At 58.3% G+C, this 67462-nt stretch overlaps 4 protein-coding genes across 10 annotated transcripts; 3 read left to right on the top strand and 1 right to left on the bottom strand.

The window, feature by feature from the left end:
• Positions 1-9883: 9883 nt before the first annotated feature.
• On the top strand, positions 9884-27704 carry LOC128135850 (class I histocompatibility antigen, F10 alpha chain-like). 3 transcript variants are annotated; one of them, XM_052774940.1, is made up of 8 exons: positions 9884-10016; positions 10615-10878; positions 11646-11921; positions 11999-12271; positions 12357-12458; positions 12609-12641; positions 12941-12973; positions 27631-27704. In XM_052774940.1, the coding sequence occupies exons 1-8, from the start codon at positions 9899-9901 to the stop codon at positions 27642-27644; spliced, it is 1113 nt and encodes a 370-aa protein (XP_052630900.1). In that variant the 5' UTR covers positions 9884-9898; the 3' UTR covers positions 27645-27704. The 3 variants fall into 3 exon arrangements, with proteins under 3 accessions (XP_052630900.1, XP_052630901.1, XP_052630902.1); XM_052774941.1 differs by lacking the exon at positions 27631-27704 and adding an exon at positions 13151-13450; XM_052774942.1 differs by lacking the exons at positions 12941-12973; positions 27631-27704 and adding an exon at positions 13151-13450.
• Positions 24365-45447, top strand: LOC128135852 (class I histocompatibility antigen, F10 alpha chain-like). 3 transcript variants are annotated; one of them, XM_052774944.1, is made up of 8 exons: positions 24365-24497; positions 25097-25360; positions 26128-26403; positions 26481-26753; positions 26839-26940; positions 27090-27122; positions 27422-27454; positions 45148-45447. In XM_052774944.1, the coding sequence occupies exons 1-8, from the start codon at positions 24380-24382 to the stop codon at positions 45159-45161; spliced, it is 1113 nt and encodes a 370-aa protein (XP_052630904.1). In that variant the 5' UTR covers positions 24365-24379; the 3' UTR covers positions 45162-45447. The 3 variants fall into 3 exon arrangements, with proteins under 3 accessions (XP_052630904.1, XP_052630903.1, XP_052630905.1); XM_052774943.1 differs by lacking the exon at positions 45148-45447 and adding an exon at positions 27631-27728; XM_052774945.1 differs by lacking the exons at positions 27422-27454; positions 45148-45447 and adding an exon at positions 27631-27727.
• On the bottom strand, positions 31971-40249 carry LOC128135854 (uncharacterized protein DDB_G0290685-like). Its single transcript, XM_052774947.1, has 2 exons — positions 39405-40249; positions 31971-32142 (listed from the first exon to the last, which is right to left on the bottom strand). Exons 1-2 carry the CDS (start codon positions 39637-39639, stop codon positions 32045-32047), a joined length of 333 nt encoding a protein of 110 aa, XP_052630907.1. The 5' UTR covers positions 39640-40249; the 3' UTR covers positions 31971-32044.
• Positions 41827-59925, top strand: LOC128135848 (class I histocompatibility antigen, F10 alpha chain-like). Of its 3 annotated transcripts, none has more exons than XM_052774936.1 (8): positions 41827-42013; positions 42613-42876; positions 43643-43918; positions 43997-44269; positions 44355-44456; positions 44606-44638; positions 44938-44970; positions 59619-59925. In XM_052774936.1, exons 1-8 carry the CDS (start codon positions 41842-41844, stop codon positions 59630-59632), a joined length of 1167 nt encoding a protein of 388 aa, XP_052630896.1. In that variant the 5' UTR covers positions 41827-41841; the 3' UTR covers positions 59633-59925. The 3 variants fall into 3 exon arrangements, with proteins under 3 accessions (XP_052630896.1, XP_052630897.1, XP_052630898.1); XM_052774937.1 differs by lacking the exon at positions 59619-59925 and adding an exon at positions 45148-45447; XM_052774938.1 differs by lacking the exons at positions 44938-44970; positions 59619-59925 and adding an exon at positions 45148-45447.
• The last annotated feature ends 7537 nt before the right edge of the window (positions 59926-67462 follow it).

The following is a 67462-nucleotide window of genomic DNA, read 5'->3' as shown; positions in this document are numbered from 1 at the left end:
GCCATGGCCTCTGGAGGTGGCTCTTATGAGTGTGAAAGCAAAGTATCTACTCAAGGAAGATCTTGTAACCCAGCGAGGTCAGTGGTCCACCAGAGAGGAACATACCCGGTACCCGAGGGTGTTTGCGGTGGTCTGCAGTCCCATGGTCCTGGAAGCCCACGGGCAAGAATTGTGGGGGAAAAACGGTGGCGAAAAAGGGACCATCCAGGAAGATTGCTGCTCCAGCTGCTGTCGAGCAATTGCCCAGGCACAGTAGATGGGCTGAGGACACCTCTCCTCCTTCTGATCCTGATCCAGTGGACGTACATCCACGTGGGGTCGACCCTCATGCCCAGTTCCATGGAAGGACCATGCTGGACTGCCGTAAGATCATACCTGTGACTACTGCTGGCAGCGCAGCCTGGACAAGAGAGAGACGTGGGCTCCTCTTGGGGTGAAAAGGGTTTTGGTTTGGAGTTGCAGGAGTCAGGTGATGAATGTTCTGATCAGGACGAGGGGTCCTGCCCCCGGCTGGGCAGGGGAAAGGGACAAACGGATTCGGTGGCCTGGCACATCAGCCCCCTGACTTGAAAGTAAGATACTTCAAGGGAGTGAAGATACTTCAGGGATCCAAAGAGGCACCGGTGGGCCACTGTAGATACGGAGATGTATCCCATGGCCTTGTGCCCAGGTGGCCAAGGCAGCCAAGAGCGTCCTGGCTTGTGTCAGAAATGGTGTGGCCAGCAGGACTAGGGAAGTGCTCGTCCCCCTGTACTCGGCACTGGTGAGGCCGCACCTCGAATACTGTGTGCGGTTTGGGGCCCCTCACTACAAGAAAGACATGAGGTGCTGGATGGTGAGTCCACCACTTCCCTGGGCAGCCTGTTCCAGTGCTTGACAACCCTTTCAGTGAGGAAATTTCTCCTACTACCCAATCTAAACCTTCCCTGGCGCAACTTGAGGCCGTTTCCTCTCGTCCTATCTCACCTTGAACACTCCCAAAGATGGGGTGTCCATGACTTTTCTGGGCAAACAGGTCCATCACCTCCCCACCCTCATCATGAAACGTTTCTTATGTCCAATCTCGATCTCCCCTCTTCCAGTTTCAAACCACGGCGCTTGTCCTGTCACTACAGGCCTTGGTAAGAAGTCTCTCTCCATCTTTCGCCTTTCGAGGGACGCTGCAGAAGTCAAAGCCACCCAGCTGGCCCTAGAGCTTGCTGCCTGAGAAACGTGGCCAGTCCTCTGTCTCGCTACTGACTCGTAGAGGGTGGCCAACGGCCTGTGGGGTGGCTACAGCGATGGTCACAGAGGTAGACCTCTCTGGGCTGCTGCGTTATGGCAGCAGGACCTTGCTGCCTGGGTAGAGCCCCATCACGTCGATGTCCGAGAGCCACGTCCCTGGAGAACATCAGCGCAAGGAGCAAGTAGAGCAGGCGGCAAAAAATTGGAGTGGTTCAGGTAAACGTGGACTGGGAACGTCATCGTGAGCTGTTCACAGCTCGGTGGGTGCGTGGGACATTGGGAGAGAGACAACGGGTGGGCTGTGGAATGATTGCTGCAGGTGACTTATTGATATGACCCCCCCCCCCCACCGCAAGGGAAGGTCAACCTCCAGAATTGGTTCCATGGTAGTTCCCTGAGGAACATAACCTGCAACTTTAGATGTTAGCAACACCAGGGGAGCTTGGTGTGCCGACTCTGAGAAGTAACACAGAGGGTGGAGCGGAGTGGAGACGCCGCGGCCAGGCTCTGTGATCGCAGGGGTAGGGAACCGGAACGATCGGAACGAGAACGGTTGGTCCCTGCATTGAATCCACTGAAGCAAGGCGGTAAAATAATGGGGGTTTTGTCGAGCTAATGCCCTACTTCTGATTTATATCACGCGCCCAGTTTTGGGGTACTGATATGTAACATCAAGTCCTTTGGGTGAACTTTGCTCATTATAATATCATTATAATACAAAACCACACCTCCATCGCAGAAGTTACCCACTTCCAGGGTGCAACCATCCCTCCATGGAGCATGTGCTCTGAATTTTCTCTAGCGTATACCTTTAAAAGCAAAACGAGAGAACTTTATAGCAATCAAAGTAAAGGTATGTATGACTAGAGTCACTCAAGCTCCACCTAAAAAAAAAAAAAAAAGGATAAAAAGACCCCAAAAGAGGAAGACTGTTAGGGAAGACACCATCACAGACAAGTCAGGAGGACATCGCTGACTTCTGGGATCAGTCGACGGGCTGAACCTCTCTTCCTCCGCATAGGGACGGCTATTGGGTGAGATTCGAACGCTCGGCTGTACCGGGTGCTTCCCCGGGAAACTTGGAATTCTTTAGAGCTCTTTTCTTTCATAATTGGATGTGCTTGTAGTCGACTGTATTATCATTGGCACGTGCTTTGCGGTGTATTTATCACCGGCCATCCGAAAGAACCTGTACTGTTGCTTTAATAAACTGCGCTGTTCACTAATCTAGCTGTGATAGTTCGTTAACGCAACCAAACTCCCTGAGTCTTGTAATTCTCGTGCGTTGAATGCGGTGAAGCCGAGAGCGCAGTGTGCTATAAGTGCATGCGTCATTGTGCGACCGGACTTACAGCGCTGAGTTGGACGTTACTCAGAAACGAAACCTAACCGGCCCCTGCCCCTCTGACATCTGAGGATAAGCGGGAATGCAAGCGGGTTTATTTTCTGCCAAATTCCTTTACCCTTTAATGCAACATGAGCTTGCGGTGGAGGGGTGGCCCTGACCCGATCACTGCAGCCATCGCGCAGGTCCTTCATCGCCATGAACAATGCGCCAGCCTCAAGCGAGTGAAGCCTCTGTGGTCTAAGGGACAGTTGGCTGCGCTATCACAAGGGGGAGGCCGGCAGATTAATCATCTCACACCGAGGCCAGCGCCACGCGCTTCCCACGGTGACAGTGACAACTGGAGCATGAGCGTCTGGCTTCGGAACCTGAGACCCCGCAGCCGGGCCGGGCGGCTCCCCCACCCCGGCTGGCTCCTCTCTGGAGAAAATCTGCTTTATTTCATACAAATTTCTGTCCCAACAGGGGCAGAGTCTCCCTCCCCTCACCCCGGCCACCCCATTGCTGCCCCTATCCCTGCACCCCCCATGCCTGCAGCTCTTTCCTCCCCCCACCCGCCCTCCGCAGCTCCAGCGTCCCCCAACGCATCCTGGGTACAAACAGAAGGATTTATTTCAACCTCTGTGTCCTCCGGCCAGCTCTGCTGGTCAGCAGCCTTGCTGGCAGCCCGGTCACCGTCACACAGCAGGGATATGGCAGTGTGCCCAGCCTGGCACCCCTGCTCCCCGTCACAGCTGTCATGGTGGCTTGTCACAATTTTTGCCGTCCCCATCCTTGCTCTCACTGTCCCTATCCTGGTTTGTGGTGTCCCCATCCCTGCTCTTGGTGTCCCCATCCCATCTCTCAGTGTCCCTGTCCTGGCTCCCACTGTCCCCATCCCTTGCTGTCCCCATCCCCAGCTCCCGCTGTTCGTCCCCCTCCTTCCCCGTGTCCCCGTCCCCCGCTGTCCCCCCTTGTCCCCCGCCCTGCAGCAGGCACCAGTAGCGGCTGCCGGGGCGCAGGAGCTCCTTGGGGGACTCCAGCTCGTGCAGTCGTCCCCCCTCCAGCACGGCCACCCGCTGCGCCCGCATGGCCAGGGCCACCTGCCCTGTCACCAGCAGCTCCGCGCACCCGGCCCTTGCGGCTCCGAAGATCTCCTGCTCCACCTGCGGCAGGCGGCATCGTCAGTGGGGACCCCCGGGGTGTGGGGACAGAGGGGACATGGGGATCAGGGACCCACAGGACGCTGGGATTGGGGACCCCCCCCAGGACCAGGGGGCTGCGGGGAGTGGGGACCCAGGGGACATTGGGACCAGGGTCCAAGGGCACACCAGGACTGGCGGCCAAGGGAACCCAGGTGCCAGGGACCTGGGGACACCAGGACCAGGGACCGCGGGGACACAGGGACGTCGAGGAGGGGGACACACCTCCGACCTGTGTCATAGCCCAGGGGCAGGCGGGTGATGAAGGCGTGGGCACCCGCCTGGTGGGCTGCCACCACCAGCTGCGCCCGGCTCCACTCCCCCCGGAGGGAGTGGGAGAAGAGCACCGGCTCCTGGGGGACGACGGCCACCTGCGGCGGAGGGGACGGCTGGGGACGCGGTGGGGACATGGTGGGGACGTGGCAGGGGACGTGGCTGGGATGTGGCTGGGGACACGGCAGGGGATGTGACAAGGATGTGTGTGGTGGGCTGACCCTGGCAGGAGCCCAGGTGCCCCCCAAAGCCGCCCTGTCACTGCCCCCCCTCAGCTGGAAGGGGGACAGAAAATATAGCGAAGGGCTCGTGGGTCGAGAGGGGGACAGGGAGATCGCTCAGCAATTACCATCACGGGCAAAAGGGACTCGACCTGGGGAAATGAATGTAATTTATTGCCAACCAAACCAGAGCAGGGTCATGAGGAATAAAACCAAATCTTAAAACACCTTCCCCCCACCACTCCCTTCTTCCCGGGCACACCTTCACTCCCCAATTCTCTCCCTCCTCCCCCCCAAGCGGCGCAGGGGGACGGGGAATGGGGGTCAGGGTCCCCTCATCCCACCTTGGCTCTGCCGCTCCTTCCTCCTCGCACTCTTCCTCTGCTCCAGCACGGGGTCCCACCCACGGCACACAGTCCCCCACAAACTTCTCCAACGTGAGTCCTTCAGGGCGCATCCCCCTGCTCCGGCGTGGGGTCCTCCCCGGGCTGCAGGTGGACATCTGCTCCAGCGTGGACCTTTGTGGGCTGCAGGGGGACAGCCTGCCTCACCGTGGTCTTCCCCACGGGCTGCAGGGTGGATATCACTGAGTACTTGTGACAAGAAGACATCTTCACCAACCTCCAGGCATCTCCCCGACCTGCTCGTCACAGCAGTGTGGCATTCCCAGCTGACGCCTGGGACGTTGAGGTCTCTGGTAAGGACAAGGGCGACCGATCCAGACATTTCTGCTGACTGTCTGTGGAATAACTCATCGGTGCTGGCATCCTGGCTGGGCCACAGGTAGTGGACACCCACTGCACCATCTCCTTTTTCTTCCGTCCTCTAGCCCTCACCCAGAGGCTCTCGACCATGTCATCCCAAACCGTAACAGCCGTGCGGTCAAAGCTCCCCCTTACATCCCTCACCTGCCCTCCTGAAGAGCTGATGGCCCTCCATCCCACCCCTCCGGTCCTGGGACTCATGCCGCTAACCCAAGACACCATGGTGACCAATGCTGACGATGCCTAACCCTCCTGAAGTGGTGATGACCATCCATCCCACCACTCCTGTCTGTTCCTGAATGACCGCCATCTCAGGAGTTCCAGCTGCTCACAGCACCGGCCGTATCTCTGCAGCAAACCCCAAGCGCTGATGGGAACCATGTGACAGAGGTGATGGAGAAAGGACCTTCCCCGTGCTGGGGACTATTGGGTGTACATGGCAAGGGTTTGGGTGGTGGGGGGAGCTGCGGGGGTGGCTTCTGTGAGAAGATGCCAGGAGCTGCCCCCATGTTGGATGGAGTCACTTCCAGTCCCCTCCATGTCCCTGCCACGTCCCCACTGTGTCCCCAGCCAACCCACCACGTCCTTGCAACATCCCTGCCACATCCATCCCCAGCTTTCTGTGCCATGGCCCTGCTGCGTCCCCTGCCACAGTGTTCTGGGTTTACGTGGCAAGGTTTTGGTAGTGGGGGGATTACAGGGGAGGCTTCTGTGAGAAGATGCCAGAAGCTTCCCCCATGTCCGATAGAGCCAATGCCAGCCGGCTCCAAGACGGACCCACCGCCGGCCAAGGCCGAGCCCAGCAGCGACGGTGGTAGCGCCTCTGGGAGAACCGATTTAAGAAATGGAAAGAATAATGTGCAACAGCAACTGGAGAGAGAAGAATGAGAAAATGTGAGAGAAACAGCCCCACAGACCCCAGGTCAGTGAAGAAGGAGGAGGAGGAGATGCTCCAGGCGCCGGAGCAGAGATTCCCCTGCAGCCTGTGGGGAAGACCACGGTGAGGTAGGCTGTCCCCCTGCAGCCCAGGGAGGTCCACGGTGGAGCAGATGTCCACCTGCAGCCCGGGGAGGACCCCACGCCGGAGCAGGGGGATGCGCCCTGAAGGACTCACGTTGGAGAAGTTTGTGGAGGACAGTGTGCCGTGGGTGGGACCCCACGCTGGAGCAGGGGAAGAGTGGGGAGTCCTCCCCCTGAGGAGGAAGGAGCGGCAGAACCAAGGTGGGATGAGCGGACCCTGACCCCCATTCCCCATCCCCCCCGTGCTGCTCAGGGGGAGGAGGTGGAGAAATTGGGAGTGAAGATGAGCCTGGGAAGAAGGGAGGGGTGGGGGAAGGGGTTTTAGGATTTGTTCTTCTTTCTTATTATCCTACCCTATTTTGGCAAGAAATTAATTTCCCCAAGCCAAGTCTGTTTTGCCCGTGACGGTAATTGCTGAATGATCTCCCTGTCCAGCCAGGGTCAACCCACCGCAGCCACAGAGAAGGCTGCTGAGAAGGTCTGCTCCTCTGAAGCCATGCAAAAGGGTGCTGAGAAGAAGGTCTCCTGCTCTGAGGTCACGCAGGCGGGTGCTGAGGAGACGGTCTCATGTTCTGAGCCAAAGGAGACAGGCACTGAGAAGGTCTCCTGGTCTGAGCCCATGCAGATGGGCTCTGAGAAATTAGAACAGAACAGTTGAGTTGGAAGGGACCTACAACAACCACCTAGTCCAACCGCCCAACCACTTCAGGACGGAGCAGAAGTTAAAGCATATTATTAAGGGCATTCTCCAAATGCCTCTTAAACCCTGGCAGCCTTGGTGCCTCGACCACCTCTCCAGGAAGCCTGTGCCAGGGTTTGACCACCTCGGTGAAGAAACGCTTCCTCATGGCCAGTCTGAACCTCCCCTGGTGCAGCTTTGAACCATTCCCAGGCGTCCTGTCCCTGGATCCCAGGGAGAAGAGCTCAGCACCTCTCTCCCCACGTCCCCTCCTCAGGAAGCTGCACAGAGCCACGAGGCCACCCCTCAGCCTCCTTCTCTCCCAACCAGACAAACCCAAAGTCCTCAGCCGCTCCTCGGAGGACATTCCCTCCAGCCCTCTCACCAGCTTGGTTGCCCTCCTCTGGATGCATTCAAGGATCTTCACGTCCTTCTCAAAATGGTGGGGCCCAGCACAGCACGCAGTGCTCCAGGTGAGGCCGCACCAACGCTGATGACAGCAGGACAATCCCCTCTCTTGACCGGCTGGTGACGCTGTGTTTGATGCACCAGGAGGCGGGATGGAGACACCAAGAGCAGGGATGGTGTCACGGTCCGCTCGGTGGACTCGTGACGGTTCGTTTGCTACGATCTCGAAAGTGCAAAATTAAGGTGACCAACACCAAAGGGGATAGCAATAATCACACAGTAAAACTTTATTGTATTGCCTGTGAAGAGGCACGCGATAGTTAGGGATGGGTGAAAGAAAGGAGAAAAGTAAAGTTTAGAGAGAGGAGAAAGAGAAGTTATAGCTACCACCGCTGATCTCAAGACGTCCTAACAGTCCCGGGTCCAGCTAATGCTGCGTCGTCGATCGTCGTGGTCCTTGGTGGGGAAGCTTCAAACTTCCGTTGTTCAGAAGTCATCTTTTATGCTTAGTAACACACCTTGCTCCACCTCTGCCTCAGGAGTCTCCGCCCTTCTTGAGCGAGGCTATCCCGCAGGCGCGGGGTCAGTGTCCGAGGCGTGGTAAGTCTTGGAGGCGGGTAGCCTTCGACCAGGAGGTGTGTTTTGGTATTATAATGAAGCAAAGTTCATTTAAAGTTCATGATTTCTTCATCCATGTTATGGCAACAGTTGCAATCCATCCTTTTTGACAGTCTAATGGCTCTAGCCAGGTACCTTCCAGGAGCCTTGTACCGCGCGTTCCGTTCTTGGGATCGGCCACTGCGCTCCAAACAGGCCATTGTCAGGAAATGTACTGTTCATGTTCCTGATGACAGTGTTGAGACAATGCTGATTTTCTGACCGACTCCTACAGATGGAGACACCAGAACTTGGGATGGGGACATCCCAGGATGCGGTTTGCCCTCTCGGCTGCCAGGACACACTGCTGACTCCTGTTGAGCCTGCTACTGACCACCACCCCCATAAACTCAACCATTTCACGCTTCCTGTGGCTGAGACAGCCACCGACCGTCACATCTCCAGAGTCCTTCTCTGTTCACAAAGAACAAGTCTAGGGGGGCATCTCTCCTAGCTGGCTCACTGAGTACTTGTGACAAGAAGACATCTTCACCAACCTCCAGGCATCTCCCCGACCTGCTCGTCACAACAGTGTGGCATTCCCAGCTGACGCCTGGGTCGTTGAGGTCTCCGGTAAGAACAAGGGCGACCGATCCAGACATTTCTGCTGACTGTCTGTGGAATAACTCATTGGCGCTGGCATCCTGGCTGGGCGACGGGTAGCGGACACCTACTGCGCCATCTCCTTTCTCTTCCATCCCCTAATCCTCGCCCAGACTGTCGACCACGTCGTCCCAAACCGTAACGGCTGTGCGGTCAAAGCTCTCCTTTCCATCGAGTGCGACTCCTCCACCTCGCCTGCCCTGCCCACCCCTCCTGAAGGGCTGAGCGCCCTCCATCCCAGCAGTCCAGGTGTGTCTCCTGCTCAGAGACCATGAACAGGGGCCCTGAGAAGAAGGTCTTCTGCTCCGAGGTCACCCACGAGCGCCCTGAGAAGAAGGTCTCCAGCTGCGAGGTCACCCATGAGGGCCCTGAGAAGGTCTCCAGCTCTGAGGTCTCACAGACGGGTGCTGAGAAGGAGGTACCCCGCCCCCCCCCCGGCCCCAGGCTGGGGGACACCAGTCCTTGGGGACAGCGGGAAGGAGGGACAGCAGGAGCAGGATGGACGTTGGTGTTGAGACGGGGAACCAAAGGAACCTTAGTAGATATAGTAGATATATGAATGTAGATAGGAATTGTTTAATAATTATCTAGCTTATAATGAAATTAAAGAAGTTTCAATAGAGGGAGACACGGCCCCAGGGGATGAGAAGTGATGTTTAACGTTTCCATTGTTGAGGCTGACTGGGACAGGAGATAGTCCCTGACAAGAATCAGCAGTGAGTCCAAGAACCAGCCAAGACCGACCTTGTGATTTGGACAAATGCCAAGGGACGACTGAGTCTGCGCAGGGACAGAAGGTGAAGAGTTCCCTGTGAAGAAGACATACAGCCTTCATCTTCACGACCACCAGACGACCACCATAAGGAGGCACTGCGCAAGCGCAGTTGAGAGGAGACTATGGAAATGACTTCCTAGAGCTAATTATAATATGAAGCGGGGATAGGTAATGCCTATGTATAGGCGTATTGCGAAACTCTATGTATATGTAACACTTGACTGTATAAATTTAAAGTGAACTGCCAAAATCAGGCGCACACGACTTCGGTGGGACTACCCCCCGTGCTGCCCAGCGCTGAATGAACATACCTACTTTACAATCTCACCGACTGTGGAGTCTGTTTTCCGCACGTCAGTGTTAGGGGGACACTGGCGAGAGGGACAGCGGGAACGGGGGACACTGGGGGACACTGGGGGACACTGGGGGACCCCGGGTGGGGGCTGGGGAGGGTCCCGGGGGTGGGCTCCGAGGGTCCCGGGGGGTGGCGGGGTCCCGGGGGGGTCCCGCGGGTCCCCTGTCCCGTCCCCCCCTTCGCCCGTCGCCCGTCGCCCTTCCTCCGGCGCTTTCGCTTTCGCTTCCAACCTGCGGGAACGCGATCTGCCTGGCACCCGGTGACGTCCGAGGCGGCTCCAGGCTGCCATTGGCGGGCGGGAGGGAGCGGAGCCAATGGCTGGGAGGGGGCGGGGCTTGAGCCGTCACGGCGTTTGACAGTCCGAGCGGGGCCGCAGAGGAGCGGAGCAGCGCGATGGGGCCGGGCCGGGGACTGGGACCGGGACCGGGACCGGGACCGGGACCGGGACCGGGACTGGGACTGGGACTGGGACTGGGGCTGCTGCTGGGGGTCCTCGTCGGGGCGGCGAGCGGTGAGCGCGGGCGGGGACGCGGGAGGACCCCCCCCACACCCCCGGGCACCGGGACCCCCCTGGACCCCCCCGGACCGCCCTTCTCTTGGCACCGCGAACCCTCCCGGGCACTGGGACCCCTTAGACCCCCCCTTTCCGACCTCCCCGGTCCCCCTCCCCGGTCCCAGGGACCCCCTGGGAACACTCCCCCACCCCTCCGGTTCCCCCTTCCCGGGCCCCCCCCCGGATCCCCATTTCCGAGAACCGGGACACCTCTCCCACCCTGCCTCGGACCTTCCTGCTGCCTTGGACCCTCCCCCAGATCTGCTTTCTTGCACCTCCCTGGCCCCCCCCTTCCCGAGCATCCCAGGTCCCCACCCCTCGGACACCTCTGGGACCCCCCTTTCCTTGGCACCAGGAACCAGGACCCCCCTCCCGCACACAACTCACTCCCCCAACATCCCCCCACCAGTCACATCCCCCCTGAAGCTGTCCCCCCCCATCACCCCAATCTGCTCCCCTGGGACCCCCACCCAGCCTCAGTGCCCACCCCTGGGACCCCTCACCCCTGTCTCCCCCCACTGCCCCCCACCTCTAACCACTCCCTGTGTCCCCACAGCATTCCACTCCCTGCGCTACTTCGATGTTGCCGTGTCAGAGCCCAGCCCGGGGGTGCCCCAGTTTGTCATTGTGGGGTACGTGGACGGGAACCTCATTGTACGCTACGACAGTGAGACAGGGAAGATGGTGCCCCGGGCAGACTGGATGGCGGACAACCTGGACCAGCAGTACTGGGACACCCAGACCCAGATAGGACAGAGCAATCAGCAGAATGACCGCATTGACCTGAACACGCTGCGGGACCGCTACAACCAGAGCAGGGGTGAGTGTGGGGCTCCGTGGGGCTGGGCTGGGGCTCTGTGGGACAGGATGGTTCCTTCCCCCTGCTCCAAGATCTTGCTGTGCCCCACGCTGCTGCCCCATGTTGTGCCGGCCCTTGCCTGCCTGGTGTCACTGTCAGAGGGCTCCCAGCCACCCTGTCCCCCAGCCCGAGGGGGTCCCGGCTGCCCTGTCCCAGCCCCACAGTGCTTGGGATCCCCTGTCCTGGATCCAGGGGGGGCTTCTGGCCACCCCAGCCCAGCGCATCCCCCCCCACCACACACACACGGTGCCCAGGACTCCAGCCTAGGAGTGGCCGCCACGTCCCAGCCCCTCACCATCCCCACGGCAGTGGAGACCCCCAGAGCCAGAGGGGCTCCCACCCCCAGTGTCCCAGGCCCTCGCCCTCCCCATGGTGCTGTGGCCCCCCATCCCAGAGCCAGAGGGGCTTCCCCCACCCCATCCCATCTCCTTATCATCCCCGGCCCCAGCATTTGGGACCCAGCCCAGCCCCGCGCTGTCCCGGGGTGCCGTGGGGCTGGGTGCCAGCCCAGCCACGTCCTGGGTGCAGGGGGTCTGCGTCACGGCTTTACGTGACACCCTGAGTGCTGTGGGCCCTGGTCAGGAGGGTGGGCAGCTCTCGTGCCGGTACCCGATCCCCCCCAAGGGTCATGCAGGGTTGGGGCGGGGGGCACTGCCGGGGGTCCGTGCCCCACTGAAGGCCCAGGGCTGCAGCAGCCCCTCAGCCCCATTTCCCTGGTCGTGTTTCAGGGGCTCACACGCTGCAGACCATGTACGGCTGTGACATCCTGGAGGACGGCAGCACCAGGGGGTATCGTCAGGACGCCTACGACGGGAGGGATTTCATCGCCTTCGACTTGGACACGATGACATTCACCGCGGCAGACGCGGCGGCGCAAATCACCAAGAGAAAGTGGGAGAAGGACGGGACTGTCGCTGAGCAGTGGAAGCACTACCTGAAGAACACCTGCATCGAGTGGCTGAGGAAATACGTGAGCTACGGGCGGGCCGTGCTGGAGAGGAAAGGTGAGGGCGAGACGGGGACCCTGGGGACGGGCTGCTGTGGGTGCGTGTGCCGGCTCTCACCGCCACCCCCTCCCCAGAGCCCCCCATGGTCCGAGTGTCAGGGAAGGAGGCCCACGGGATCCTGACCTTGTACTGCCGCGCTTACGGCTTCTACCCGCGGCCCATCACCGTCAGCTGGCTGAAGGACGGCGAGGTCAGGGACCAGGAGACCGAGTGGGGCAGCATCGCGCCCAACAGCGATGGCACCTACTACACCTGGGCCTCCATCGAGGCCCTTCCAGAGGAGAAGGACAAGTACCGGTGCCGCGTGGAGCACGCCAGCCTGCCCGAGCCCGGCCTCTTCATGTGGGGTGAGCGCGGTGGCCTTGGGCACGTGGAGCAGTGGTGGGCTGGGGTGGTTCCCCTTCCCCTCCTCACGGTCCTGCTCTCCCCCAGAGACGGAGTCCAAGCTGGTCACCATCATCCTGGCGGTGGCTGTTGCCATCCTGCTTGTGATCGCCATCATGGCCGGATTCGCCTTCTGGAAGTACAAATCAGGTAAAGTGATGGGGCCGGCGAGGCAGAGGGGTGCGGGAGGAAGGCAGGGGCGGGGGGGGCCGGAGGGGCTGTGGGCATGAGCCGCTGTGCTCTGGGGAGCCTCTGAGCGTGGTGGCCACGGTGGATGCTGATGCCTCTTTCTCTCTGCAGGGAGGAAGAAGAAGGGTTATGATCCGGCATCAGGTGAGTACCGGCGGCAGGTCCGGCTCCAGCCGCTGCCCAGTGCTGGGGCGGTCTTGCGGTTTGGGTTTCTGGCTGCTGCCGGCATTTCCTGATCCCCCGTCCTCCCTGTGCTGCCCGTCTTTAAATCCCTGTAGCGGGGACGTATGGAGGAGATCGTGTCTCCTCTCTGGTGCTCACGGCTCCATCCTGCTCTCCCAGTGGCTGCAGAGCGGCCGTGGCTCCCGGGCCGGCTCCTGGCATGTGCGCCGTGCCCGTAGCGAGGACGGGGCTGGCAGCTCACGGCTGTTTCTCTCTCACAGGCACGGACGGCGGGTCTGGCAGCTCAGCCAAAGGTATGGTGTGGGACCAGGGGGGATGGACGGGGCGCCCCAGCTCTTTGTGCTCCCCCGTGGGACCCGCAGCCGGAGCAACATCGGGCTGTGGGAGGGGTCACCGAGACCCCCAGAGCAGCGGGTTGGGGACAGGGAGGTGGCCCTGGGTGACGCTGTCTCTTCCTCTCGTCCCTGCAGGGCTCACCATCTAACTGCTCCACGCGGGGCCAGCACGTGGTTGGATTCGGCCCCCTGCTCTATCGCCGGCTGGACGCAGAGAGGTGCTGGAGGAGGCCGAGAGCTGCCTGCAGAGAGAGCTTGTCACGCTGCGCTTGCCCACCCCTGGCTGTGGTGGTGGCTCTTCTGGGAGGGTGAACACCCTATTTTCTGATACTTGGAGAGCTGCAGTTATTACCGATATTCTTTAATTTTGAGGTTGCAGCTGATTTCTTCCGTGTGTGTACATTTCCTGGCATGAACAATAAATGCTGGTCCCCATCCTCCGTGGGGGCTGTGTCTCCTCACCCAGTGCCTGGTCTGTGCTCGCATCCTCGGGTCGAGGGCTGTGCTGGTTTTGGCTGGGATAGCGTTGACTTTCTGTATTGCAGTCCAGCGCGGTGCGGTGTTTAGGATTTGTGACCAGAACAGTGTTGGTAACACAGCGATGGATGTGAACAACGTCGGCAGAGCGTCAAGGACTTCTCTGTTTCTCACTCGGCTCCCCTGATGAATAGATGGGGGTTGCGCAAGCTGCTGAGAGGGGACACAACCAGGCAGAGAGAGAGATTGCAGGCCATGTCATGTTGTACTCAATGACAAAAAGGGAAAAGCGGGTGTTGAGGGGGACAGGCCAGCTTTTCCTCAGGAACTAGCTGGCTATCGGCATCCTTGTGGTGGAGGTGGCGAGCTCTGAGGCCATGCAGATGGGCACTGGGAAGAGGATCTTCTGGTCTGAGGCCACGCAGACGAGCACTGATAAGAAGGTCTCTCGCTCCAAGGCCACGCAGACGGGCACTGATAAGAAGGGCTCTTGGTCTGAGGCCACACAGATGGGCGCTGATAAGAAAGTCTCTTGCTCCAAGGCCACAGACACTGACATTGAGAAGAAGGTCTTTTGCTCCGAGGCCACGCAGACGGGCACTGAGAAGGTCTGATATGAGGCCACGCAGATGGGCGCTGAGAGAAACGTCTCCCGGTTTGACGTCATGCAGACGGTCACTGCGACTAAACCAGGGGCTCCACTCTGAACTGTAATAGTTGCTCTTGCAGTCAAGGGGTCCCAGTGAAGTCCACACAGGGGACTCTTCCCCTGAGAGGGGGCAGAGGCAGAACGACCTGGTCCCTATCCCTGAGTGGGCTACGAAATACAGGGAACGATTGTGTCTGTCAGCCAGGTGAAGACATTTGCTCCCTGGTTGCTCCGATGCTGGGATGGTGGGGCTGACAGGCTGGAACTAGAAGGTAGGGAAGCCCAGCAGCTGGGATCCATTGCTAGGGACTGTGGGATTGATGGATCGGAAGAGGGGCAGCCAGCCATGGCCTCTGGAGGTGGCTCTTATGAGTGTGAAAGCAAAGTATCTACTCAAGGAAGATCTTGTAACCCAGCGAGGTCAGTGGTCCACCAGAGAGGAACATACCCGGTACCCGAGGGTGTTTGCGGTGGTCTGCAGTCCCATGGTCCTGGAAGCCCACGGGCAAGAATTGTGGGGGAAAAACGGTGGCGAAAAAGGGACCATCCAGGAAGATTGCTGCTCCAGCTGCTGTCGAGCAATTGCCCAGGCACAGTAGATGGGCTGAGGACACCTCTCCTCCTTCTGATCCTGATCCAGTGGACGTACATCCACGTGGGGTCGACCCTCATGCCCAGTTCCATGGAAGGACCATGCTGGACTGCCGTAAGATCATACCTGTGACTACTGCTGGCAGCGCAGCCTGGACAAGAGAGAGACGTGGGCTCCTCTTGGGGTGAAAAGGGTTTTGGTTTGGAGTTGCAGGAGTCAGGTGATGAATGTTCTGATCAGGACGAGGGGTCCTGCCCCCGGCTGGGCAGGGGAAAGGGACAAACGGATTCGATGGCCTGGCACATCAGCCCCCTGACTTGAAAGTAAGATACTTCAAGGGAGTGAAGATACTTCAGGGATCCAAAGAGGCACCGGTGGGCCACTGTAGATACGGAGATGTATCCCATGGCCTTGTGCCCAGGTGGCCAAGGCAGCCAAGAGCGTCCTGGCTTGTGTCAGAAATGGCGTGGCCAGCAGGACTAGGGAAGTGCTCGTCCCCCTGTACTCGGCACTGGTGAGGCCGCACCTCGAATACTGTGTGCGGTTTGGGGCCCCTCACTACAAGAAAGACATGAGGTGCTGGATGGTGAGTCCACCACTTCCCTGGGCAGCCTGTTCCAGTGCTTGACAACCCTTTCAGTGAGGAAATTTCTCCTACTACCCAATCTAAACCTTCCCTGGCGCAACTTGAGGCCGTTTCCTCTCGTCCTATCTCACCTTGAACACTCCCAAAGATGGGGTGTCCATGACTTTTCTGGGCAAACAGGTCCATCACCTCCCCACCCTCATCATGAAACGTTTCTTATGTCCAATCTCGATCTCCCCTCTTCCAGTTTCAAACCACGGCGCTTGTCCTGTCACTACAGGCCTTGGTAAGAAGTCTCTCTCCATCTTTCGCCTTTCGAGGGACGCTGCAGAAGTCAAAGCCACCCAGCTGGCCCTAGAGCTTGCTGCCTGAGAAACGTGGCCAGTCCTCTGTCTCGCTACTGACTCGTAGAGGGTGGCCAACGGCCTGTGGGGTGGCTACAGCGATGGTCACAGAGGTAGACCTCTCTGGGCTGCTGCGTTATGGCAGCAGGACCTTGCTGCCTGGGTAGAGCCCCATCACGTCGATGTCCGAGAGCCACGTCCCTGGAGAACATCAACGCAAGGAGCAAGTAGAGCAGGCGGCAAAAAATTGGAGTGGTTCAGGTAAACGTGGACTGGGAACGTCATCGTGAGCTGTTCACAGCTCGGTGGGTGCGTGGGACATTGGGAGAGAGACAACGGGTGGGCTGTGGAATGATTGCTGCAGGTGACTTATTGATATGACCCCCCCCCCCACCGCAAGGGAAGGTCAACCTCCAGAATTGGTTCCATGGTAGTTCCCTGAGGAACATAACCTGCAACTTTAGATGTTAGCAACACCAGGGGAGCTTGGTGTGCCGACTCTGAGAAGTAACACAGAGGGTGGAGCGGAGTGGAGACGCCGCGGCCAGGCTCTGTGATCGCAGGGGTAGGGAACCGGAACGATCGGAACGAGAACGGTTGGTCCCTGCATTGAATCCACTGAAGCAAGGCGGTAAAATAATGGGGGTTTTGTCGAGCTAATGCCCTACTTCTGATTTATATCACGCGCCCAGTTTTGGGGTACTGACATGTAACATCAAGTCCCTTGGGTGAACTTTGCTCATTATAATATCATTATAATACAAAACCACACCTCCATCGCAGAAGTTACCCACTTCCAAGGTGCAACCATCCCTCCATGGAGCATGTGCTCTGAATTTTCTCTAGCGTATACCTTTAAAAGCAAAGCGAGAGAACTTTATAGCAATCAAAGTAAAGGTATGTATGACTAGAGTCACTCAAGCTCTACCTAAAAAAAAAAAAAAAGGATAAAAAGACCCCAAAAGAGGAAGACTGTTAGGGAAGACACCATCACAGACAAGTCAGGAGGACATCGCTGACTTCTGGGATCAGTCGACGGGCTGAACCTCTCTTCCTCCGCATAGGGCCGGCTATTGGGTGAGATTCGAACGCTCGGCTGTACCGGGTGCTTCCCCGGGAAACTTGGAATTCTTTAGAGCTCTTTTCTTTCATAATTGGATGTGCTTGTAGTCGACTGTATTATCATTGGCACGTGCTTTGCGGTGTATTTATCACCGGCCATCCGAAAGAACCTGTACTGTTGCTTTAATAAACTGCGCTGTTCACTAATCTAGCTGTGATAGTTCGTTAACGCAACCAAACTCCCTGAGTCTTGTAATTCTCGTGCGTTGAATGCGGTGAAGCCGAGAGCGCAGTGTGCTATAAGTGCATGCGTCATTGTGCGACCGGACTTACAGCGCTGAGTTGGACATTACTCAGAAACGAAACCTAACCGGCCCCTGCCCCTCTGACATCTGAGGATAAGCGGGAATGCAAGCGGGTTTATTTTCTGCCAAATTCCTTTACCCTTTAATGCAACATGAGCTTGCGGTGGAGGGGTGGCCCTGACCCGATCACCGCAGCCATCGCGCAGGTCCTTCATCGCCATGAACAATGCGCCAGCCTCAAGCGAGTGAAGCCTCTGTGGTCTAAGGGACAGTTGGCTGCGCTATCACAAGGGGGAGGCCGGCAGATTAATCATCTCACACCGAGGCCAGCGCCACGCGCTTCCCACGGTGACAGTGACAACTGGAGCATGAGCGTCTGGCTTCGGAACCTGAGACCCCGCAGCCGGGCCGGGCGGCTCCCCCACCCCGGCTGGCTCCTCTCTGGAGAAAATCTGCTTTATTTCATACAAATTTCTGTCCCAACAGGGGCAGAGTCTCCCTCCCCTCACCCCGGCCACCCCATTGCTGCCCCTATCCCTGCACCCCCCATGCCTGCAGCTCTTTCCTCCCCCCACCCGCCCTCCGCAGCTCCAGCGTCCCCCAACGCATCCTGGGTACAAACAGAAGGATTTATTTCAACCTCTGTGTCCTCCGGCCAGCTCTGCTGGTCAGCAGCCTTGCTGGCAGCCCGGTCACCGTCACACAGCAGGGATATGGCAGTGTGCCCAGCCTGGCACCCCTGCTCCCCGTCACAGCTGTCATGGTGGCTTGTCACAATTTTTGCCGTCCCCATCCTTGCTCTCACTGTCCCTATCCTGGTTTGTGGTGTCCCCATCCCTGCTCTTGGTGTCCCCATCCCATCTCTCAGTGTCCCTGTCCTGGCTCCCACTGTCCCCATCCCTTGCTGTCCCCATCCCCAGCTCCCGCTGTTCGTCCCCCTCCTTCCCCGTGTCCCCGTCCCCCGCTGTCCCCCCTTGTCCCCCACCCTGCAGCAGGCACCAGTAGCGGCTGCCGGGGCACAGGAGCTCCTTGGGGGACTCCAGCTCGTGCAGTCGTCCCCCCTCCAGCACGGCCACCCGCTGCGCCCGCATGGCCAGGGCCACCTGCCCTGTCACCAGCAGCTCCGCGCACCCGGCCCTTGCGGCTCCGAAGATCTCCTGCTCCACCTGCGGCGGGCGGCATCGTCAGTGGGGACCCCCGGGGTGTGGGGACAGAGGGGACATGGGGATCAGGGACCCACAGGACGCTGGGATTGGGGACCCCCCCCAGGACCAGGGGGCTGCGGGGAGTGGGGACCCAGGGGACATTGGGACCAGGGTCCAAGGGCACACCAGGACTGGCGGCCAAGGGAACCCAGGTGCCAGGGACCTGGGGACACCAGGACCAGGGACCGCGGGGACACAGGGACGTCGAGGAGGGGGACACACCTCCGACCTGTGTCATAGCCCAGGGGCAGGCGGGTGATGAAGGTGTGGGCACCCGCCTGGTGGGCTGCCACCACCAGCTGCGCCCGGCTCCACTCCCCCCGGAGGGAGTGGGAGAAGAGCACCGGCTCCTGGGGGACGACGGCCACCTGCGGCGGAGGGGACGGCTGGGGACGCGGTGGGGACATGGTGGGGACGTGGCAGGGGACGTGGCTGGGATGTGGCTGGGGACACGGCAGGGGATGTGACAAGGATGTGTGTGGTGGGCTGACCCTGGCAGGACCCCAGGTGCCCCCCAAAGCCGCCCTGTCACTGCCCCCCCTCAGCTGGAAGGGGGACAGAAAATATAGCGAAGGGCTCGTGGGTCGAGAGGGGGACAGGGAGATCGCTCAGCAATTACCATCACGGGCAAAACGGACTCGACCTGGGGAAATGAATGTAATTTATTGCCAACCAAACCAGAGCAGGGTCATGAGGAATAAAACCAAATCTTAAAACACCTTCCCCCCACCACTCCCTTCTTCCCGGGCACACCTTCACTCCCCAATTCTCTCCCTCCTCCCCCCCAAGCGGCGCAGGGGGACGGGGAATGGGGGTCAGGGTCCCCTCATCCCACCTTGGCTCTGCCGCTCCTTCCTCCTCGCACTCTTCCTCTGCTCCAGCACGGGGTCCCACCCACGGCACACAGTCCCCCACAAACTTCTCCAACGTGAGTCCTTCAGGGCGCATCCCCCTGCTCCGGCGTGGGGTCCTCCCCGGGCTGCAGGTGGACATCTGCTCCAGCGTGGACCTTTGTGGGCTGCAGGGGGACAGCCTGCCTCACCGTGGTCTTCCCCACGGGCTGCAGGGTGGATATCACTGAGTACTTGTGACAAGAAGACATCTTCACCAACCTCCAGGCATCTCCCCGACCTGCTCGTCACAGCAGTGTGGCATTCCCAGCTGACGCCTGGGACGTTGAGGTCTCTGGTAAGGACAAGGGCGACCGATCCAGACATTTCTGCTGACTGTCTGTGGAATAACTCATCGGTGCTGGCATCCTGGCTGGGCCACAGGTAGTGGACACCCACTGCACCATCTCCTTTTTCTTCCGTCCTCTAGCCCTCACCCAGAGGCTCTCGACCATGTCATCCCAAACCGTAACAGCCGTGCGGTCAAAGCTCCCCCTTACATCCCTCACCTGCCCTCCTGAAGAGCTGATGGCCCTCCATCCCACCCCTCCGGTCCTGGGACTCGTGCCGCTAACCCAAGACACCACGGTGACCAATGCTGACGATGCCTAACCCTCCTGAAGTGGTGATGACCATCCATCCCACCACTCCTGTCTGTTCCTGAATGACCGCCATCTCAGGAGTTCCAGCTGCTCACAGCACCGGCCGTATCTCTGCAGCAAACCCCAAGCGCTGATGGGAACCATGTGACAGAGGTGATGGAGAAAGGACCTTCCCCGTGCTGGGGACTATTGGGTGTACATGGCAAGGGTTTGGGTGGTGGGGGGAGCTGCGGGGGTGGCTTCTGTGAGAAGATGCCAGGAGCTGCCCCCATGTTGGATGGAGTCACTTCCAGTCCCCTCCATGTCCCTGCCACGTCCCCACTGTGTCCCCAGCCAACCCACCACGTCCTTGCAACATCCCTGCCACATCCATCCCCAGCTTTCTGTGCCATGGCCCTGCTGCGTCCCCTGCCACAGTGTTCTGGGTTTACGTGGCAAGGTTTTGGTAGTGGGGGGATTACAGGGGAGGCTTCTGTGAGAAGATGCCAGAAGCTTCCCCCATGTCCGATAGAGCCAATGCCAGCCGGCTCCAAGACGGACCCACCGCCGGCCAAGGCCGAGCCCAGCAGCGACGGTGGTAGCGCCTCTGGGAGAACCGATTTAAGAAATGGAAAGAATAATGTGCAACAGCAACTGGAGAGAGAAGAATGAGAAAATGTGAGAGAAACAGCCCCACAGACCCCAGGTCAGTGAAGAAGGAGGAGGAGGAGATGCTCCAGGCGCCGGAGCAGAGATTCCCCTGCAGCCTGTGGGGAAGACCACGGTGAGGTAGGCTGTCCCCCTGCAGCCCAGGGAGGTCCACGGTGGAGCAGATGTCCACCTGCAGCCCGGGGAGGACCCCACGCCGGAGCAGGGGGATGCGCCCTGAAGGACTCACGTTGGAGAAGTTTGTGGAGGACAGTGTGCCGTGGGTGGGACCCCACGCTGGAGCAGGGGAAGAGTGGGGAGTCCTCCCCCTGAGGAGGAAGGAGCGGCAGAACCAAGGTGGGATGAGCGGACCCTGACCCCCATTCCCCATCCCCCCCGTGCTGCTCAGGGGGAGGAGGTGGAGAAATTGGGAGTGAAGATGAGCCTGGGAAGAAGGGAGGGGTGGGGGAAGGGGTTTTAGGATTTGTTCTTCTTTCTTATTATCCTACCCTATTTTGGCAAGAAATTAATTTCCCCAGGCCAAGTCTGTTTTGCCCGTGACGGTAATTGCTGAATGATCTCCCTGTCCAGCCAGGGTCAACCCACCGCAGCCACAGAGAAGGCTGCTGAGAAGGTCTGCTCCTCTGAAGCCATGCAAAAGGGTGCTGAGAAGAAGGTCTCCTGCTCTGAGGTCACGCAGGCGGGTGCTGAGGAGACGGTCTCATGTTCTGAGCCAAAGGAGACAGGCACTGAGAAGGTCTCCTGGTCTGAGCCCATGCAGATGGGCTCTGAGAAATTAGAACAGAACAGTTGAGTTGGAAGGGACCTACAACAACCACCTAGTCCAACCGCCCAACCACTTCAGGACGGAGCAGAAGTTAAAGCATATTATTAAGGGCATTCTCCAAATGCCTCTTAAACCCTGGCAGCCTTGGTGCCTCGACCACCTCTCCAGGAAGCCTGTGCCAGGGTTTGACCACCTCGGTGAAGAAACGCTTCCTCATGGCCAGTCTGAACCTCCCCTGGTGCAGCTTTGAACCATTCCCAGGCGTCCTGTCCCTGGATCCCAGGGAGAAGAGCTCAGCACCTCTCTCCCCACGTCCCCTCCTCAGGAAGCTGCACAGAGCCACGAGGCCACCCCTCAGCCTCCTTCTCTCCCAACCAGACAAGCCCAAAGTCCTCAGCCGCTCCTCGGAGGACATTCCCTCCAGCCCTCTCACCAGCTTGGTTGCCCTCCTCTGGATGCATTCAAGGACCTTCACGTCCTTCTCAAAATGGTGGGGCCCAGCACAGCACGCAGTGCTCCAGGTGAGGCCGCACCAACGCTGATGACAGCAGGACAATCCCCTCTCTTGACCGGCTGGTGACGCTGTGTTTGATGCACCAGGAGGCGGGATGGAGACACCAAGAGCAGGGATGGTGTCACGGTCCGCTCGGTGGACTCGTGACGGTTCGTTTGCTACGATCTCGAAAGTGCAAAATTAAGGTGACCAACACCAAAGGGGATAGCAATAATCACACAGTAAAACTTTATTGTATTGCCTGTGAAGAGGCACGCGATAGTTAGGGATGGGTGAAAGAAAGGAGAAAAGTAAAGTTTAGAGAGAGGAGAAAGAGAAGTTATAGCTACCACCGCTGATCTCAAGACGTCCTAACAGTCCCGGGTCCAGCTAATGCTGCGTCGTCGATCGTCGTGGTCCTTGGTGGGGAAGCTTCAAACTTCCGTTGTTCAGAAGTCATCTTTTATGCTTAGTAACACACCTTGCTCCACCTCTGCCTCAGGAGTCTCCGCCCTTCTTGAGCGAGGCTATCCCGCAGGCGCGGGGTCAGTGTCCGAGGCGTGGTAAGTCTTGGAGGCGGGTAGCCTTCGACCAGGAGGTGTGTTTTGGTATTATAATGAAGCAAAGTTCATTTAAAGTTCATGATTTCTTCATCCATGTTATGGCAACAGTTGCAATCCATCCTTTTTGACAGTCTAATGGCTCTAGCCAGGTACCTTCCAGGAGCCTTGTACCGCGCGTTCCGTTCTTGGGATCGGCCACTGCGCTCCAAACAGGCCATTGTCAGGAAATGTACTGTTCATGTTCCTGATGACAGTGTTGAGACAATGCTGATTTTCTGACCGACTCCTACAGATGGAGACACCAGAACTTGGGATGGGGACATCCCAGGATGCGGTTTGCCCTCTCGGCTGCCAGGACACACTGCTGACTCCTGTTGAGCCTGCTACTGACCACCACCCCCATAAACTCAACCATTTCACGCTTCCTGTGGCTGAGACAGCCACCGACCGTCACATCTCCAGAGTCCTTCTCTGTTCACAAAGAACAAGTCTAGGGGGGCATCTCTCCTAGCTGGCTCACTGAGTACTTGTGACAAGAAGACATCTTCACCAACCTCCAGGCATCTCCCCGACCTGCTCGTCACAACAGTGTGGCATTCCCAGCTGACGCCTGGGTCGTTGAGGTCTCCGGTAAGAACAAGGGCGACCGATCCAGACATTTCTGCTGACTGTCTGTGGAATAACTCATTGGCGCTGGCATCCTGGCTGGGCGACGGGTAGCGGACACCTACTGCGCCATCTCCTTTCTCTTCCATCCCCTAATCCTCGCCCAGAGGCTGTCGACCACGTCGTCCCAAACCGTAACGGCTGTGCGGTCAAAGCTCTCCTTTCCATCGAGTGCGACTCCTCCACCTCGCCTGCCCTGCCCACCCCTCCTGAAGGGCTGAGCGCCCTCCATCCCAGCAGTCCAGGTGTGTCTCCTGCTCAGAGACCATGAACAGGGGCCCTGAGAAGAAGGTCTTCTGCTCCGAGGTCACCCACGAGCGCCCTGAGAAGAAGGTCTCCAGCTGCGAGGTCACCCATGAGGGCCCTGAGAAGGTCTCCAGCTCTGAGGTCTCACAGACGGGTGCTGAGAAGGAGGTACCCGCCCCCCCCGGCCCCAGGCTGGGGGACACCAGTCCTTGGGGACAGCGGGAAGGAGGGACAGCAGGAGCAGGATGGACGTTGGTGTTGAGACGGGGAACCAAAGGAACCTTAGTAGATATAGTAGATATATGAATGTAGATAGGAATTGTTTAATAATTATCTAGCTTATAATGAAATTAAAGAAGTTTCAATAGAGGGAGACACGGCCCCAGGGGATGAGAAGTGATGTTTAACGTTTCCATTGTTGAGGCTGACTGGGACAGGAGATAGTCCCTGACAAGAATCAGCAGTGAGTCCAAGAACCAGCCAAGACCGACCTTGTGATTTGGACAAATGCCAAGGGACGACTGAGTCTGCGCAGGGACAGAAGGTGAAGAGTTCCCTGTGAAGAAGACATACAGCCTTCATCTTCACGACCACCAGACGACCACCATAAGGAGGCACTGCGCAAGCGCAGTTGAGAGGAGACTATGGAAATGACTTCCTAGAGCTAATTATAATATGAAGCGGGGATAGGTAATGCCTATGTATAGGCGTATTGCGAAACTCTATGTATATGTAACACTTGACTGTATAAATTTAAAGTGAACTGCCAAAATCAGGCGCACACGACTTCGGTGGGACTACCCCCCGTGCTGCCCAGCGCTGAATGAACATACCTACTTTACAATCTCACCGACTGTGGAGTCTGTTTTCCGCACGTCAGTGTTAGGGGGACACTGGCGAGAGGGACAGCGGGAACGGGGGACACTGGGGGACACTGGGGGACACTGGGGGACCCCGGGTGGGGGCTGGGGAGGGTCCCGGGGGTGGGCTCCGAGGGTCCCGGGGGGTGGCGGGGTCCCGGGGGGGTCCCGCGGGTCCCCTGTCCCGTCCCCCCCTTCGCCCGTCGCCCGTCGCCCTTCCTCCGGCGCTTTCGCTTTCGCTTCCAACCTGCGGGAACGCGATCTGCCTGGCACCCGGTGACGTCCGAGGCGGCTCCAGGCTGCCATTGGCGGGCGGGAGGGAGCGGAGCCAATGGCTGGGAGGGGGCGGGGCTTGAGCCGTCACGGCGTTTGACAGTCCGAGCGGGGCCGCAGAGGAGCGGAGCAGCGCGATGGGGCCGGGCCGGGGACTGGGACCGGGACCGGGACCGGGACCGGGACCGGGACCGGGACTGGGACTGGGACTGGGACTGGGGCTGCTGCTGGGGGTCCTCGTCGGGGCGGCGAGCGGTGAGCGCGGGCGGGGACGCGGGAGGACCCCCCCCACACCCCCGGGCACCGGGACCCCCCTGGACCCCCCCGGACCGCCCTTCTCTTGGCACCGCGAACCCTCCCGGGCACTGGGACCCCTTAGACCCCCCCTTTCCGACCACCCCGGTCCCCCTCCCCGGTCCCAGGGACCCCCTGGGAACACTCCCCCACCCCTCCGGTTCCCCCTTCCCGGGCCCCCCCCCCGGATCCCCATTTCCGAGAACCGGGACACCTCTCCCACCCTGCCTCGGACCTTCCTGCTGCCTTGGACCCTCCCCCAGATCTGCTTTCTTGCACCTCCCTGGCCCCCCCCTTCCCGAGCATCCCAGGTCCCCACCCCTCGGACACCTCTGGGACCCCCCTTTCCTTGGCACCAGGAACCAGGACCCCCCTCCCGCACACAACTCACTCCCCCAACATCCCCCCACCAGTCACATCCCCCCTGAAGCTGTCCCCCCCCATCACCCCAATCTGCTCCCCTGGGACCCCCACCCAGCCTCAGTGCCCACCCCTGGGACCCCTCACCCCTGTCTCCCCCCACTGCCCCCCACCTCTAACCACTCCCTGTGTCCCCACAGCATTCCACTCCCTGCGCTACTTCGATGTTGCCGTGTCAGAGCCCAGCCCGGGGGTGCCCCAGTTTGTCATTGTGGGGTACGTGGACGGGAACCTCATTGTACGCTACGACAGTGAGACAGGGAAGATGGTGCCCCGGGCAGACTGGATGGCGGACAACCTGGACCAGCAGTACTGGGACACCCAGACCCAGATAGGACAGAGCAATCAGCAGAATGACCGCATTGACCTGAACACGCTGCGGGACCGCTACAACCAGAGCAGGGGTGAGTGTGGGGCTCCGTGGGGCTGGGCTGGGGCTCTGTGGGACAGGATGGTTCCTTCCCCCTGCTCCAAGATCTTGCTGTGCCCCACGCTGCTGCCCCGTGTTGTGCCGGCCCTTGCCTGCCTGGTGTCACTGTCAGAGGGCTCCCAGCCACCCTGTCCCCCAGCCCGAGGGGGTCCCGGCTGCCCTGTCCCAGCCCCACAGTGCTTGGGATCCCCTGTCCTGGATCCAGGGGGGGCTTCTGGCCACCCCAGCCCAGCGCATCCCCCCCCACCACACACACACGGTGCCCAGGACTCCAGCCTAGGAGTGGCCGCCACGTCCCAGCCCCTCACCATCCCCACGGCAGTGGAGACCCCCAGAGCCAGAGGGGCTCCCACCCCCAGTGTCCCAGGCCCTCGCCCTCCCCATGGTGCTGTGGCCCCCCATCCCAGAGCCAGAGGGGCTTCCCCCACCCCATCCCATCTCCTTATCATCCCCGGCCCCAGCATTTGGGACCCAGCCCAGCCCCGCGCTGTCCCGGGGTGCCGTGGGGCTGGGTGCCAGCCCAGCCACGTCCTGGGTGCAGGGGGTCTGCGTCACGGCTTTACGTGACACCCTGAGTGCTGTGGGCCCTGGGCAGGAGGGTGGGCAGCTCTCGTGCCGGTACCCGATCCCCCCCAAGGGTCATGCAGGGTTGGGGCGGGGGGCACTGCCGGGGGTCCGTGCCCCACTGAAGGCCCAGGGCTGCAGCAGCCCCTCAGCCCCATTTCCCTGGTCGTGTTTCAGGGGCTCACACGCTGCAGACCATGTACGGCTGTGACATCCTGGAGGACGGCAGCACCAGGGGGTATCAGCAGTACGCCTACGACGGGAGGGATTTCATCGCCTTCGACTTGGACACGATGACATTCACCGCGGCAGACGCGGCGGCGCAAATCACCAAGAGAAAGTGGGAGAAGGACGGGACTGTCGCTGAGCAGTGGAAGCACTACCTGAAGAACACCTGCATCGAGTGGCTGAGGAAATACGTGAGCTACGGGCGGGCCGTGCTGGAGAGGAAAGGTGAGGGCGAGACGGGGACCCTGGGGACGGGCTGCTGTGGGTGCGTGTGCCGGCTCTCACCGCCACCCCCTCCCCAGAGCCCCCCATGGTCCGAGTGTCAGGGAAGGAGGCCCACGGGATCCTGACCTTGTACTGCCGCGCTTACGGCTTCTACCCGCGGCCCATCACCATCAGCTGGCTGAAGGACGGCGAGGTGAGGGACCAGGAGACCGAGTGGGGCAGCATCGCGCCCAACAGCGATGGCACCTACTACACCTGGGCCTCCATCGAGGCCCTTCCAGAGGAGAAGGACAAGTACCGGTGCCGCGTGGAGCACGCCAGCCTGCCCGAGCCCGGCCTCTTCATGTGGGGTGAGCGCGGTGGCCTTGGGCACGTGGAGCAGTGGTGGGCTGGGGTGGTTCCCCTTCCCCTCCTCACGGTCCTGCTCTCCCCCAGAGACGGAGTCCAAGCTGGTCACCATCATCCTGGCGGTGGCTGTTGCCATCCTGCTTGTGATCGCCATCATGGCCGGATTCGCCTTCTGGAAGTACAAATCAGGTAAAGTGATGGGGCCGGCGAGGCAGAGGGGTGCGGGAGGAAGGCAGGGGCTGGGGGGCCGGAGGGGCTGCGGGCATGAGCCGCTGTGCTCTGGGGAGCCTCTGAGCGTGGTGGCCACGGTGGATGCTGATGCCTCTTTCTCTCTGCAGGGAGGAAGAAGAAGGGTTATGATCCGGCATCAGGTGAGTACCGGCGGCAGGTCCGGCTCCAGCCGCTGCCCAGTGCCGGGGCGGTCTTGCGGTTTGGGTTTCTGGCTGCTGCCGGCATTTCCTGATCCCCCGTCCTCCCTGTGCTGCCCGTCTTTAAATCCCTGTAGCGGGGACGTATGGAGGAGATCGTGTCTCCTCTCTGGTGCTCACGGCTCCATCCTGCTCTCCCAGTGGCTGCAGAGCGGCCGTGGCTCCCGGGCCGGCTCCTGGCACGTGCGCCGTGCCCGTAGCGAGGACGGGGCTGGCAGCTCACGGCTGTTTCTTTCTCACAGGCACGGACGGCGGGATTGGCAGCTCAGCCACAGGTATGGTGTGGGACTGGGGGGATGGATGGGGCACCCCAGCTCTTTGTGCTCCCCCGTGGGACCCGCAGCCGGAGCAACATCGGGCTGTGGGAGGGGTCACCGAGACCCCCAGAGCAGCGGGTTGGGGACAGGGAGGTGGCCCTGGGTGACGCTGTCTCTTCCTCTCGTCCCTGCAGGGCTCACCGTCTAACTGCTCCACGCGGGGCCAGCACGTGGTTGGATTCGGCCCCCTGCTCTATCGCCGGCTGGACGCAGAGAGGTGCTGGAGGAGGCCGAGAGCTGCCTGCAGAGAGAGCTTGTCACGCTGCGCTTGCCCACCCCTGGCTGTGGTGGTGGCTCTTCTGGGAGGGTGAACACCCTATTTTCTGATACTTTTAAAATTGAGAGCTGCAATTATTACCGGTGTTCTTTAATTTTGACGTTGAAATTGATTTCTTCCACATGCGTACATTTCTTGGCGTGCACAATAAATGCTGGTCCCCATCCTGTGTCAGGCTGTGTCTCCTCAGCCGGTGCCTCGTCTGCGCTCGCATCCTCGGGTCGATGGCTGTGCTGGTTTTGGCTGGGACAGAGTTATTTTCTTCATTGCAGTCCAGCGCGGTGCGGTGTTTAGGATTTGTGACCAGAACAGTGTTGGTAACACAGCGATGGATGTGAACAATGTTGGCACAACATCAAGGCCTTCTGTGTTTCTCACTCATCTCCCCAGTGAATAGATGGGGGTTGCGCAAGCTGCTGAGAGGGTACACAACCAGGCAGATGACCCAAACTAAGGAGAGATGTTGCAGGCCATATCATGTCATACTCAAAGATAAAAAGGGAAAAGAGGGGGTTGAGGGGGACTGGCCAGCTTTTCCTCAGGAACTGGCTGGGTATTGGCATCCCTGTGGTGGAGGTGGCCAGCTCTGAGGCCACGCAGACGGGCATGGAGACAAACATCTCCCGGTTTGTGGTCATGTGAACAGTCACTGCGACTAAACCAGGGGCTCCACTCTGAACTGTAATAGTTGCTCTTGCAGTCAAGGGGTCCCAGTGAAGTCCACACAGGGGACCCTTCCCCTGAGAGGGGGCAGAGGCAGAACGACCTGGTCCCTATCCCTGAGCGGGCTACGACATACAGGGAACGATTGTGTCTGTCAGCCAGGTGAAGACATTTGCTCCCTGGTTGCTCCGATGGTGGGATGGTGGGGCTGACAGGCTGGAACTAGAAGGTAGGGAAGCCCAGCAGCTGGGATCCATTGCTAGGGACTGTGGGATTGATGGATCGGAAGAGGGGCAGCCAGCCATCATCTCTGGAGGTGGCTCTTATGAGTGTGAAAGCAAAGTATCTACTCAAGGAAGATCTTGTAACCCAGCGAGGTCAGTGGTCCACCAGAGAGGAACATACCCGGTACCTGAGGGTGTTTGCGGTGGTCTGCAGTCCCATGGTCCTGGAAGCCCACAAGCAAGAATTGTGGGGGAAAAACGGTAGCGAAAAAGGGACCATCCAGGAAGATTGCTGCTCCAGCTGCTGTCGAGCAATTGCCCAGGCACAGTAGATGGGCTGAGGACACCTCTCCTCCTTCTGATCCTGATCCAGTGGACGTACATCCATGTGGGGTTGACCCTCATGCCCAGTTCCATGGAAGGACCATGCTGGACCGCCATAGGATCGTACCTGTGACTACTGCTGGCAGCGCAGCCTGGACAAGAGAGAGACGTGGGCTCCTCTTGGGGTGAAAAGGGTTTTGGTTTGGAGTTGCAGGAGTCAGGTGATGAATGTTCTGATCAGGACGAGGGGTCCTGCCCCAGCTGGGCAGGGGAAAGGGACAAACGGATTCGATGGCCTGGCACATCAGCCCCCTGACTTGAAAGTAAGATACTTCAAGGGAGTGAAGATACTTCAGGGATCCAAAGAGGCACCGGTGGGCCACTGTAGATACGGAGATGTATCCCATGGATTGCGCCCAGGTGGCCAAGGCAGCCAAGAGCGACCTGGCTTGTGTCAGAAATGGTGTGGCCAGCAGGACTAGGGAAGTGCTCGTCCCCCTGTACTCGGCACTGGTGAGGCCGCACCTCGAATACTGTGTGCGGTTTGGGGCCCCTCACTACAAGAAAGACATGAGGTGCTGGATGGTGAGTCCACCACTTCCCTGGGCAGCCTGTTCCAGTGCTTGACAACCCTTTCAGTGAGGAAATTTCTCCTACTACCCAATCTAAACCTTCCCTGGCACAACTTGAGGCCTTTTCCTCTCGTCCTATCTCACCTTGAACACTCCCAAAGATGGGGTGTCCACGACTTCTCTGGGCAACCTGGTCCAGCACCTCACCAGCCTCTTTGTAAAACATTTCTTATGTCCAAACGTGTCTTATGTCTCCCCTCTTCCAGTTTCAAACCACGGCGCTTGTCCTGTCACTACAGGCCTTGGTAAGAAGTCTCTCTCCATCTTTCGCCTTTCGAGGGACGCTGCAGAAGTCAAAGCCACCCAGCTGGCCCTAGAGCTTGCTGCCTGAGAAACGTGGCCAGTCCTCTGTCTCGCTACTGACTCGTAGCGGGTGGCCAACGGCCTGTGGGGTGGCTACAGCGATGGTCGCAGAGGTAGACCTCTCTGGGCTGCTGCGTTATGGCAGCAGGACCTTGCTGCCTGGGTAGAGCCCCATCACGTCGATGTCCGAGAGCCACGTCCCTGGAGAACATCAGTGCAAGGAGCAAGTAGAGCAGGCGGCAAAAAATTGGAGTGGTTCAGGTAAACGTGGACTGGGAACGTCATCGTGAGCTGTTCACAGCTCGGTGGGTGCGTGGGACATTGGGAGAGAGACAACGGGTGGGCTGTGGAATGATTGCTGCAGGTGACTTATTGATATGACACCCCCCCCCACCGCAAGGGAAGGTCAGCCTCCAGAATTGGTTCCATGGTAGTTCCCTGAGGAACATAACCTGCAACTTTAGATGTTAGCAACACCAGGGGAGCTTGGTGTGCCGACTCTGAGAAGTAACACAGAGGGTGGAGCGGAGTGGAGACGCCGCGGCCAGGCTCTGTGATCGCAGGGGTAGGGAACCGGAACGATCGGAACGAGAACGGTTGGTCCCTGCATTGAATCCACTGAAGCGAGGCGGTAAAATAATGGGGGTTTTGTCGAGCTAATGCCCTACTTCTGATTTATATCACGCGCCCAGTTTTGGGGTACTGACATGTAACATCAAGTCCCTTGGGTGAACTTTGCTCATTATAATATCATTATAATACAAAACCACACCTCCATCGCAGAAGTTACCCACTTCCAAGGTGCAACCATCCCTCCATGGAGCATGTGCTCTGAATTTTCTCTAGCGTATACCTTTAAAAGCAAAGCGAGAGAACTTTATAGCAATCAAAGTAAAGGTATGTATGACTAGAGTCACTCAAGCTCTACCTAAAAAAAAAAAAAAAGGATAAAAAGACCCCAAAAGAGGAAGACTGTTAGGGAAGACACCATCACAGACAAGTCAGGAGGACATCGCTGACTTCTGGGATCAGTCGACGGGCTGAACCTCTCTTCCTCCGCATAGGGACGGCTATTGGGTGAGATTCGAACGCTCGGCTGTACCGGGTGCTTCCCCGGGAAACTTGGAATTCTTTAGAGCTCTTTTCTTTCATAATTGGATGTGCTTGTAGTCGACTGTATTATCATTGGCACGTGCTTTGCGGTGTATTTATCACCGGCCATCCAAAAGAACCTGTACTGTTGCTTTAATAAACTGCGCTGCTCACTAATCTAGCTGTGATAGTTCGTTAACGCAACCAAACTCCCTGAGTCTTGTAATTCTCATGCGTTGAATGCGGTGAAGCCAAGAGCGCAGTGTGCTATAAGTGCATGCGTCATTGTGCGACCGGACTTACAGCGCTGAGTTGGACATTACTCAGAAACGAAACCTAACCGGCCCCTGCCCCTCTGACATCTGAGGATAAGCTGGAATGCAAGGGGGTTTATTTTCTGCCAAATTCCTTTACCCTTTAATGCAACATGAGCTTGCGATGGAGGGGTGACCCTGACCCGATCACTGCAGCCATCGCGCAGGTCCTTCATCACCATGAACAATGCGCCAGCCTCAAGCGAGTGAAGCCTCTGTGGTCTAAGGGACAGTTGGCTGCGCTATCACAAGGGGGAGGCCGGCAGATTAATCATCTCACACCGAGGCCAGCGCCACGCGCTTCCCACGGTGACAGTGACAACTGGAGCATGAGCGCGTGGCTTCGGTACCTGAGACCCCGCAGCCGGGCCGGGTGGCTCCCCCACCCTGGCTGGCTCCTCTCTGGAGAAAATCTGCTTTATTTCATACAAATTTCTGTCCCAACAGGGGCAGAGTCTCCCTCCCCTCACCCCAGCCACCCCATTGCTGCCCCTATCCCTGCACCCCCCATGCCTGCAGCTCTTTCCTCCCCCCACCCGCCCTCCGCAGCTCCAGCGTCCCCCAACGCATCCTGGGTACAAACAGAAGGATTTATTTCAACCTCTGTGTCCTCCGGCCAGCTCTGCTGGTCAGCAGCCTTGCTGGCAGCCCGGTCACCGTCACACAGCAGGGATATGGCAGTGTGCCCAGCCTGGCACCCCTGCTCCCCGTCACAGCTGTCATGGTGGCTTGTCACAATTTTTGCCGTCCCCATCCTTGCTCTCACTGTCTCTCTCCTGGTTTGTGGTGTCCCCATCCCTGCTCTTGGTGTCCCCATCTGTCGTGGTTTCAGCCCAGCCGGTAACAAAGGTCCACGCAGCCGCTCGCTCACTCCTCCCGCCCCCCTCCGGTGGGATAGGGAGGAGACGGAGGAGAGAAAAGGAAAAAAACCTGGAACCTCGAGGGTTGAGACAAGGGCAGTTTACTGGGACTACACAAAAAAAAGTTACAACAACAACGGTACTAATGAAAGGATATACAAAAAGAGTGATGCACAGTGCAACTGCTCACCACCCGGAACCCGACGCTCCGCCACCGAAAGTCCAGCGCCCTCCCCCCGGCCCGCTCCCCATTTATATACTGAGCATGATGGCACATGCTATGGAATAGCTCCTTGGCTAGTTCAGGTCGGCTGCCCCGGCTATGCCCCCCCCACCTCCCAGGTTCCTGAAAAAATTAACTCTATCCCAGCTGAACCCAGGACATTATCCACCCCTTATTCTATACCATCTACATCATGCCCAGATCTTACATTTTCCAATCAACTACTACCACTTTCCTTGTCTTATATGTATATATGTATATGGACACCCCCCCCCCACACACACACACACACACACAAATAGTACTCCCTTAGTCGATGGGCTATCCCTCCAATGTGTCCATCAATTTTATTTAGTCCATGACTTTGGGGCTCCATCTGTTGTAACAGTTCTTCAGGATAAGAGAGATGGTGTGAGGTGTTAGGTTGTTGTACGCTGCCTCTGGAACTTGTGGCTGGTACATTTGGTGCAACCCACACCCTTGGCCTGCAGGTCGAAGAGGCTGATCTCGAGGAAGTTGCTGGGCACCAGTTCAAGTTCTATCACTGTTGTACTTGGCTCAGTTTCAAAGTCCATCCTTCAGTCATTTGGGTAATTCTTACAGTAATACCCTTGATATGGCATATAGACACTATAGATACAATGACATACATTGGCAGGTTATTTAGCAGTTAAATATCATACAGCCTAATTCACTGGCTATTCTCCCCCAAAATCAAATCTCCCTGAGGTACACATCGAACTTCCCCATCCTTCTGCATCACCCACCAGGTGTACCCAGGTCCCTGAGCAAAAACAACCCCTTGGATGGGTTTGTCTCTGCTTGAGGGGGGACTAACCCAGACTGCCTTTCCTAACATACTCCTCATGCGCACTACAGGGACTTTATCCCCTTCTACAGTATGTGGAAGTCTTGATTGGGCAGGGCCAGCCCGATTGGCAGATCCTCTAGTATTAACTAACCAGGTGGCTTTTGCTAAATGTGTATCCCAATGTTTGAAAGTTCCACCCCCCATTGCTCTCAATGGAGTTTTCAGCAGTCCATTGTATCGTTCGATTTTTCCGGAGGCTGGTGCGTGATAAGGGATGTGATATACCCACTCAATGCCATGCTCTTTGGCCCAGGCGTCTATGAGGTTGTTTTGGAAGTGAGTCCCGTTGTCCGACTCGATTCTTTCTGGGGTGCCGTGTCGCCATAAAACTTTCTCTTCAAGGCCCAGGATAGTGTTCTGGGCAGTGGCGTGGGACACAGGATACGTTTCCAGCCATCCAGTGGTTGCTTCCACCATTGTAAGCACATGGCACTTGCCTTGGCGGGTTCGTGGGAGTGTGATATAGTCAATCTGCCAGGCCTCCCACTGTTTATATTTCAGCCATCGCCCTCCACACGACAGGGGTTTTAACCGCTTGGCGTGCTTAATTGCAGCACATGTTTCACATTCATGGATAACCTGCGCGGTAGTGTCCATGGTCAAGTCCACCCCTCGATCACGAGCCCATCTATATGTTGCATCTCTTCCCTGATGGCCCGAGGTATCATGGGCCCACCGAGCCATAAATAGCTCACCCCTATGTTGCCAGTCCAGGTCCACCTGAGACACTTCAATCTTGGCGGCCTGATCTGCCTGCCGGTTGTTTTGATGTTCTTCAGTGGCCTGACTCTTGGGTACATGAGCATCTACGTGACGTACTTTTACCACTAGCTTCTCTATCCGAACAGCAATATCTTGCCACAGTGCGGCAGCCCAGATGGGTTTACCTCTGCGCTGCCAGTTGCTCTGCTTCCATTGCTGTAGCCACCCCCACAGGGCATTTGCCACCATCCATGAGTCAGTATAGAGATAGAGCACTGGCCACTTCTCTCTTTCAGCAATGTCTAACGCTAGCTGGATGGCTTTCACTTCTGCAAACTGACTCGATTCACCTTCTCCTTCAGCAGTTTCTGCGACTAGTCGTGTAGGACTCCATACAGCAGCCTTCCACCTCCGATGTTTTCCCACAATGCGACAGGACCCATCAGTGAACAGGGCATATTGCCTTTCATTTTCTGGCAGTTTATTATACAGCGGGGCCTCTTCAGCCCGTGTCACCTCCTCCTCTGGCGACATTCCAAAATCTTTGCCTTCTGGCCAGTCCGTGATCACTTCCACAATTCCTGGGCGACTGCGGTTTCCTATGCGAGCTCGTTGTGTGATCAGTGCGGCCCACTTACTCCACGTGGCATCAGTTGCATGATGTGTAGAGGAGACCCTCCCTTTGAACATCCAGCCCAGCACTGGCAGTCGGGGTGCTAAGAGGAGCTGTGCTTCAGTACCAACCACTGCTGAGGCGGCTCAAACTCCTTCATACGCTGCCAATATCTCTTTTTCAGTTGGAGTATAGCGAGCCTCGGATCCTCTGTATCCCCGACTCCAAAACCCCAGGGGTCGGCCTCGGGTCTCCCCAGGTGCTTTCTGCCAGAGGCTCCAGGTAGGGCCATTCTCCCCAGCTGCACTATAGAGCACATTTTTAACATCTTGTCCTGCCCGGACCGGCCCAAGAGCTACTGCATGAACAATCTCCCGCTTAATTTGTTCAAAGGCTTGTCATTGCTCAGGCCCCCATTTGAAATCGTTCTTCTTCCGGGTCACTTGGTAGAGAGGACTTACAATTTGACTGTAATTTGGAATATGCATTCTCCAAAAACCCACAACACCTAAGAAAGCCTGTGTTTCCTTTTTATTAGTCGGTGGGGACATAGCTGCTATTTTGTTGATCACCTCCATAGGGATGTGACGACGCCCGTCTTGCCATTTTACTCCTAAGAACTGGATCTCCTGTGCAGGTCCCTTGACCTTACTTTCTTTTATGGCAAAACCAGCCTTCAAAAGGATTTGGATTATTTTCTTCCCTTTCTCCAAAACTTCTTCTGCCATGTTGCCCCATACAACGATGTCATCAATGTATTGCAGGTGTTCTGGAGCTTCACCTTTTTCCAGTGCAGCCTGGATCAGTCCATGGCAAATAGTGGGGCTGTGTTTCCACCCCTGGGGCAGTCGATTCCAGGTGTACTGGACGCCCCTCCAAGTGAAAGCAAACTGTGGCCTGCACTCCGCTGCCAAAGGAATGGAGAAAAATGCATTAGCAATGTCAATTGTGGCATACCACTTAGCTGCCTTTGATTCCAGTTCATATTGAAGCTCTAACATATCTGGCACAGCAGCGCTCAGCGGTGGCGTGACTTCATTCAGCCCACGATAATCTACTGTTAGTCTCCATTCCCCACTAGATTTCCGCACGGGCCATATGGGACTATTAAAAGGCGAGCGAGTCTTGCTGATCACTCCTTGGCTCTCCAACTGGCAAATCAGCTTATGGATGGGGATCAGGGAGTCTCGGTTGGTGCGATATTGCCGCCGGTGCACCGTCGTGGTAGCAATTGGCACGTGTTGTTCTTCAACCTTCAGCAACCCCACAACCGAAGGGTCTTGAGAGAGACCAGGCAGGGTAGACAGCTGTTCAATCTCCTCCGTCTCCAATGCAGCTATACCAAAGGCCCAACGGTACCCTTTTGGGTCCTTAAAATACCCCCTCCTGAGATAAGCTACACCAAGGATGCACGGGGTCTCTGGGCCAGTTGCAATGGGGTGTTTATGCCACTCATTCCCGGTTAGACTCATTTCAGCTTCCAATACGGTTAGCTCTTGGGATCCCCCTGTCACACCAGAGATACAGATGGGTTCTGCCCCTTTATAACTTGATGCCATTAGGGTGCATTGTGCACCAGTGTCTACTAGAGCCTTATATTCCTGTGGGTCGGACGTGCCAGGCCATCGAATCCACACTGTCCAGTAGACTCGGTTGTCCCTCTCCTCCACCTGGCTGGAGGCAGGGCCCCTCTAATCCTGGTTAGAATATCCGTTACTCACTTTTCGCACACATGAATCAGAAGTCCCTTCAAGAGGATCAGAAATGGCATCAGCCCATCTACTGCATCTGGGGGACTGCTCACGGGAAACTGGAGCAGCAGCTTTCCAAGAAGAATCCTCTTTTCTGGTTGCTTTTTCTCGCAACTCCTTGTCCTGGTTTCAGCTGGGATAGAGTTAACTGTCTTCCTAGTAACTGGTACGGTGCTATGTTTTGAGTTCAGTATGCGAAGAATGTTGATAACACTGATGTTTTCAGTTGTTGCTCAGTAGTGTTTAGACTAATGTCAAGGATTTTTCAGCTTCTCATGCCCAGCCAGTGAGAAAGCTGGAGGGGCACAAGAAGCTGGCACAGGACACAGCCAGGGCACCTGACCCAAACTGGCCAACGGGGTATTCCATACCATGGGACGTCCCATCCAGTATAGGAACGGGGAAGTGGTGGCAGGGATTTGCTGCTCGGGGACTGGCGGGGTGTCGGTTGGCGGGTGGTGAGCAATTGCGCTGCGCATCATTTGTACATTCCAATCCTTTCATTATTGCTGTTGTCATTTTATTAGTGTTATCATTATCATTATTAGTTTCTTCTTTCTCTGTTCTATTAAACCGTTCTTATCTCAACCCACAGGTTTTGCTTCTTTTCCCGATTTTCTCCCCCATCCCACTGGGTGGGGGGGAGTGAGTGAGCGGCTGCGTGGTGTTTAGTTGCTGGCTGGGGTTAAACCACGACACTCCTGTACCCGTGCATCCAGGACTGAGGTAGGTTTTCCATCCCACTTCCTCATGTCCTCTCCATGGTCACGCAGGTAAAACCACAGGTTAGCCCGTCGTGTGTACTTTCTCTCTCCTCTCTCTTGGGCAGAGGAGTGCTTACTCCCAATAGCTGCGATGCGGGCCTGTACAGGTGGGGAGGAGGACACATCCACTTTGAATTGCTGGAACTCTCGGGACAATTCCTCTACAGCTGAGACACAGGCCCGTAGGGAGGAAGAGACACTTCCTTCGTATTGCCGGAGTTGGACAGCCAATTCATCCACCGTTTGTCCATTGCCTTCTTTCCAGGACATTACTGCCAATGAGTTGGCATAGGTTGGTGGCGCGCTTCGTAGAAACTTCCGCCACATCGGTTGTGTGCATTGGACTTCATCTGGATCTGCGGGTGACTGCGCATTTTCTGGATCATTATAAATCACCTCCAGCACGGCTAATTCCCTCAGGTACTGGATACCTCTCTCCATGGTGGTCCACTTGCCTTGGTGACATGTACCTTCATCCTTGAAGGGGTATCTTTCCTTTACAGCTAACAGAAGTCGCCTCCAGAGGCTGAGGACTTGTGTTTTTCTCCCAATCGCCTTGTCGATGCCCCCTTCCCTAGACAGAGATCCCAACTGCTTGGCTTCCTTACCCTCTAATTCCACACTACTAGCCCCATTACCCCAGCATCGGAGCAGCCAGGTAACAATGTGCTCACCTGGGTGGCGGCTAAAATCTTTTCGCATGTCACGCAACTCACTCAGGGATAGAGATCGGGTAATTATTTCAGGTTCTGCCTCTTCCTCCTGTTCTCGCGATGACCCTGGTTCATCTTCATCTCTCACTAAGCGAACTGATTTCTTTGTGTGTTTCTTTTTCTGTACAGGGGCGACTGATACTGGCACAGGTTGGTTCTCTGGTTTAGCTGCAGTATCTGTCACCGGGGTTGGGGTAGCCACACTGCCTGTTGCCGGGGTTGGGGTAGCCACGGTGTCTGTGGTCGGGGTAGGGGTAGCCACGGTGCCTGTCGTCGGGGTTTGGGCAGCCATGGTGCCTGTCGTCCTGTTTTTCATCTTTTCCCCTTTTTCCCCCTGAGGGTGCTGCCTAATATCAAGCAGTGTTTGGTAGATACTGGCCAGGGCCCAGCACAGTGCAGCAAGTTGTACGTCTTTGGAATAGCCACAGCATTTTTCTTTCAAATGTTCTACCACTTCATGAGGGTTCTGTAGTTGTTCGGGAGTGAACTTCCAAGCCACTGGAGGTGAGAAGTTCTCTAGATACCTGCCCATATCCTCCCACATGCCGTGCCACCCATGAATATCCAGCTTTGGGGCAGATCTCTGGGTGGTACTCTTAAAGAGCCTTTTTGTAGCCCTAAACAAGACCTGAAACATATTCAGGAGGCATAGCACTAACAGCACACTGGCTTGCGCATCCCAAGGATATTCAAAATTCTCAAAAGCTGTTGTAATTAGTCGGAAGGAGAGAAGGGAGGCGAACGGACGGGGGGAAGTATCCCCCCCTAACTTCCCCATGGAGTGAGTGTAATTACCAATAAAATCCGATAGAAGGTGCCCAAAGTATGGAAATGATATCACTGCCTCATACAGATACCAGCTTAACCTCATGACCAGTGATGTAATCATTTCACAAGTCGACATTGCCCAGTACAGCAAAATGATAATCCCAATCACTCTCCCAGAGGTGAGAAACGTGACTACAGGCAATACATAGAGCACATAAGAACTTACAAAACGCCACCATGTAAACAAATGAATCAACATTGTGACTAACATCTATTTATCTAATATAAGAAATGCGTATGACAAATTTGTTTCAACACGTTCTGGCCAGATCTATCGTTATCTCAACCCTTCCTGCCCCACGTAGGGCTCCAAAAAGGACTGTCGTGGTTTCGGCCCAGCCGGTAACAAAGGACCACGCAGCCGCTCGCTCACTCCTCCCGCCCCCCTCCGGTGGGATAGGGAGGAGATGGAGGAGAGAAAAGAAAAAAACCTGGAACCTCGAGGGTTGAGACAAGGGCAGTTTACTGGGACAACACAAAAAAAAAAGGTTACAACAACAACGGTACTAATGAAAGAATATACAAAAAAAGAGTGATGCACAGTGCAACTGCTCACCACCCGGAACCCGACGCTCCGCCACCGAAAGTCCAGCGCCCTCCCCCCGGCCCGCTCCCCATTTATATACTGAGCATGATGGCACATGCTATGGAATAGCTCCTTGGCTAGTTCAGGTCGGCTGCCCCGGCTATGCCCCCCCCACCTCCCAGGTTCCTGAAAAAATTAACTCTATCCCAGCTGAACCCAGGACACCACCCCATCTCTTAGTGTCCCCATCCTGGCTCCCACTGTCCCCATCCCTTGCTGTCCCCATCCCCAGCTCCCGCTGTCCGTCCCCCTCCTTCCCCGTGTCCCCGTCCCCCGCTGTCCCCCCTTGTCCCCCGCCCTGCAGCAGGCACCAGTAGCGGCTGCCGGGGCGCAGGAGCTCCTTGGGGGACTCCAGCTCGTGCAGTCGTCCCCCCTCCAGCACGGCCACCCGCTGCGCCCGCATGGCCAGGGCCACCTGCCCTGTCACCAGCAGCTCCGCGCACCCGGCCCTTGCGGCTCCGAAGATCTCCTGCTCCACCTGCGGCGGGCGGCATCGTCAGTGGGGACCCCCGGGGTGTGGGGACAGAGGGGACATGGGGATCAGGGACCCACAGGACGCTGGGATTGGGGACCCCCCCCAGGACCAGGGGGCTGTGGGGAGTGGGGACCCAGGGGACATGGGGACCAGGGACCAAGGGCACACCAGGACTGGCGGCCAAGGGAACCCAGGTGCCAGGGACCTGGGGACACCAGGACCAGGGACCGCGGGGACACAGGGACGTCGAGGAGGGGGACACACCTCCGACCTGTGTCATAGCCCAGGGGCAGGCGGGTGATGAAGGTGTGGGCACCCGCCTGGTGGGCTGCCACCACCAGCTGCGCCCGGCTCCACTCCCCCCGGAGGGAGTGGGAGAAGAGCACCGGCTCCTGGGGGACGACGGCCACCTGCGGCGGAGGGGACGGCTGGGGACGCGGTGGGGACATGGTGGGGATGTGGCAGGGGACATGGCTGGGACGTGGCTGGGGACACGGCAGGGGATGTGACAAGGATGTGTGTGGTGGGCTGACCCTGGCAGGACCCCAGGTGCCCCCCAAAGCCGCCCTGTCACTGCCCCCCCTCAGCTGGAAGGGGGACAGAAAATATAGCGAAGGGCTCGTGGGTCGAGATGAGGACAGGGAGATCGCTCAGCAATTACCATCACGGGCAAAACGGACTCGACCTGGGGAAATGAATGTAATTTATTGCCAACCAAACCAGAGCAGGGTCATGAGGAATAGAACCAAATCTTAAAACACCTTCCCCCCACCACTCCCTTCTTCCCGGGCACACCTTCACTCCCCAATTCTCTCCCTCCTCCCCCCCAGCGGCGCAGGGGGACGGGGAATGGGGGTCAGGGTCCCCTCATCCCACCTTGGCTCTGCCGCTCCTTCCTCCTCGCACTCTTCCCCTGCTCCAGCACGGGGTCCCACCCACGGCACACAGTCCCCCACAAACTTCTCCAACGTGAGTCCTTCAGGGCGCATCCCCCTGCTCCGGCGTGGGGTCCTCCCCGGGCTGCAGGTGGACATCTGCTCCAGCGTGGACCTTTGTGGGCTGCAGGGGGACAGCCTGCCTCACCGTGGTCTTCCCCACGGGCTGCAGGGTGGATATCACTGAGTACTTGTGACAAGAAGACATCTTCACCAACCTCCAGGCATCTCCCCGACCTGCTCGTCACAGCAGTGTGGCATTCCCAGCTGACGCCTGGGACGTTGAGGTCTCTGGTAAGGACAAGGGCGACCGATCCAGACATTTCTGCTGACTGTCTGTGGAATAACTCATCGGCGCTGGCATCCTGGCTGGGCGACGGGTAGCGGACACCTACTGCGCCATCTCCTTTCTCTTCCATCCCCTAATCCTCGCCCAGAGGCTGTCGACCACGTCGTCCCAAACCGTAACGGCCGTGCGGTCAAAGCTCTCCTTTCCATCGAGTGCGACTCCTCCACCTCACCTGCCCTGCCCACCCCTCCTGAAGGGCTGAGCGCCCTCCATCCCAGCAGTCCAGGTGTGTCTCCTGCTCAGAGAACATGAACAGGGGCCCTGAGAAGAAGGTCTTCTGCTCCGAGGTCACCCATGAGGGCCCTGAGAAGAAGGTCTTCTGCTCCGAGGTCACCCACGAGCGCCCTGAGAAGAAGGTCTCCAGCTGCGAGGTCACCCATGAGGGCCCTGAGAAGGTCTCCAGCTCTGAGGTCTCACAGACGGGTGCTGAGAAGGAGGTACCCGCCCCCCCCGGCCCCAGGCTGGGGGACACCAGTCCTTGGGGACAGCGGGAAGGAGGGACAGCAGGAGCAGGATGGACGTTGGTGTTAGGGGGACACTGGCGTGAGGGACAGCGGGAACGGGGGACACTGGGGGACACTGGGGGACACTGGGGGACACTGGGGGACCCCGGGTGGGGGCTGGGGAGGGTCCCGGGGGTGGGCTCCGAGGGTCCCGGGGGGTGGCGGGGTCCCGGGGGGGTCCCGCGGGTCCCCTGTCCCGTCCCCCCCTTCGCCCGTCGCCCGTCGCCCTTCCTCCGGCGCTTTCGCTTTCGCTTCCAACCTGCGGGAACGCGATCTGCCTGGCACCCGGTGACGTCCGAGGCGGCTCCAGGCTGCCATTGGCGGGCGGGAGGGAGCGGAGCCAATGGCTGGGAGGGGGCGGGGCTTGAGCCACACGGCGTTTGACAGTCCGAGCGGGGCCGCAGAGGAGCGGAGCAGCGCGATGGGGCCGGGCCGGGGACCGGGACCGGGACCGGGACTGGGACTGGGACTGGGACCGGGACTGGGGCTGGGGGTCCTCGTCGGGGCGGCGAGCGGTGAGCGCGGGCGGGGACGCGGGAGGACCCCCCCCCACACCCCCGGTCACCGGGACCCCCCTGGACCCCCCCGGACCGCCCTTCTCTTGGCACCGCGAACCCTCCCGGGCACTGGGACCCCTTCGACCCCCCCTTTCCGACCTCCCCGGTCCCCCTCCCCGGTCCCAGGGACCCCCTGGGAACACTCCCCCACCCCTCCGGTTCCCCCTTCCCGGGCCCCCCCCCGGATCCCCATTTCCGAGAACCGGGACACCTCTCCCACCCTGCCTCGGACCTTGCTGCTCCCTTGGACCCTCCCCCAGATCTGCTTTCTTGCACCTCCCTGGCCCCCCCTTCCCGAGCATCCCAGGTCCCCACCCCTCGGACACCTCTGGGACCCCCCCTTTCCTTGGCACCAGGAACCAGGACCCCCCTCCCGCACACAACTCACTCCCCCAACATCCCCCCACCAGTCACATCCCCCCTGAAGCTGTCCCCCCCCATCACCCCAATCTGCTCCCCTGGGACCCCCACCCAGCCTCAGTGCCCACCCCTGGGACCCCTCACCCCTGTCTCCCCCCACTGCCCCCCACCTCTAACCACTCCCTGTGTCCCCACAGCATTCCACTCCCTGCGCTACTTCGATGTTGCCGTGTCAGAGCCCAGCCCGGGGGTGCCCCAGTTTGTCATTGTGGGGTACGTGGACGGGAACCTCATTGTACGCTACGACAGTGAGACAGGGAAGATGGTGCCCCGGGCAGACTGGATGGCGGACAACCTGGACCAGCAGTACTGGGACACCCAGACCCAGATAGGACAGAGCAATCAGCAGAATGACCGCATTGACCTGAACACGCTGCGGGACCGCTACAACCAGAGCAGGGGTGAGTGTGGGGCTCCGTGGGGCTGGGCTGGGGCTCTGTGGGACAGGATGGTTCCTTCCCCCTGCTCCAAGATCTTGCTGTGCCCCACGCTGCTGCCCCGTGTTGTGCCGGCCCTTGCCTGCCTGGTGTCACTGTCAGAGGGCTCCCAGCCACCCTGTCCCCCAGCCCGAGGGGGTCCCGGCTGCCCTGTCCCAGCCCCACAGTGCTTGGGATCCCCTGTCCTGGATCCAGGGGGGGCTTCTGGCCACCCCAGCCCAGCGCATCCCCCCCCACCACACACACACGGTGCCCAGGACTCCAGCCCAGGAGTGGCCGCCACGTCCCAGCCCCTCACCATCCCCACGGCAGTGGAGACCCCCAGAGCCAGAGGGGCTCCCACCCCCAGTGTCCCAGGCCCTCGCCCTCCCCATGGTGCTGTGGCCCCCCATCCCAGAGCCAGAGGGGCTTCCCCCACCCCATCCCATCTCCTTATCATCCCCGGCCCCAGCATTTGGGACCCAGCCCAGCCCCGCGCTGTCCCGGGGTGCCGTGGGGCTGGGTGCCAGCCCAGCCACGTCCTGGGTGCAGGGGGTCTGCGTCACGGCTTTACGTGACACCCTGAGTGCTGTGGGCCCTGGGCAGGAGGGTGGGCAGCTCTCGTGCCGGTACCCGATCCCCCCCAAGGGTCATGCAGGGTTGGGGCGGGGGCACTGCCGGGGGTCCGTGCCCCACTGAAGGCCCAGGGCTGCAGCAGCCCCTCAGCCCCATTTCCCTGGTCGTGTTTCAGGGGCTCACACGCTGCAGACCATGTACGGCTGTGACATCCTGGAGGATGGCAGCACCAGGGGGTATCGTCAGGACGCCTACGACGGGAGGGATTTCATCGCCTTCGACTTGGACACGATGACATTCACCGCGGCAGACGCGGCGGCGCAAATCACCAAGAGAAAGTGGGAGAAGGACGGGACTGTCGCTGAGCAGTGGAAGCACTACCTGAAGAACACCTGCATCGAGTGGCTGAGGAAATACGTGAGCTACGGGCGGGCCGTGCTGGAGAGGAAAGGTGAGGGCGAGACGGGGACCCTGGGGACGGGCTGCTGTGGGTGCGTGTGCCGGCTCTCACCGCCACCCCCCTCCCCAGAGCCCCCCATGGTCCGAGTGTCAGGGAAGGAGGCCCACGGGATCCTGACCTTGTACTGCCGCGCTTACGGCTTCTACCCGCGGCCCATCACCGTCAGCTGGCTGAAGGACGGCGAGGTCAGGGACCAGGAGACCGAGTGGGGCAGCATCGCGCCCAACAGCGATGGCACCTACTACACCTGGGCCTCCATCGAGGCCCTTCCAGAGGAGAAGGACAAGTACCGGTGCCGCGTGGAGCACGCCAGCCTGCCCGAGCCCGGCCTCTTCATGTGGGGTGAGCGCGGTGGCCTTGGGCACGTGGAGCAGTGGTGGGCTGGGGTGGTTCCCCTTCCCCTCCTCACGGTCCTGCTCTCCCCCAGAGACGGAGTCCAAGCTGGTCACCATCATCCTGGCGGTGGCTGTTGCCATCCTGCTTGTGATCGCCATCATGGCCGGATTCGCCTTCTGGAAGTACAAATCAGGTAAAGTGATGGGGCCGGCGAGGCAGAGGGGTGCGGGAGGAAGGCAGGGGCGGGGGGGCCGGAGGGGCTGTGGGCATGAGCCGCTGTGCTCTGGGGAGCCTCTGAGCGTGGTGGCCACGGTGGATGCTGATGCCTCTTTCTCTCTGCAGGGAGGAAGAAGAAGGGTTATGATCCGGCATCAGGTGAGTACCGGCGGCAGGTCCGGCTCCAGCCGCTGCCCAGTGCTGGGGCGGTCTTGCGGTTTGGGTTTCTGGCTGCTGCCGGCATTTCCTGATCCCCCGTCCTCCCTGTGCTGCCCGTCTTTAAATCCCTGTAGCGGGGACGTATGGAGGAGATCGTGTCTCCTCTCTGGTGCTCACGGCTCCATCCTGCTCTCCCAGTGGCTGCAGAGCGGCCGTGGCTCCCGGGCCGGCTCCTGGCACGTGCGCCGTGCCCGTAGCGAGGACAGGGCTGGCAGCTCACGGCTGTTTCTCTCTCACAGGCACGGACGGCGGGTCTGGCAGCTCAGCCAAAGGTATGGTGTGGGACCAGGGGGGATGGACGGGGCGCCCCAGCTCTTTGTGCTCCCCCGTGGGACCCGCAGCCGGAGCAACATCGGGCTGTGGGAGGGGTCACCGAGACCCCCAGAGCAGCGGGTTGGGGACAGGGAGGTGGCCCTGGGTGACGCTGTCTCTTCCTCTCGTCCCTGCAGGGCTCACCATCTAACTGCTCCACGCGGGGCCAGCACGTGGTTGGATTCGGCCCCCTGCTCTATCGCCGGCTGGACGCAGAGAGGTGCTGGAGGAGGCCGAGAGCTGCCTGCAGAGAGAGCTTGTCACGCTGCGCTTGCCCACCCCTGGCTGTGGTGGTGGCTCTTCTGGGAGGGTGAACACCCTATTTTCTGATACTTGGAGAGCTGCAGTTATTACCGATATTCTTTAATTTTGAGGTTGCAGCTGATTTCTTCCGTGTGTGTACATTTCCTGGCATGAACAATAAATGCTGGTCCCCATCCTCCGTGGGGGCTGTGTCTCCTCACCCAGTGCCTGGTCTGTGCTCGCATCCTCGGGTCGAGGGCTGTGCTGGTTTTGGCTGGGATAGCGTTGACTTTCTGTATTGCAGTCCAGCGCGGTGCGGTGTTTAGGATTTGTGACCAGAACAGTGTTGGTAACACAGCGATGGATGTGAACAACGTCGGCAGAGCGTCAAGGACTTCTCTGTTTCTCACTCGGCTCCCCTGATGAATAGATGGGGGTTGCGCAAGCTGCTGAGAGGGGACACAACCAGGCAGAGAGAGAGATTGCAGGCCATGTCATGTTGTACTCAATGACAAAAAGGGAAAAGCGGGTGTTGAGGGGGACAGGCCAGCTTTTCCTCAGGAACTAGCTGGGTATCGGCATCCTTGTGGTGGAGGTGGCGAGCTCTGAGGCCATGCAGATGGGCACTGGGAAGAGGATCTTCTGGTCTGAGGCCACGCAGACGAGCACTGATAAGAAGGTCTCTCGCTCCAAGGCCACGCAGACGGGCACTGATAAGAAGGGCTCTTGGTCTGAGGCCACACAGATGGGCACTGATAAGAAAGTCTCTTGCTCCAAGGCCACAGACACTGACATTGAGAAGAAGGTCTTTTGCTCAGAGGCCACGCAGACGGGCACTGAGAAGGTCTGATATGAGGCCATGCAGACGGGCGCTGAGAGAAACGTCTCCCGGTTTGACGTCATGCAGACGGTCACTGCGACTAAACCAGGGGCTCCACTCTGAACTGTAATAGTTGCTCTTGCAGTCAAGGGGTCCCAGTGAAGTCCACACAGGGGACTCTTCCCCTGAGAGGGGGCAGAGGCAGAACGACCTGGTCCCTATCCCTGAGCGGGCTACGAAATACAGGGAACGATTGTGTCTGTCAGCCAGGTGAAGACATTTGCTCCCTGGTTGCTCCGATGCTGGGATGGTGGGGCTGACAGGCTGGAACTAGAAGGTAGGGAAGCCCAGCAGCTGGGATCCATTGCTAGGGACTGTGGGATTGATGGATCGGAAGAGGGGCAGCCAGCCATCATCTCTGGAGGTGGCTCTTATGAGTGTGAAAGCAAAGTATCTACTCAAGGAAGATCTTGTAACCCAGCGAGGTCAGTGGTCCACCAGAGAGGAACATACCCGGTACCCGAGGGTGTTTGCGGTGGTCTGCAGTCCCATGGTCCTGGAAGCCCACGGGCAAGAATTGTGGGGGAAAAACGGTGGCGAAAAAGGGACCATCCAGGAAGATTGCTGCTCCAGCTGCTGTCGAGCAATTGCCCAGGCACAGTAGATGGGCTGAGGACACCTCTCCTCCTTCTGATCCTGATCCAGTGGACGTACATCCACGTGGGGTCGACCCTCATGCCCAGTTCCATGGAAGGACCATGCTGGACTGCCGTAAGATCATACCTGTGACTACTGCTGGCAGCGCAGCCTGGACAAGAGAGAGACGTGGGCTCCTCTTGGGGTGAAAAGGGTTTTGGTTTGGAGTTGCAGGAGTCAGGTGATGAATGTTCTGATCAGGACGAGGGGTCCTGCCCCCGGCTGGGCAGGGGAAAGGGACAAACGGATTCGATGGCCTGGCACATCAGCCCCCTGACTTGAAAGTAAGATACTTCAAGGGAGTGAAGATACTTCAGGGATCCAAAGAGGCACCGGTGGGCCACTGTAGATACGGAGATGTATCCCATGGCCTTGTGCCCAGGTGGCCAAGGCAGCCAAGAGCGTCCTGGCTTGTGTCAGAAATGGCGTGGCCAGCAGGACTAGGGAAGTGCTCGTCCCCCTGTACTCGGCACTGGTGAGGCCGCACCTCGAATACTGTGTGCGGTTTGGGGCCCCTCACTACAAGAAAGACATGAGGTGCTGGATGGTGAGTCCACCACTTCCCTGGGCAGCCTGTTCCAGTGCTTGACAACCCTTTCAGTGAGGAAATTTCTCCTACTACCCAATCTAAACCTTCCCTGGCGCAACTTGAGGCCGTTTCCTCTCGTCCTATCTCACCTTGAACACTCCCAAAGATGGGGTGTCCATGACTTTTCTGGGCAAACAGGTCCATCACCTCCCCACCCTCATCATGAAACGTTTCTTATGTCCAATCTCGATCTCCCCTCTTCCAGTTTCAAACCACGGCGCTTGTCCTGTCACTACAGGCCTTGGTAAGAAGTCTCTCTCCATCTTTCGCCTTTCGAGGGACGCTGCAGAAGTCAAAGCCACCCAGCTGGCCCTAGAGCTTGCTGCCTGAGAAACGTGGCCAGTCCTCTGTCTCGCTACTGACTCGTAGAGGGTGGCCAACGGCCTGTGGGGTGGCTACAGCGATGGTCACAGAGGTAGACCTCTCTGGGCTGCTGCGTTATGGCAGCAGGACCTTGCTGCCTGGGTAGAGCCCCATCACGTCGATGTCCGAGAGCCACGTCCCTGGAGAACATCAGCGCAAGGAGCAAGTAGAGCAGGCGGCAAAAAATTGGAGTGGTTCAGGTAAACGTGGACTGGGAACGTCATCGTGAGCTGTTCACAGCTCGGTGGGTGCGTGGGACATTGGGAGAGAGACAACGGGTGGGCTGTGGAATGATTGCTGCAGGTGACTTATTGATATGACCCCCCCCCCCCACCGCAAGGGAAGGTCAACCTCCAGAATTGGTTCCATGGTAGTTCCCTGAGGAACATAACCTGCAACTTTAGATGTTAGCAACACCAGGGGAGCTTGGTGTGCCGACTCTGAGAAGTAACACAGAGGGTGGAGCGGAGTGGAGACGCCGCGGCCAGGCTCTGTGATCGCAGGGGTAGGGAACCGGAACGATCGGAACGAGAACGGTTGGTCCCTGCATTGAATCCACTGAAGCAAGGCGGTAAAATAATGGGGGTTTTGTCGAGCTAATGCCCTACTTCTGATTTATATCACGCGCCCAGTTTTGGGGTACTGACATGTAACATCAAGTCCCTTGGGTGAACTTTGCTCATTATAATATCATTATAATACAAAACCACACCTCCATCGCAGAAGTTACCCACTTCCAAGGTGCAACCATCCCTCCATGGAGCATGTGCTCTGAATTTTCTCTAGCGTATACCTTTAAAAGCAAAGCGAGAGAACTTTATAGCAATCAAAGTAAAGGTATGTATGACTAGAGTCACTCAAGCTCTACCTAAAAAAAAAAAAAAAGGATAAAAAGACCCCAAAAGAGGAAGACTGTTAGGGAAGACACCATCACAGACAAGTCAGGAGGACATCGCTGACTTCTGGGATCAGTCGACGGGCTGAACCTCTCTTCCTCCGCATAGGGCCGGCTATTGGGTGAGATTCGAACGCTCGGCTGTACCGGGTGCTTCCCCGGGAAACTTGGAATTCTTTAGAGCTCTTTTCTTTCATAATTGGATGTGCTTGTAGTCGACTGTATTATCATTGGCACGTGCTTTGCGGTGTATTTATCACCGGCCATCCGAAAGAACCTGTACTGTTGCTTTAATAAACTGCGCTGTTCACTAATCTAGCTGTGATAGTTCGTTAACGCAACCAAACTCCCTGAGTCTTGTAATTCTCGTGCGTTGAATGCGGTGAAGCCGAGAGCGCAGTGTGCTATAAGTGCATGCGTCATTGTGCGACCGGACTTACAGCGCTGAGTTGGACATTACTCAGAAACGAAACCTAACCGGCCCCTGCCCCTCTGACATCTGAGGATAAGCGGGAATGCAAGCGGGTTTATTTTCTGCCAAATTCCTTTACCCTTTAATGCAACATGAGCTTGCGGTGGAGGGGTGGCCCTGACCCGATCACCGCAGCCATCGCGCAGGTCCTTCATCGCCATGAACAATGCGCCAGCCTCAAGCGAGTGAAGCCTCTGTGGTCTAAGGGACAGTTGGCTGCGCTATCACAAGGGGGAGGCCGGCAGATTAATCATCTCACACCGAGGCCAGCGCCACGCGCTTCCCACGGTGACAGTGACAACTGGAGCATGAGCGTCTGGCTTCGGAACCTGAGACCCCGCAGCCGGGCCGGGCGGCTCCCCCACCCCGGCTGGCTCCTCTCTGGAGAAAATCTGCTTTATTTCATACAAATTTCTGTCCCAACAGGGGCAGAGTCTCCCTCCCCTCACCCCGGCCACCCCATTGCTGCCCCTATCCCTGCACCCCCCATGCCTGCAGCTCTTTCCTCCCCCCACCCGCCCTCCGCAGCTCCAGCGTCCCCCACCGCATCCTGGGTACAAACAGAAGGATTTATTTCAACCTCTGTGTCCTCCGGCCAGCTCTGCTGGTCAGCAGCCTTGCTGGCAGCCCGGTCACCGTCACACAGCAGGGATATGGCAGTGTGCCCAGCCTGGCACCCCTGCTCCCCGTCACAGCTGTCATGGTGGCTTGTCACAATTTTTGCCGTCCCCATCCTTGCTCTCACTGTCCCTATCCTGGTTTGTGGTGTCCCCATCCCTGCTCTTGGTGTCCCCATCCCATCTCTCAGTGTCCCCATCCTGGCTCCCACTGTCCCCATCCCTTGCTGTCCCCATCCCCAGCTCCCGCTGTTCGTCCCCCTCCTTCCCCGTGTCCCCGTCCCCCGCTGTCCCCCCTTGTCCCCCGCCCTGCAGCAGGCACCAGTAGCGGCTGCCGGGGCGCAGGAGCTCCTTGGGGGACTCCAGCTCGTGCAGTCGTCCCCCCTCCAGCACGGCCACCCGCTGCGCCCGCATGGCCAGGGCCACCTGCCCTGTCACCAGCAGCTCCGCGCACCCGGCCCTTGCGGCTCCGAAGATCTCCTGCTCCACCTGCGGCAGGCGGCATCGTCAGTGGGGACCCCCGGGGTGTGGGGACAGAGGGGACATGGGGATCAGGGACCCACAGGACGCTGGGATTGGGGACCCCCCCCAGGACCAGGGGGCTGCGGGGAGTGGGGACCCAGGGGACATTGGGACCAGGGTCCAAGGGCACACCAGGACTGGCGGCCAAGGGAACCCAGGTGCCAGGGACCTGGGGACACCAGGACCAGGGACCGCGGGGACACAGGGACGTCGAGGAGGGGGACACACCTCCGACCTGTGTCATAGCCCAGGGGCAGGCGGGTGATGAAGGTGTGGGCACCCGCCTGGTGGGCTGCCACCACCAGCTGCGCCCGGCTCCACTCCCCCCGGAGGGAGTGGGAGAAGAGCACCGGCTCCTGGGGGACGACGGCCACCTGCGGCGGAGGGGACGGCTGGGGACGCGGTGGGGACATGGTGGGGACGTGGCAGGGGACGTGGCTGGGATGTGGCTGGGGACACGGCAGGGGATGTGACAAGGATGTGTGTGGTGGGCTGACCCTGGCAGGACCCCAGGTGCCCCCCAAAGCCGCCCTGTCACTGCCCCCCCTCAGCTGGAAGGGGGACAGAAAATATAGCGAAGGGCTCGTGGGTCGAGAGGGGGACAGGGAGATCGCTCAGCAATTACCATCACGGGCAAAACGGACTCGACCTGGGGAAATGAATGTAATTTATTGCCAACCAAACCAGAGCAGGGTCATGAGGAATAAAACCAAATCTTAAAACACCTTCCCCCCACCCCTCCCTTCTTCCCGGGCACACCTTCACTCCCCAATTCTCTCCCTCCTCCCCCCCAGCGGCGCAGGGGGACGGGGAATGGGGGTCAGGGTCCCCTCATCCCACCTTGGCTCTGCCGCTCCTTCCTCCTCGCACTCTTCCTCTGCTCCAGCACGGGGTCCCACCCACGGCACACAGTCCCCCACAAACTTCTCCAACGTGAGTCCTTCAGGGCGCATCCCCCTGCTCCGGCGTGGGGTCCTCCCCGGGCTGCAGGTGGACATCTGCTCCAGCGTGGACCTTTGTGGGCTGCAGGGGGACAGCCTGCCTCACCGTGGTCTTCCCCACGGGCTGCAGGGTGGATATCACTGAGTACTTGTGACAAGAAGACATCTTCACCAACCTCCAGGCATCTCCCCGACCTGCTCGTCACAGCAGTGTGGCATTCCCAGCTGACGCCTGGGACGTTGAGGTCTCCGGTAAGGACAAGGGCGACCGATCCAGACATTTCTGCTGACTGTCTGTGGAATAACTCATCGGTGCTGGCATCCTGGCTGGGCCACAGGTAGTGGACACCCACTGCACCATCTCCTTTTTCTTCCGTCCTCTAGCCCTCACCCAGAGGCTCTCGACCATGTCATCCCAAACCGTAACAGCCATGCGGTCAAAGCTCCCCCTTACATCCCTCACCTGCCCTCCTGAAGAGCTGATGGCCCTCCATCCCACCCCTCCGGTCCTGGGACTCGTGCCGCTAACCCAAGACACCACGGTGACCAATGCTGACGATGCCTAACCCTCCTGAAGTGGTGATGACCATCCATCCCACCACTCCTGTCTGTTCCTGAATGACCGCCATCTCAGGAGTTCCAGCTGCTCACAGCACCGGCCGTATCTCTGCAGCAAACCCCAAGCGCTGATGGGAACCATGTGACAGAGGTGATGGAGAAAGGACCTTCCCCGTGCTGGGGACTATTGGGTGTACATGGCAAGGGTTTGGGTGGTGGGGGGAGCTGCGGGGGTGGCTTCTGTGAGAAGATGCCAGGAGCTGCCCCCATGTTGGATGGAGTCACTTCCAGTCCCCTCCATGTCCCTGCCACGTCCCCACTGTGTCCCCAGCCAACCCACCACGTCCTTGCAACATCCCTGCCACATCCATCCCCAGCTTTCTGTGCCATGGCCCTGCTGCGTCCCCTGCCACAGTGTTCTGGGTTTACGTGGCAAGGTTTTGGTAGTGGGGGGATTACAGGGGAGGCTTCTGTGAGAAGATGCCAGAAGCTTCCCCCATGTCCGATAGAGCCAATGCCAGCCGGCTCCAAGACGGACCCACCGCCGGCCAAGGCCGAGCCCAGCAGCGACGGTGGTAGCGCCTCTGGGAGAACCGATTTAAGAAATGGAAAGAATAATGTGCAACAGCAACTGGAGAGAGAAGAATGAGAAAATGTGAGAGAAACAGCCCCACAGACCCCAGGTCAGTGAAGAAGGAGGAGGAGGAGATGCTCCAGGCGCCGGAGCAGAGATTCCCCTGCAGCCTGTGGGGAAGACCACGGTGAGGTAGGCTGTCCCCCTGCAGCCCAGGGAGGTCCACGGTGGAGCAGATGTCCACCTGCAGCCCGGGGAGGACCCCACGCCAGAGCAGGGGGATGCGCCCTGAAGGACTCACGTTGGAGAAGTTTGTGGAGGACAGTGTGCCGTGGGTGGGACCCCACGCTGGAGCAGGGGAAGAGTGGGGAGTCCTCCCCCTGAGGAGGAAGGAGCGGCAGAACCAAGGTGGGATGAGCGGACCCTGACCCCCATTCCCCATCCCCCCCGTGCTGCTCAGGGGGAGGAGGTGGAGAAATTGGGAGTGAAGATGAGCCTGGGAAGAAGGGAGGGGTGGGGGAAGGGGTTTTAGGATTTGTTCTTCTTTCTTATTATCCTACCCTATTTTGGCAAGAAATTAATTTCCCCAAGCCAAGTCTGTTTTGCCCGTGACGGTAATTGCTGAATGATCTCCCTGTCCAGCCAGGGTCAACCCACCGCAGCCACAGAGAAGGCTGCTGAGAAGGTCTGCTCCTCTGAAGCCATGCAAAAGGGTGCTGAGAAGAAGGTCTCCTGCTCTGAGGTCACGCAGGCGGGTGCTGAGGAGACGGTCTCATGTTCTGAGCCAAAGGAGACAGGCACTGAGAAGGTCTCCTGGTCTGAGCCCATGCAGATGGGCTCTGAGAAATTAGAACAGAACAGTTGAGTTGGAAGGGACCTACAACAACCACCTAGTCCAACCGCCCAACCACTTCAGGACGGAGCAGAAGTTAAAGCATATTATTAAGGGCATTCTCCAAATGCCTCTTAAACCCTGGCAGCCTTGGTGCCTCGACCACCTCTCCAGGAAGCCTGTGCCAGGGTTTGACCACCTCGGTGAAGAAACGCTTCCTCATGGCCAGTCTGAACCTCCCCTGGTGCAGCTTTGAACCATTCCCAGGCGTCCTGTCCCTGGATCCCAGGGAGAAGAGCTCAGCACCTCTCTCCCCACGTCCCCTCCTCAGGAAGCTGCACAGAGCCACGAGGCCACCCCTCAGCCTCCTTCTCTCCCAACCAGACAAGCCCAAAGTCCTCAGCCGCTCCTCGGAGGACATTCCCTCCAGCCCTCTCACCAGCTTGGTTGCCCTCCTCTGGATGCATTCAAGGACCTTCACGTCCTTCTCAAAATGGTGGGGCCCAGCACAGCACGCAGTGCTCCAGGTGAGGCCGCACCAACGCTGATGACAGCAGGACAATCCCCTCTCTTGACCGGCTGGTGACGCTGTGTTTGATGCACCAGGAGGCGGGATGGAGACACCAAGAGCAGGGATGGTGTCACGGTCCGCTCGGTGGACTCGTGACGGTTCGTTTGCTACGATCTCGAAAGTGCAAAATTAAGGTGACCAACACCAAAGGGGATAGCAATAATCACACAGTAAAACTTTATTGTATTGCCTGTGAAGAGGCACGCGATAGTTAGGGATGGGTGAAAGAAAGGAGAAAAGTAAAGTTTAGAGAGAGGAGAAAGAGAAGTTATAGCTACCACCGCTGATCTCAAGACGTCCTAACAGTCCCGGGTCCAGCTAATGCTGCGTCGTCGATCGTCGTGGTCCTTGGTGGGGAAGCTTCAAACTTCCGTTGTTCAGAAGTCATCTTTTATGCTTAGTAACACACCTTGCTCCACCTCTGCCTCAGGAGTCTCCGCCCTTCTTGAGCGAGGCTATCCCGCAGGCGCGGGGTCAGTGTCCGAGGCGTGGTAAGTCTTGGAGGCGGGTAGCCTTCGACCAGGAGGTGTGTTTTGGTATTATAATGAAGCAAAGTTCATTTAAAGTTCATGATTTCTTCATCCATGTTATGGCAACAGTTGCAATCCATCCTTTTTGACAGTCTAATGGCTCTAGCCAGGTACCTTCCAGGAGCCTTGTACCGCGCGTTCCGTTCTTGGGATCGGCCACTGCGCTCCAAACAGGCCATTGTCAGGAAATGTACTGTTCATGTTCCTGATGACAGTGTTGAGACAATGCTGATTTTCTGACCGACTCCTACAGATGGAGACACCAGAACTTGGGATGGGGACATCCCAGGATGCGGTTTGCCCTCTCGGCTGCCAGGACACACTGCTGACTCCTGTTGAGCCTGCTACTGACCACCACCCCCATAAACTCAACCATTTCACGCTTCCTGTGGCTGAGACAGCCACCGACCGTCACATCTCCAGAGTCCTTCTCTGTTCACAAAGAACAAGTCTAGGGGGGCATCTCTCCTAGCTGGCTCACTGAGTACTTGTGACAAGAAGACATCTTCACCAACCTCCAGGCATCTCCCCGACCTGCTCGTCACAACAGTGTGGCATTCCCAGCTGACGCCTGGGTCGTTGAGGTCTCCGGTAAGAACAAGGGCGACCGATCCAGACATTTCTGCTGACTGTCTGTGGAATAACTCATTGGCGCTGGCATCCTGGCTGGGCGACGGGTAGCGGACACCTACTGCGCCATCTCCTTTCTCTTCCATCCCCTAATCCTCGCCCAGAGGCTGTCGACCACGTCGTCCCAAACCGTAACGGCTGTGCGGTCAAAGCTCTCCTTTCCATCGAGTGCGACTCCTCCACCTCGCCTGCCCTGCCCACCCCTCCTGAAGGGCTGAGCGCCCTCCATCCCAGCAGTCCAGGTGTGTCTCCTGCTCAGAGACCATGAACAGGGGCCCTGAGAAGAAGGTCTTCTGCTCCGAGGTCACCCACGAGCGCCCTGAGAAGAAGGTCTCCAGCTGCGAGGTCACCCATGAGGGCCCTGAGAAGGTCTCCAGCTCTGAGGTCTCACAGACGGGTGCTGAGAAGGAGGTACCCGCCCCCCCCCCAGCCCCAGGCTGGAGGACACCAGTCCTTGGGGACAGCGGGAAGGAGGGACAGCAGGAGCAGGATGGACGTTGGTGTTGAGACGGGGAACCAAAGGAACCTTAGTAGATATAGTAGATATATGAATGTAGATAGGAATTGTTTAATAATTATCTAGCTTATAATGAAATTAAAGAAGTTTCAATAGAGGGAGACACGGCCCCAGGGGATGAGAAGTGATGTTTAACGTTTCCATTGTTGAGGCTGACTGGGACAGGAGATAGTCCCTGACAAGAATCAGCAGTGAGTCCAAGAACCAGCCAAGACCGACCTTGTGATTTGGACAAATGCCAAGGGACGACTGAGTCTGCGCAGGGACAGAAGGTGAAGAGTTCCCTGTGAAGAAGACATACAGCCTTCATCTTCACGACCACCAGACGACCACCATAAGGAGGCACTGCGCAAGCGCAGTTGAGAGGAGACTATGGAAATGACTTCCTAGAGCTAATTATAATATGAAGCGGGGATAGGTAATGCCTATGTATAGGCGTATTGCGAAACTCTATGTATATGTAACACTTGACTGTATAAATTTAAAGTGAACTGCCAAAATCAGGCGCACACGACTTCGGTGGGACTACCCCCCGTGCTGCCCAGCGCTGAATGAACATACCTACTTTACAATCTCACCGACTGTGGAGTCTGTTTTCCGCACGTCAGTGTTAGGGGGACACTGGCGAGAGGGACAGCGGGAACGGGGGACACTGGGGGACACTGGGGGACACTGGGGGACCCCGGGTGGGGGCTGGGGAGGGTCCCGGGGGTGGGCTCCGAGGGTCCCGGGGGGTGGCGGGGTCCCGGGGGGGTCCCGCGGGTCCCCTGTCCCGTCCCCCCCTTCGCCCGTCGCCCGTCGCCCTTCCTCCGGCGCTTTCGCTTTCGCTTCCAACCTGCGGGAACGCGATCTGCCTGGCACCCGGTGACGTCCGAGGCGGCTCCAGGCTGCCATTGGCGGGCGGGAGGGAGCGGAGCCAATGGCTGGGAGGGGGCGGGGCTTGAGCCGTCACGGCGTTTGACAGTCCGAGCGGGGCCGCAGAGGAGAGGAGCAGCGCGATGGGGCCGGGCCGGGGACTGGGACCGGGACTGGGACTGGGACTGGGACCGGGACTGGGACTGGGACTGGGGCTGCTGCTGGGGGTCCTCGTCGGGGCGGCGAGCGGTGAGCGCGGGCGGGGACGCGGGAGGACCCCCCCCACACCCCCGGTCACCGGGACCCCCCTGGACCCCCCCGGACCGCCCTTCTCTTGGCACCGCGAACCCTCCCGGGCACTGGGACCCCTTCGACCCCCCCTTTCCGACCACCCCGGTCCCCCTCCCCGGTCCCAGGGACCCCCTGGGAACACTCCCCCACCCCTCCGGTTCCCCCTTCCCGGGCCCCCCCCCGGATCCCCATTTCCGAGAACCGGGACACCTCTCCCACCCTGCCTCGGACCTTCCTGCTGCCTTGGACCCTCCCCCAGATCTGCTTTCTTGGACCTCCCTGGCCCCCCCCTTCCCGAGCATCCCAGGTCCCCACCCCTCGGACACCTCTGGGACCCCCCTTTCCTTGGCACCAGGAACCAGGACCCCCCCTCCCGCACACAACTCACTCCCCCAACATCCCCCCACCAGCCACATCCCCCCTGAAGCTGTCCCCCCCCATCACCCCAATCTGCTCCCCTGGGACCCCCACCCAGCCTCAGTGCCCACCCCTGGGACCCCTCACCCCTGTCTCCCCCCACTGCCCCCCACCTCTAACCACTCCCTGTGTCCCCACAGCATTCCACTCCCTGCGCTACTTCTTCGTTGCCGTGTCAGAGCCCAGCCCAGGGGTGCCCCAGTTTGTCATTGTGGGGTACGTGGACGGGAACCTCATTGTACGCTACGACAGTGAGACAGGGAAGATGGTGCCCCGGGCAGACTGGATGGCGGACAACCTGGACCAGCAGTACTGGGACACCCAGACCCAGATAGGACAGAGCAATCAGCAGAATGACCGCATTGACCTGAACACGCTGCGGGACCGCTACAACCAGAGCAGGGGTGAGTGTGGGGCTCCGTGGGGCTGGGCTGGGGCTCTGTGGGACAGGATGGTTCCTTCCCCCTGCTCCAAGATCTTGCTGTGCCCCACGCTGCTGCCCCGTGTTGTGCCGGCCCTTGCCTGCCTGGTGTCACTGTCAGAGGGCTCCCAGCCACCCTGTCCCCCAGCCCGAGGGGGTCCCGGCTGCCCTGTCCCAGCCCCACAGTGCTTGGGATCCCCTGTCCTGGATCCAGGGGGGGCTTCTGGCCACCCCAGCCCAGCGCATCCCCCCCCACCACACACACACGGTGCCCAGGACTCCAGCCTAGGAGTGGCCACCACGTCCCAGCCCCTCACCATCCCCACGGCAGTGGAGACCCCCAGAGCCAGAGGGGCTCCCACCCCCAGTGTCCCAGGCCCTCGCCCTCCCCATGGTGCTGTGGCCCCCCATCCCAGAGCCAGAGGGGCTTCCCCCACCCCATCCCATCTCCTTATCATCCCCGGCCCCAGCATTTGGGACCCAGCCCAGCCCCGCGCTGTCCCGGGGTGCCGTGGGGCTGGGTGCCAGCCCAGCCACGTCCTGGGTGCAGGGGGTCTGCGTCACGGCTTTACGTGACACCCTGAGTGCTGTGGGCCCTGGGCAGGAGGGTGGGCAGCTCTCGTGCCGGTACCCGATCCCCCCCAAGGGTCATGCAGGGTTGGGGCGGGGGGCACTGCCGGGGGTCCGTGCCCCACTGAAGGCCCAGGGCTGCAGCAGCCCCTCAGCCCCATTTCCCTGGTCGTGTTTCAGGGGCTCACACGCTGCAGACCATGTACGGCTGTGACATCCTGGAGGACGGCAGCACCAGGGGGTATGAGCAGTACGCCTACGACGGGAGGGATTTCATCGCCTTCGACTTGGACACGATGACATACACCGCGGCAGACGCGGCGGCGCAAATCACCAAGAGAAAGTGGGAGAAGGACGGGACTGTCGCTGAGCAGTGGAAGCACTACCTGAAGAACACCTGCATCGAGTGGCTGAGGAAATACGTGAGCTACGGGCGGGCCGTGCTGGAGAGGAAAGGTGAGGGCGAGACGGGGACCCTGGGGACGGGCTGCTGTGGGTGCGTGTGCCGGCTCTCACCGCCACCCCCTCCCCAGAGCCCCCCATGGTCCGAGTGTCAGGGAAGGAGGCCCACGGGATCCTGACCTTGTACTGCCGCGCTTACGGCTTCTACCCGCGGCCCATCACCGTCAGCTGGCTGAAGGACGGCGAGGTCAGGGACCAGGAGACCGAGTGGGGCAGCATCGCGCCCAACAGCGATGGCACCTACTACACCTGGGCCTCCATCGAGGCCCTTCCAGAGGAGAAGGACAAGTACCGGTGCCGCGTGGAGCACGCCGGCCTGCCCGAGCCCGGCCTCTTCATGTGGGGTGAGCGCGGTGGCCTTGGGCACGTGGAGCAGTGGTGGGCTGGGGTGGTTCCCCTTCCCCTCCTCACGGTCCTGCTCTCCCCCAGAGACGGAGTCCAAGCTGGTCACCATCATCCTGGCGGTGGCTGTTGCCATCCTGCTTGTGATCGCCATCATGGCCGGATTCGCCTTCTGGAAGTACAAATCAGGTAAAGTGATGGGGCCGGCGAGGCAGAGGGGTGCGGGAGGAAGGCAGGGGCTGGGGGGCCGGAGGGGCTGCGGGCATGAGCCGCTGTGCTCTGGGGAGCCTCTGAGCGTGGTGGCCACGGTGGATGCTGATGCCTCTTTCTCTCTGCAGGGAGGAAGAAGAAGGGTTATGATCCGGCATCAGGTGAGTACCGGTGGCAGGTCCGGCTCCAGCCGCTGCCCAGTGCCGGGGCGGTCTTGCGGTTTGGGTTTCTGGCTGCTGCCGGCATTTCCTGATCCCCCGTCCTCCCTGTGCTGCCCGTCTTTAAATCCCTGTAGCGGGGACGTATGGAGGAGATCGTGTCTCCTCTCTGGTGCTCACGGCTCCATCCTGCTCTCCCAGTGGCTGCAGAGCGGCCGTGGCTCCCGGGCCGGCTCCTGGCACGTGCGCCGTGCCCGTAGCGAGGACGGGGCTGGCAGCTCACGGCTGTTTCTCTCTCACAGGCACGGACGGCGGGGCTGGCAGCTCAGCCAAAGGTATGGTGTGGGACCAGGGGGGATGGACGGGGCACCCCAGCTCTTTGTGCTCCCCCGTGGGACCCGCAGCCGGAGCAACATCGGGCTGTGGGAGGGGTCACCGAGACCCCCAGAGCAGCGGGTTGGGGACAGGGAGGTGGCCCTGGGTGACGCTGTCTCTTCCTCTCGTCCCTGCAGGGCTCACCGTCTAACTGCTCCACGCGGGGCCAGCACGTGGTTGGATTCGGCCCCCTGCTCTATCGCCGGCTGGACGCAGAGAGGTGCTGGAGGAGGCTGAGAGCTGCCTGCAGAGAGAGCTTGTCACGCTGCGCTTGCCCACCCCTGGCTGTGGTGGTGGCTCTTCTGGGAGGGTGAACACCCTATTTTCTGATACTTTTAAAATTGAGAGCTGCAATTATTACCGGTGTTCTTTAATTTTGAGGTTGAAATTGATTTCTTCCACATGCGTACATTTCTTGGCGTGCACAATAAATGCTGGTCCCCATCCTGTGTCGGGCTGTGTCTCCTCAGCCGGTGCCTCGTCTGCGCTCGCATCCTCGGGTCGATGGCTGTGCTGGTTTTGGCTGGGACAGAGTTATTTTCTTCATTGCAGTCCAGCGCGGTGCGGTGTTTAGGATTTGTGACCAGAACAGTGTTGGTAACACAGCGATGGATGTGAACAGTGTTGGCACAACATCAAGGCCTTCTCTGTTTCTCACTCATCTCCCCAGTGAATAGATGGGGGTTGCGCAAGCTGCTGAGAGGGGACACAACCAGGCAGATGACCCAAACTAAGGAGAGATGTTGCAGGCCATATCATGTCATACTCAAAGATAAAAAGGGAAAAGAGGGGGTTGAGGGGGACTGGCCAGCTTTTCCTCAGGAACTGGCTGGGTATTGGCGTCCCTGTGGTGGAGGTGGCCAGCTCTGAGGCCACGCAGACGGGCATGGAGACAAACATCTCCCGGTTTGAGGTCATGTGAACAGTCACTGCGACTAAACCAGGGGCTCCACTCTGAACTGTAATAGTTGCTCTTGCAGTCAAGGGGTCCCAGTGAAGTCCACACAGGGGACCCTTCCCCTGAGAGGGGGCAGAGGCAGAACGACCTGGTCCCTATCCCTGAGCGGGCTACGAAATACAGGGAACGATTGTGTCTGTCAGCCAGGTGAAGACATTTGCTCCCTGGTTGCTCCGATGCTGGGATGGTGGGGCTGACAGGCTGGAACTAGAAGGTAGGGAAGCCCAGCAGCTGGGATCCATTGCTAGGGACTGTGGGATTGATGGATCGGAAGAGGGGCAGCCAGCCATCATCTCTGGAGGTGGCTCTTATGAGTGTGAAAGCAAAGTATCTACTCAAGGAAGATCTTGTAACCCAGCGAGGTCAGTGGTCCACCAGAGAGGAACATACCCGGTACCTGAGGGTGTTTGCGGTGGTCTGCAGTCCCATGGTCCTGGAAGCCCACGGGCAAGAATTGTGGGGGAAAAACGGTGGCGAAAAAGGGACCATCCAGGAAGATTGCTGCTCCAGCTGCTGTCGAGCAATTCCCCAGGCACAGTAGATGGGCTGAGGACACCTCTCCTCCTTCTGATCCTGATCCAGTGGACGTACATCCATGTGGGGTCGACCCTCATGCCCAGTTCCATGGAAGGACCATGCTGGACCGCCATAGGATCGTACCTGTGACTACTGCTGGCAACACAGCCTGGGCGAGAGAGACGTGGGCTCCTCTTGGGGTGAAAAGGGTTTTGGTTTGGAGTTGCAGGAGTCAGGTGATGAATGTTCTGATCAGGACGAGGGGTCCTGCCCCAGCTGGGCAGGGGAAAGGGACAAACGGATTCGATGGCCTGGCACATCAGACCCCCGACTTGAAAGTAAGATACTTCAAGGGAGTGAAGATACTTCAGGGATCCAAAGAGGCACCGGTGGGCCACTGTAGATACGGAGATGTATCCCACGGATTGTACCCAGGTAGCCAAGAGCGTCCTGGCTTGTGTCAGAAATGGTGTGGCCAGCAGGACTAGGGAAGTGCTCGTCCCCCTGTACTCGGCACTGGTGAGGCCGCACCTCGAATACTGTGTGCGGTTTGGGGCCCCTCACTACAAGAAAGACATGAGGTGCTGGATGGTGAGTCCACCACTTCCCTGGGCAGCCTGTTCCAGTGCTTGACAACCCTTTCAGTGAGGAAATTTCTCCTGCTACCCAATCTAAACCTTCCCTGGCACAACTTGAGGCCTTTTCCTCTCGTCCTATCTCACCTTGAACACTCCCAAAGATGGGGTGTCCATGACTTTTCTGGGCAAAGAGGTCCAGCACCTCCCCACCCTCATCATGAAACGTTTCTTATGTCCAATCTCGATCTCCCCTCTTCCAGTTTCAAACCACGGCGCTTGTCCTGTCACTACAGGCCTTGGTAAGAAGTCTCTCTCCATCTTTCGCCTTTCGAGGGACGCTGCAGAAGTCAAAGCCACCCAGCTGGCCCTAGAGCTTGCTGCCTGAGAAACGTGGCCAGTCCTCTGTCTCGCTACTGACTCGTAGAGGGTGGCCAACGGCCTGTGGGGTGGCTACAGCGATGGTCGCAGAGGTAGACCTCTCTGGGCTGCTGCGTTATGGCAGCAGGACCTTGCTGCCTGGGTAGAGCCCCATCACGTCGATGTCCGAGAGCCACGCCCCTGGAGAACATCAACGCAAGGAGCAAGTAGAGCAGGCGGCAAAAAATTGGAGTGGTTCAGGTAAACGTGGACTGGGAACATCATCGTGAGCTGTTCACAGCTCGGTGGGTGCGTGGGACATTGGGAGAGAGACAACGGGTGGGCTGTGGAATGATTGCTGCAGGTGACTTATTGATATGACACCCCCCCCCACCGCAAGGGAAGGTCAACCTCCAGAATTGGTTCCATGGTAGCTCCCTGAGGAACATAACCTGCAACTTTAGATGTTAGCAACACCAGGGGAGCTTGGTGTGCCGACTCTGAGAAGTAACACAGAGGGTGGAGCGGAGTGGAGACGCCGCGGCCAGGCTCTGTGATCACAGGGGTAGGGAACCGGAACGATCGGAACGACAACGGTTGGTCCCTGCGTTGAATCCACTGAAGCGAGGCGGTAAAATAATGGGGGTTTTGTCGAGCTAATGCCCTACTTCTGATTTATATCACGCGCCCAGTTTTGGGGTACTGACATGTAACATCAAGTCCCTTGGGTGAACTTTGCTCATTATAATATCATTATAATACAAAACCACACCTCCATCGCAGAAGTTACCCACTTCCAAGGTGCAACCACCCCTCCATGGAGCATGTGCTCTGAATTTTCTCTAGCGTATACCTTTAAAAGCAAAGCGAGAGAACTTTATAGCAATCAAAGTAAAGGTATGTATGACTAGAGTCACTCAAGCTCTACCTAAAAAAAAAAAAAAGGATAAAAAGACCCCAAAAGAGGAAGACTGTTAGGGAAGACACCATCACAGACAAGTCAGGAGGACATCGCTGACTTCTGGGATCAGTCGACGGGCTGAACCTCTCTTCCTCCGCATAGGGACGGCTATTGGGTGAGATTCGAACGCTCGGCTGTAGCGAGTGCTTCCCCGGGAAACTTGGAATTCTTTAGAGCTCTTTTCTTTCATAATTGGATGTGCTTGTAGTCGACTGTATTATCATTGGCACGTGCTTTGCGGTGTATTTATCACCGGCCATCCAAAAGAACCTGTACTGTTGCTTTAATAAACTGCGCTGCTCACTAATCTAGCTGTGATAGTTCGTTAACGCAGCCAAACTCCCTGAGTCTTGTAATTCTCGTGCGTTGAATGCGGTGAAGCCGAGAGCGCAGTGTGCTATAAGTGCATGCGTCATTGTGCGACCGGACTTACAGCGCTGAGTTGGACGTTACTCAGAAACGAAACCTAACCGGCCCCTGCCCCTCTGACATCTGAGGATAAGCTGGAATGCAAGGGGGTTTATTTTCTGCCAAATTCCTTTACCCTTTAATGCAACATGAGCTTGCGGTGGAGGGGTGGCCCTGACCCGATCACCGCAGCCATCGCGCAGGTCCTTCATCGCCATGAACAATGCGCCAGCCTCAAGCGAGTGAAGCCTCTGTGGTCTAAGGGACAGTTGGCTGCGCTATCACAAGGGGGAGGCCGGCAGATTAATCATCTCACACCGAGGCCAGCGCCACGCGCTTCCCACGGTGATAGTGACAACTGGAGCATGAGCGCGTGGCTTCGGTACCTGAGACCCCGCAGCCGGGCCGGGTGGCTCCCCCACCCTGGCTGGCTCCTCTCTGGAGAAAATCTGCTTTATTATTTCATACAAATTTCTGTCCCAACAGGGGCAGAGTCTCCCTCCCCTCACCCCGGCCACCCCATTGCTGCCCCTATCCCTGCACCCCCCATGCCTGCAGCTCTTTCCTCCCCCCACCCGCCCTCCGCAGCTCCAGCGTCCCCCAACGCATCCTGGGTACAAACAGAAGGATTTATTTCAACCTCTGTGTCCTCCGGCCAGCTCTGCTGGTCAGCAGCCTTGCTGGCAGCCCGGTCACCGTCACACAGCAGGGATATGGCAGTGTGCCCAGCCTGGCACCCCTGCTCCCCGTCACAGCTGTCATGGTGGCTTGTCACAATTTTTGCCGTCCCCATCCTTGCTCTCACTGTCTCTCTCCTGGTTTGTGGTGTCCCCATCCCTGCTCTTGGTGTCCCCATCTGTCGTGGTTTCAGCCCAGCCGGTAACAAAGGTCCACGCAGCCGCTTGCTCACTCCTCCCGCCCCCCTCCGGTGGGATAGGGAGGAGACGGAGGAGAGAAAAGGAAAAAAACCTGGAACCTCGAGGGTTGAGACAAGGGCAGTTTACTGGGACAACACAAAAAAAAGTTACAACAACAACGGTACTAATGAAAGAATATACAAGAAGAGTGATGCACAGTGCAACTGCTCACCACCCGGAACCCGACGCTCCGCCACCGAAAGTCCAGCGCCCTCCCCCCGGCCCGCTCCCCATTTATATACTGAGCATGATGGCACATGCTATGGAATAGCTCCTTGGCTAGTTCAGGTCGGCTGCCCCGGCTATGCCCCCCCCACCTCCCAGGTTCCTGAAAAAATTAACTCTATCCCAGCTGAACCCAGGACATTATCCACCCCTTATTCTATACCATCTACATCATGCCCAGATCTTACATTTTCCAATCAACTACTACCACTTTCCTTGTCTTATATGTATATATGTATATGGACACCCCCCCCACACACACACACACACAAATAGTACTCCCTTAGTCGATGGGCTATCCCTCCAATGTGTCCATCAATTTTATTTAGTCCATGACTTTGGGGCTCCATCTGTTGTAACAGTTCTTCAGGATAAGAGAGATGGTGTGAGGTGTTAGGTTGTTGTACGCTGCCTCTGGAACTTGTGGCTGGTACATTTGGTGCAACCCACACCCTTGGCCTGCAGGTCGAAGAGGCTGATCTCGAGGAAGTTGCTGGGCACCAGTTCAAGTTCTATCACTGTTGTACTTGGCTCAGTTTCAAAGTCCATCCTTCATTTGGGTAATTCTTACAGTAATACCCTTGATATGGCATATAGACACTATAGATACAATGACATACATTGGCAGCTTATTTAGCAGTTAAATATCATACAGCCTAATTCACTGGCTATTCTCCCCCAAAATCAAATCTCCCTGAGGTACACATCGAACTTCCCCATCCTTCTGCATCACCCACCAGGTGTACCCAGGTCCCTGAGCAAAAACAACCCCTTGGATGGGTTTGTCTCTGCTTGAGGGGGGACTAACCCAGACTGCCTTTCCTAACATACTCCTCATGCGCACTACAGGGACTTTATCCCCTTCTACAGTATGTGGAAGTCTTGATTGGGCAGAGCCAGCCCGATTGGCAGATCCTCTAGTATTAACTAACCAGGTGGCTTTTGCTAAATGTGTATCCCAATGTTTGAAAGTTCCACCCCCCATTGCTCTCAATGGAGTTTTCAGCAGTCCATTGTATCGTTCGATTTTTCCGGAGGCTGGTGCGTGATAAGGGATGTGATATACCCACTCAATGCCATGCTCTTTGGCCCAGGCGTCTATGAGGTTGTTTCGGAAGTGAGTCCCGTTGTCCGACTCGATTCTTTCTGGGGTGCCGTGTCGCCATAAAACTTTCTCTTCAAGGCCCAGGATAGTGTTCTGGGCAGTGGCGTGGGACACAGGATACGTTTCCAGCCATCCAGTGGTTGCTTCCACCATTGTAAGCACATGGCACTTGCCTTGGCGGGTTCGTGGGAGTGTGATATAGTCAATCTGCCAGGCCTCCCACTGTTTATATTTCAGCCATCGCCCTCCACACGACAGGGGTTTTAACCGCTTGGCTTGCTTAATTGCAGCACATGTTTCACATTCATGGATAACCTGCACGGTAGTGTCCATGGTCAAGTCCACCCCTCGATCACGAGCCCATCTATATGTTGCATCTCTTCCCTGATGGCCCGAGGTATCATGGGCCCACCGAGCCATAAATAGCTCACCCCTATGTTGCCAGTCCAGGTCCACCTGAGACACTTCAATCTTGGCGGCCTGATCTGCCTGCCGGTTGTTTTGATGTTCTTCAGTGGCCCGACTCTTGGGTACATGAGCATCTACGTGACGTACTTTTACCACTAGCTTCTCTATCCGAACAGCAATATCTTGCCACAGTGCGGCAGCCCAGATGGGTTTACCTCTGCGCTGCCAGTTGCTCTGCTTCCATTGCTGTAGCCACCCCCACAGGGCATTTGCCACCATCCATGAGTCAGTATAGAGATAGAGCACTGGCCACTTCTCTCTTTCAGCAATGTCTAACGCTAGCTGGATGGCTTTCACTTCTGCAAACTGACTCGATTCACCTTCTCCTTCAGCAGTTTCTGCGACTAGTCGTGTAGGACTCCATACAGCAGCCTTCCACCTCCGATGTTTTCCCACAATGCGACAGGACCCATCAGTGAACAGGGCATATTGCCTTTCATTTTCTGGCAGTTTATTATACAGCGGGGCCTCTTCAGCCCGTGTCACCTCCTCCTCTGGCGACATTCCAAAATCTTTGCCTTCTGGCCAGTCCGTGATCACTTCCACAATTCCTGGGCGACTGCGGTTTCCTATGCGAGCTCGTTGTGTGATCAGTGCGGCCCACTTACTCCACGTGGCATCAGTTGCATGATGTGTAGAGGAGACCCTCCCTTTGAACATCCAGCCCAGCACTGGCAGTCGGGGTGCTAAGAGGAGCTGTGCTTCAGTACCAACCACTGCTGAGGCGGCTCAAACTCCTTCATACGCTGCCAATATCTCTTTTTCAGTTGGAGTATAGCGAGCCTCGGATCCTCTGTATCCCCGACTCCAAAACCCCAGGGGTCGGCCTCGGGTCTCCCCAGGTGCTTTCTGCCAGAGGCTCCAGGTAGGGCCATTCTCCCCAGCTGCACTGTAGAGCACATTTTTAACATCTTGTCCCGCCCGGACCGGCCCAAGAGCTACTGCATGAACAATCTCCCGCTTAATTTGTTCAAAGGCTTGTCATTGCTCAGGCCCCCATTTGAAATCGTTCTTCTTCCGGGTCACTTGGTAGAGAGGACTTACAATTTGACTGTAATTTGGAATATGCATTCTCCAAAAACCCACAACACCTAAGAAAGCCTGTGTTTCCTTTTTATTAGTCGGTGGGGACATAGCTGCTATTTTGTTGATCACCTCCATAGGGATGTGACGACGCCCGTCTTGCCATTTTACTCCTAAGAACTGGATCTCCTGTGCAGGTCCCTTGACCTTACTTTCTTTTATGGCAAAACCAGCCTTCAAAAGGATTTGGATTATTTTCTTCCCTTTCTCCAAAACTTCTTCTGCCATGTTGCCCCATACAACGATGTCATCAATGTATTGCAGGTGTTCTGGAGCTTCACCTTTTTCCAGTGCAGCCTGGATCAGTCCATGGCAAATAGTGGGGCTGTGTTTCCACCCCTGGGGCAGTCGATTCCAGGTGTACTGGACGCCCCTCCAAGTGAAAGCAAACTGTGGCCTGCACTC

The sequence above is a fragment of the Harpia harpyja genome, chromosome 25, assembly GCF_026419915.1.
Source record: "Harpia harpyja isolate bHarHar1 chromosome 25, bHarHar1 primary haplotype, whole genome shotgun sequence".
In the NCBI taxonomy this organism is placed as follows: domain Eukaryota; kingdom Metazoa; phylum Chordata; class Aves; order Accipitriformes; family Accipitridae; genus Harpia; species Harpia harpyja.
Note: the sequence above shows the minus strand (reverse complement) of the source record. Positions and strands in the feature narration are given on the sequence as shown.

Excerpts from the sequence above, each read along its gene's own strand:
- LOC128135850 (XM_052774940.1), top strand. The coding sequence starts at position 9,899 with ATGGGGCCGGGCCGGGGACTGGGACCGGGACCGGGACCGGGACCGGGA. Across the intron at positions 11,922-11,998 it reads GGCCGTGCTGGAGAGGAAAG|AGCCCCCCATGGTCCGAGTG; the intron begins GTGAGGGCGAGA and ends CCCCCTCCCCAG. Across the intron at positions 12,459-12,608 it reads CTTCTGGAAGTACAAATCAG|GGAGGAAGAAGAAGGGTTAT; the intron begins GTAAAGTGATGG and ends TTCTCTCTGCAG.
- LOC128135852 (XM_052774944.1), top strand. The coding sequence starts at position 24,380 with ATGGGGCCGGGCCGGGGACTGGGACCGGGACCGGGACCGGGACCGGGA. Across the intron at positions 25,361-26,127 it reads CCGCTACAACCAGAGCAGGG|GGGCTCACACGCTGCAGACC; the intron begins GTGAGTGTGGGG and ends GTCGTGTTTCAG. Across the intron at positions 27,123-27,421 it reads GGGTTATGATCCGGCATCAG|GCACGGACGGCGGGATTGGC; the intron begins GTGAGTACCGGC and ends TCTTTCTCACAG.
- LOC128135854 (XM_052774947.1), bottom strand. The coding sequence starts at position 39,639 with ATGCGGGCGCAGCGGGTGGCCGTGCTGGAGGGGGGACGACTGCACGAG. Across the intron at positions 32,143-39,404 it reads TGGGGACACTAAGAGATGGG|ATGGGGACACCAAGAGCAGG; the intron begins GTGGTGTCCTGG and ends AAACCACGACAG.
- LOC128135848 (XM_052774936.1), top strand. The coding sequence starts at position 41,842 with ATGGCTGGGAGGGGGCGGGGCTTGAGCCACACGGCGTTTGACAGTCCG. Across the intron at positions 42,877-43,642 it reads CCGCTACAACCAGAGCAGGG|GGGCTCACACGCTGCAGACC; the intron begins GTGAGTGTGGGG and ends GTCGTGTTTCAG. Across the intron at positions 44,639-44,937 it reads GGGTTATGATCCGGCATCAG|GCACGGACGGCGGGTCTGGC; the intron begins GTGAGTACCGGC and ends TCTCTCTCACAG.